At 42.2% G+C, this 71,850-nt stretch overlaps 4 protein-coding genes across 4 annotated transcripts in view; 2 read left to right on the top strand and 2 right to left on the bottom strand.

Moving 5' to 3' along the window:
- The window catches only part of LOC144542149 (uncharacterized), an 8,988-nt gene extending 3,134 nt beyond the window's left edge, over positions 1 to 5,854 (bottom strand). Inside the window, exons 1-2 of the mRNA XM_078287825.1 lie at positions 5,824 to 5,854; positions 5,378 to 5,731 (exon numbers count right to left, since the gene is read on the bottom strand). Coding sequence (XP_078143951.1) covers positions 5,378 to 5,731; positions 5,824 to 5,854 — 385 coding nt within the window. The remainder of the gene's footprint in view (positions 1 to 5,377; positions 5,732 to 5,823) is intronic.
- Positions 5,855 to 16,573: 10,719 nt separating this feature from the next.
- LOC144542165 (uncharacterized) lies at positions 16,574 to 22,477 on the bottom strand. Its single transcript, XM_078287900.1, has 5 exons — positions 22,396 to 22,477; positions 22,025 to 22,137; positions 18,656 to 18,764; positions 17,002 to 17,282; positions 16,574 to 16,829 (listed from the first exon to the last, which is right to left on the bottom strand). The coding sequence occupies exons 1-5, from the start codon at positions 22,475 to 22,477 to the stop codon at positions 16,659 to 16,661; spliced, it is 756 nt and encodes a 251-aa protein (XP_078144026.1). The 3' UTR covers positions 16,574 to 16,658.
- A 10,196-nt stretch (positions 22,478 to 32,673) lies between these two features.
- On the top strand, positions 32,674 to 40,217 carry vcpip1 (valosin containing protein (p97)/p47 complex interacting protein 1). The gene is made up of 3 exons (XM_071917482.2): positions 32,674 to 35,460; positions 37,220 to 37,306; positions 37,551 to 40,217. The coding sequence occupies exons 1-3, from the start codon at positions 32,814 to 32,816 to the stop codon at positions 38,366 to 38,368; spliced, it is 3,552 nt and encodes a 1,183-aa protein (XP_071773583.2). The 5' UTR covers positions 32,674 to 32,813; the 3' UTR covers positions 38,369 to 40,217.
- Positions 40,218 to 46,183: 5,966 nt separating this feature from the next.
- LOC139925953 (pancreatic secretory granule membrane major glycoprotein GP2-like) lies at positions 46,184 to 60,196 on the top strand. Its single transcript, XM_071917487.2, has 10 exons — positions 46,184 to 46,259; positions 51,067 to 51,852; positions 52,160 to 52,246; positions 52,892 to 53,209; positions 53,461 to 53,669; positions 54,863 to 55,017; positions 56,088 to 56,336; positions 58,319 to 58,478; positions 59,417 to 59,492; positions 60,168 to 60,196. Exons 1-10 carry the CDS (start codon positions 46,184 to 46,186, stop codon positions 60,194 to 60,196), a joined length of 2,145 nt encoding a protein of 714 aa, XP_071773588.2.
- The last annotated feature ends 11,654 nt before the right edge of the window (positions 60,197 to 71,850 follow it).

The raw sequence follows: 71,850 nt of genomic DNA, 5'->3' as shown, positions 1-71,850 counted from the left end.
GTGAAGGTGTTGCCTTCCATTAACTAACTAGATCTTCAGCTGCAGATGATGTTGCTCTCTGAACAGAGAAATGTTCTCTCTGGTATCTAGATCCACTGAATTTCCACCTAAATAAACGCTTCAATTGGGCCGGAACGATCCGGCAGCCTCAGTTTAAAGAAAAGTTTTTCCCATATACATAAATATAAGGTGTTTCCTCTCTGGTCTGCCAGTCTTTCCCCTATATCAGGGGTCGGCAACCTTAGGCACGCGTGCCACCATTGGCACGTGGTAGCTTAACCAATGGCACACTAGCAATAAGTGTGCAAGAGAGTTTTTTGGAAATGTTGTGCCCTCTCATCCGCATGCCAAATTATCTCTTTCACAGCCATTGGCAGTTGTGCGGCCTGTTATTTACGGTAGTTTGATTGATTTTGTTCCTCACTCGCATTCCGCGAAGACCCGCCCTACTCTGCCTCTGATTGGCTACTCGTTGCCTTCTTGGCAGAATGCGTTTGTGATAAAAAATGACGCTGCCGGAGCGGGCTCGGTAGACGATGGCAGGTCCGCTAGCTAAGAAAGCTAAAGTTAAGGTTGGGGCATTCCAGCCCTCGTGGACAGAAGAGTGGGGTTTTGTGTTTCAGAAGGACCGGGCTGTGTGTACTTTATGTCTTGAAAATGTTGTTTGTCGAACGTCGAGTGTTAAACGCCATTTTGAGACCAAACACGAGAAAACTTTCAAGGATGAGGCAGACACGGCTGAATCCATCAAACGTGCCGTGTCCAGGGGCCTCATTCATAAACGTTGCGTACGCACAAAAGAAGGCGTACGCCACTTTCTAAGCAAACTTTGGGATTTATAAAAAACAAACTTGACGGGAGAATGTGCGCACCGCCACGGAAACTTTGACCCATGCGTGCGCACATTTTGGAGACAGTGGGAAAAGGCGACTGACATAGCAAAGCAGTAAAATAAAGCAAAAAGTGCCTTTGTACACTCAGTTAACTTCCAGGCCGACTCCACATCAACTTAGAAACCCCTCTAATAATAATATTCCTTGTCGGAAGAATGTCTAGGCTACAACTAAATAGTGTCTTTGTTGCTTTCGTTTGAAAGCCGATCATTTGTCCAAAAAGCATCTACATGTCATTATAGGCTGACATGGTGTGAATTAGTCTCAAGTAAGTGCATTACAGTCTTTTAGCAGAGACCCAGCTTGTCACAATTAAATCTGAAAAATTCAAGGTGTTAGGCAATTGGACTGGATGTCTCAAGGTAATAAATAATTATGCGTTATGACGCACGGGGCGCATTGGAGACGCCGGTGCCAGGCGTAGCGTCCTCTACAGCTGTTCACCCCGGTCGCACACTGTCTGATCCCCGAGTCAGAAAACGAGAATACAGAACTTGTCTATGCGTTTTTTATTAAAATCAAATGAATGTGAAATGCTGAGTGCGTGGTTACGTTCACTCTTTCCAAAAACAAAAGGCACATTTACGGTACCTGGGTATCGTAGCAGCATCTCATCTTCCTCTCTAACGTTAAGTCAGTGTCACGCTGTTTTTCTGGCACAATGCCACTAAATAGGGTTTCCCCCGTCATCGAGGTGTAACGTTCAAGAGGAGAGAGCTCCGGTATCTCCGCCCCCCGCCGGTGGTGCTGACACAACAGTCCAATGCGCTTCTTGGCGTAAACCTTTATATCGGACAATTTCTTTTTTATTTTTTATAAAGGGTTCTCCTCTCTGAGCTGCAGCATTAAATACTGCTGTGACATGTTGCCACTCAACAAACTGTTTCTGGTTGGTGACGCCCGAACTGAGGCCACCGGGGACATTTCTCTTTTCCGTCTGGTTCGGCTTTGCCAATTTCTCACACAGAGAATGGAATGACAAGTATATTTACATACACATCAGTATTCATTCAGGGCGTTTCATTGACCATATATGGTTAATTGTAGGAGTTAAGGGGCGGAGTATGAGGCTCGCGCACGTGCGCAACATTTCGAGTTGATTGTGATTTATAAAGGGAAACCTGCGTAGGACGTGCGTGCGCACTGTGTTATAAATCAGAATATTTTTGTGCGTAAGCACTTTCTGTGTTTCGTCCGTACGCAACCTTTTGACGTGAATCCTACGCACAGTTTTATAAATGAGGCCCCAGGTATGGGAAGCAAGCTAACACCCTCAAAGTCTTTGCCACTGCTAAAAATCATGCTACCGAAGCAAGCTATCGCATTGTTCATTGCATTGCGAAACGTGGAAAGCCATTAACTGATGGCGAATATATTAAGGAGGCTTTCCTCTGTAGCTCAGAGGTTTTGTTTGATGGCTTACCAAACAAAGAGACAATAAAATCAAGAATAAAAGACATTCCCATGTCAGCCAGAAGTGTTGAATGACGCATCGAAGAAATGGCAGAAAACGTTAGAGCGCAGCAGACAGCTGGTTTGAAAGAAGCCATGGTATTTAGCATCGCACTTGATGAGAGCGTGGATGTGAATGACATACCACGTTTGGCAGTCATGGCAAGATACTGTGATCTGACTGTAAGGGAGGAGCTCTGCTGCTTAAAACCAATGCCTGAAACAACAAAAGGTGAGGACATAGCCAAAGTTTTTATGGAGCATTTTGAGGAGCGAGGGATTGACATTAGCAAGATTTTTGCAGTGACAACAGATGGCGCCCCCGCCATGGTAACAGAGGGGAGCGGTCACATTAATTGAGGAACAAGTCGGTCACCCCATCATGAAACTCCACTGCATAATACACCAAGAAAACCTCTGTGCAAAGATGTCAAATTCAGATCTTAATGCGGTCATGGCTACAGTGGTGAAGGTTGTTAACTTCATACCTCTGACACAGCGACAGTTCCAGTCCCTGCTCGAGGAAACGGACTGCTCATACAAAGATATCCCTCTCCACTCAGCGGTTAGGTGGCTAAGCTGCGGAAACGTTTTGGAGCGGTTTGTCGGCTGCTTTGATGCCATAAAGGCCTTCCTGGCTGAAAAAGGCCAAGACTATCCAGAACTCGAGGACGAGAAATGGGTTGTGAAACTTCTGTTTCTCACGGATATTACTCAACGAGCTCAATCTCCAACTGCAAGGTGCAGGGCAAACTGTTTTGGACATGTACGACACATGGGCGGCTTTTGTTGGAAAGCTGGCAATTTTTTCAAGTGACGTTGCTACCTCCACTTTCCGCTACTTCAGACACTTAAGGGAGCTGTCCACGCAGCACAGCATCAGCACCGCTGAAATATGCAAATACATCAGCGGGCTTGAGTCGGAGTTCACAACACGATTTCCGGAATTTCAGAAGTATGGACCCATGTTCTCTTTCTTGATCAAACCCGATAGCTTTGATGGACATGAACTGGATTTATCTCTGATGGACTGGCTGGATACACAGGACATGACAATGCAGCTGATTGAGCTGAAGAGTTCAGCGTTGTGGGTGACAAAGTTTGCAGAGCTACGGAAACAGCTGGAAACCACAGCGGTGCGTGATCACAGAACTTGCATCGTCACCTGCTGGATATCTCTACCGGAGAAGTTTAGCTGTCTCAGGAACATCGCATTGGCTTTGCTGACAGTCTTCGGATCAACATATCAGATATTGAGCAGATATTTTCGCACATGAAGAGCGTGCTCAGCCCCTCCCGCAGTCGTTTGACAACTGACCACTCCGAAGCTTGTGTGCAACTTAAAGTGACTAAGTACGACCCCCAGATAATGGAGCTCAGCAAAGGAAAGCAGGGCCAGGGATCACACTGACTGGTAGGCATCTGTTTATTTGTAGCACACATGGCTTTGCATAATGGAGCTCTTTGTCCCGGTCTCTTTTTTTCATCTCAGATGTGGATGTTTTCATAAGGATGGCAGCATTCTTGTATAGTGCTCATATTTCTGTTTGTTACACTTAATTCTCCCTTTTTGACATTTGCTGCCAGTGGAACACTTTGTAAATGAAGGAATGTCAATGAAAACAGTATGCTGAAATGGGAACTGTGCATATAATTTGTAACCACAGGGGGTAAAAAAACAACAACTATTTGTTAAGTTTATTGCTGATGAACAAGATTGGTGGAAGGTTGGTAGGGTTAATGATTTCAACTCAGATGTGGATGTTTTCATAAGGATGGCAGCCTTCTTGTATAGTGCTCTCATATATAATTACAATGCCCTGATTATGGGAGAAAAATGTTTTTTAAAAATGTTGCTATGCACGTTGCCTATATGGATGGAATAAAATTACAGATCCGTTGGAGATTTAAAATTTGATGTGGAGTCATAATTAAACTTAATGTTAACCTTAATGTTGATATGGCACACTGATTAACAAGAAAATGTAAAAATGGCACTTTATCAAAAAGGTTGCCAACCCCTGCCCCATATCTATATTATCTATATCTATATTATCTATATCTATATTCTATCTATATTGTCATGGTGGTCCGCCACAGTAAAATCATGACCGCCATGTTAAAAATATTGGCAGCGGGTTTGTGCTCCTTCTCTTGTCTAATGTTGTCTGTGTAGAAACAATGCTGACTGTCATACAGCTGACTGAACTTTACACCTTACTGATTCACTTTATATCCTCCATCTTCTTCACTTTCTTCACACACTCTCACATTAAAGCTCTCTCTCTCTCTCTCTCTCTCTCTCTCTCTCTCTCTATCTGTCTCTCTCTCTCTCTGTCTATCTATCTATCTATCTATCTGTCTGTCTGTCTGTCTGTCTGTCTGTCTGTCTTACATCTAATCATCAGATCAAATGTATAAATCAACCCCAGCAGTAAAGACCCTGGCAGGTTGATCATTAAATCTATCTGTGATTTTGTGGTACAGATGTGACGGTGTTACAGAGTATTTCCACTGTGTATTTCTGTCAAATGTATTTTAGTCTGAATCAGATTTCCTGGCAGTAATTTCTGACTTGATAACATTGTTGTTTGAAGTCAAAGCTCTTCTTCAAAGTTTAAAAATGGATATAATATTGGGGGGGTTACACTGTCCAAAGCTCAATGTGTACGCTTCTTTAGATGTGTACACATTGGAGGAAGCTGGAGAACTGAGGACTTGTACCTCAGTTTATTCAACACCCAGGATATTGGTTCTTTATCGGCAGATGGGTTTGAAGAACTCACGGTGGCAACGACACAATGTAAAGAAAAGCTTCAGAGCTCAGAGACATTTCTGTGTCTTCAGCAGTGTCCTCTAAGAACCAGATGACAACTGAGATGGGAGGTGAAATATCTGAACCTGGGCTGTGGTTTCCTGCTCTCAGATCAATGTCTCTTCCTCTGAGAAACAGAGTCGCCATCTGTTCATTTCTTGGTTAACGCTGCAGAGTTTTTGTACAGGGTGGAGGGATCACTTCTCACTGTGGGAACCTGACTTATAACAGGAGCAGTAGTAGGTGGCTGAATGGAGGAGTTTTACTTTATTGATCCGCAACTCACAGCCTTTCCCCTTTCTTACAGCTGAGAAATCATCTTTTTGAGGATGGTTGAAACCTGAATAAACTTCACAATTCGCAGAAACCTTAATATTAATACGAAGAATCACTGTGAATGTTTCTGTCTCTCTCTTCTGGTACCAGTATACATAACTGTTATTATTTGAATTGGTGTAACACTGGTCAGTGTTTTTACAGCTGAAGGAAACCTTCTCATCTTCTTTGCTGGTCAATGATAACTGGTCCTGAAGCAGCTCTGCTGCCATGGCAACCGCTGCTGTAGAGAAACGGACACATAAATGAAGGTTACTGTCACAGAGTTTGTTAAATGTTGAGTTTGTTGGATCCTGATTGGTTGGAAACACTCACCTAAACACAGAGAGCACAGAGCAACACTTGGGAGGAAAAGCATTTTCTCCAGTGACGTTTCCTCTGTTGAACCTGGTAGAAGTGCGGCTCCGGTTCAGCTGAGGCCAGATAAGGACGGCTTGTGAGATCACATGAGGGCCGCGTGGTTTCTAACAGGTCCTCAAACCTCCCATCGCTCCCTGCGGTGGACAGATAAGGCCGCCGGTTGTGATCGACAGCTCAGTTGAACCTATGGTGTAGTTTTCCATTGTGTCAGAGGTTTTAAAGGGGAGAGGAGGCGGACCAGAGGAGCAACAGGCAGCACACAGTTACCATCCAGATGGACGACTGGATCCTGGATCCTAGAACACATCAGAGAGTTAGTCACTATTTTAACACTGAACATAATCATCTGTATTCATAAAGCACTTTCCAAAACACAGTTACCATCCAGATGGACGACTGGATCCAGCATCAGCCTGCTGCTCTTTCACTAAATATGTCGTATTCTGTAGAAACTGCATCATGGTGGAAATGAGTCTCAACCCAACAAATAAATAAACTACAAATATAAACAAAATAAACAACATGATGACAGAGAAATGGCTTTTAGTATAAATTTAGTTTATATTATTATATACTAAATATATTGGATTACATTATGATCAGCCCAGGAAGCAGCAGAACTAATTTATAAATCTATTTCTCCCATTTGCAGTTTAATAAAGCAAAACATTCATTATGTAAATTACTGCTGAATATTTAGAATATTAACAAAGGCAGCATGACACAGTTATCATAGAAAACATCAATTAGACATTTTGTAAATCATATAAAATTCTAATTTCTTGTAAAGTTACACTGAAATCAAATTGAAAACATAATTTATTAATTTACCATGGATGAAATGAACACAATACTGAATACAATTCAACTTTATTGAATATAATACTCCCATTTTAAAATCCCTTGATGTATATTAATCTAATTTTTGTTCTTTACCTTTTTATTAGTTTTTTTTTTTTTTTACATAATCCAACATTATTTTGTTAGAGACCACTTCACATTCAAATTTGGATTTAAAAAATAATAATAAAAACTCTGAATTTATTATGTTGCTGCTCAGATCATAATAAAGAGGATGAATTATTGTATATTTGTGAAATTTCTCATTTAATTAATTTCCAGCAATTAAAAAACAAAACAACAAAAATACAGAATTCTGAATGTAGAATAAAATAAAAGCCACCAGCTGTTATTCAGAAATCTCACTACTATATTTAACAACTGGAAAAAATAAGAGAGAAATATTTCTATCAATCAAATATTGTTTTCACTATATACCATATTCTATATACAGTGATCAATTAGACTCAAAAACATGAATGATGAAGAATTGATTAGTTATTGGAAACCAGCTAATATTACCTAAATCCTCTGAAACACAACAGGCTGCTGCTGGCAGGAACTGTCCTTTAAAACACAAAACCATACACACTCATCCATAATCAATAACAAAGTGTTCCATAATACACTATTAATAGCAGAGAATTAGATAATACAGTCAATAACAAAGAATTAGAAAATATAGTCAATAATAGAAACAGAGACAAACAGATGCTGCTGTCCACTTGTTTTAATATTCTGATTTAAATGAATATTTTCTCCTTCCATTGGCTTTGAAACAGGAAACTGACTCACGGCAGAAAATATTTTTCCCTTGTTGTGTTTTAGTAAAATATAAACTTCAGTTCAGACAAAAACAGAATTGAATAGAGTCCAGATGTCAAACCGTCTCAGTTGTCAGAGTTTTAGTCCCAGTCCAGATGAAACCTGATCACCAAGAAAATCACACCGATATGGAGTTTGATTCTGTGATGATATGACATCAATATTTTAAAGTGAGATATTTTGAAGTGAGATTTCCTCTGACAAAATGCTTCATAGCACAAAGTCAAACCAAACGACGGTATTTTTAATGACGGAGACACTTTACAGACCGGATCCAACAGATTTTACAATGATTGAATAATAAAGTGAATAATGAAGTCTTCATGTGGTCTTTTAAAAGGATTTGAAAAGGTGAAACAGTCAGTATATATCCTGTCACCATGTTGAGAGGGAACTGGATTTATTTGGATTGTGTTGAACTAGATGTTTCCCTACAGAATTACACTTTCTGCATTAAAGGTTCAACCTGCCATCCAGTACAGAGAGAGAATACAGAGGAAAAACTACTTTGAAATTCTTACACTTTAGTCATTTAGTTGATGTTTTTATCCAGAATAACTGACAGTGATCATCAGGAATATTAGTTATCTGTTATCTGCTGCTGTGACCTCTGACCTCTGACCTCTGACCTCCCTGCTGATCTAGGAACTGAAGCTGATCAGAGGTGATGAAGAGGATGTTATGAAGAGTCCAGATGTGATGAAGAAGAGGTGATGAAGAGGAAGTGATGAAGAGTCCAGATGTGATGAAGAGGAGGTGAAGAAGAGTCCAGAGGTGATGAACAGGAGGTGATGAAGAGGTGATGAAGAGGAGGTGATGAAGAGGAGGATGTGACAAAGAGGTGATGAAAAGGATGTGATGAAGAGTCCAGAGTTGATGAAGAGTTCAGAGGTGATGAAGAGGAGGTGATGAAGAGGTGATGAAGAGGAGGTGATGAAGAGGAGACACTGTCTTGACAGAGGAGCAGTGATTTGTCTTGTTGGAAGATGTTGAGTTAAATGGGAAACAGCACATTGGTTCATGTTTTTACTGAAGAAACAATACTGTTAGTGGATGTGACTGTTAAAGTGAAGTTCATACAGTCCAGTCCTTCAGTCAGACCAGAACCAACAGTGAATCCAACCTGATGACATCATGAAGGTTCTTCTGTTATTATTTCTGCAGCTGTGAAAACAACACAGAGCCATCTAGTGGAGAAAATGAAGAGAGAACACTGACTGACCTGAAGACTTACTACTACTACTGTTACTACTACTAATACTACTACTGTTACTACTACTACTAATACTACTACTGTTACTACTACTACTAATACTACTACTGTTACTACTACTACTAATACTACTACTACTGTTACTACTACTACTAATACTACTACTGTTACTACTACTACTACTGTTACTAGTACTAGTACTACTGTTACTACTACTACTAATACTACTGTTACTACTACTACTACTACTGTTACTACTACTACTAATACTACTGTTACTAGTATTACTGCTTCTTGTACTGCTATTACTAGTATTACTACTACTACTACTACTACTATTACTAGTATTACTACTACCACTTACTACTAAGAAAAGATAACCAATTCAGAGATAGCAAGTCCTCCTCAACACAGCACAACACGTCCCCAACACCCCAGATGTTCACAAAAGCATCAATGTTATCAGTCAGTTTGTAATATTCAAACTCCACCCTGAGCCGGGCTGAACAGACCAGTCCGTATCAGACCAGGATCCACTGACCCCCGACCCTGAATCTGATTCTTTCTGCTTTTCCATATCGACAGTTTGGCCTCCTGACAGCATGTTAACCAGCACACACACAGACTTTTTTGACCATAGATAAAAAAAGTCAAAACAAAAACCTTCGCCCAGACCCTGAGAGTCTAACAACCTAAATAAAGCAGTAAGTCTCGGACACAGGATGAAAAGATGTTGTAAAGACTCCTCCCTAGAACAGACAGGACATCCCTCTCCTATTCTGGGATCAAGGTGCACCAGATGTCTGTTTGTAGCTACGGCCCCGTGTACGATCCTTCGCTGGAGGTCACCCGTCCGTTTGTCAACGGGGGGTTTGTACAGGGACCAGCAGCCTCTTGGGGAAGATTCTGGGCCAAAAAACTCAGTCCACCTTCATCCCTGCCAGAGAGCGTCAGTGTGACACTTTAACACAGGTGCAGTAAACTGCCTTCTTACCCACAGTCTCAAAATCCCCTAACTCTGGTTCTGAAAGACAGGGAGCGTTCCTCCTCCTCCTGCCACTCCAACAGCAGGAGAGACAGTCAGAGAAGGAAAAACATCCTCACATCCATCATCCCACTGGTCTGACAGAGTCTGGTTTTCAGCAAACGCTCTGAGGGTCCAGGCAGGGACGCACAGACCTCCTCCACCAACCTGTACAGCAGTCTAGAGGACTCGATGCCAACGGCTCCTCAAAGAGCCACATGCCTGGTGTCATCACAGCTTCTCGGTGGAAAGAGAAGATCTTCCAGGACTGCAGGACCGACCGGTAGAAAGGTGTCAAGCCGGTCAGGTCCACAACCTCAGGCCGGAGCAGGAACAGCTGCTTGTCGTATCCGAGGCCGCCGGCCCTCCTCAGTAACAACCGAGCGGCGTCCTGCCATCCGAGGCCTAACCCTAACCCTAACCCTAACCCTCTCAACTCAATCAGGAATATCAGCTGGCCAATTATCTTCAAATAAAACTTTTTAAAGAAAGAAAGATGCTTTCTAGATTCAGACTGTCCGACCACAACCTGGAGACTGAAAGGGAAGCAGCTGAAAACTCAGAGGCTGTAAACACTGTGATCTAAATAAGACAGAGACAGAGACACACTTTCTGTTTGAATGTCCAACATATAACTCCATGAGAGTGTTGCGGCCGTGGCCGTACCCCCAGAAGACTCCCGAGTGTTTCCTTGTGTTTCCCCTTCCCTGTGTTCCTAGTGCTCCCCTGTCTGTCTCTCTCTCTTGGTCTATGTTTTGTTTGTGTGTGTATTGGCGTGGGCGTGGTCTCCCTTCCTCGTTCTCCTGGCTCCCGGCTCTGCTCATCCTGCACACCTGTCACAATCTGCTCCTCGGTTTCCCTTGTCGACCACTCTTTCATCCCCAGCCCTCCACATTGCTCTCGGTCCCTGTCTCCAGCCCCTGCTCTCTTCTCCCAGGCCGTGTTCTTTCCTTCAACTCCCCAGTCCTGCCATCCTCTAGCCGTCCGCCAGATGTCCTCGGACTTTCCCTCCTTTCCTGATCACCTGTTTCCACTTCTCATCAGCCCTGCGGTCACCTGAGCTTTCCCTCCCGTCTCCCCACCTGCACCTCATTCCCTATCAGCCTTCACTACTTATACCAGTTCACTTGCTTTGTTCCCTGCCAGATTGTTAAGTCAAGTTGCCGTGTGCTTCATGTCTTGCTCTAGTTTCCGTATCCTGTTCTTCTGTTGTCCCTGAGGCCTGTTATGGACCTTGCTTGTTTATTGGACTTTTTGATTCTTGCCTGCTCCTTGTCGGATTTGTTTGCCAGTTTGGACTGCCTTGTCCGGTTTTGACCCTTGCCTGCCTCACCATCCCGTAAGCCTTTGTACCTCATTGTGTAATAAAATCACTGAACTGCATCAGCTCTGCCTCAGGCGTCTGCTTTTGGGTCCTATCCCCTGTGTTCCTGTACCCTGCTAGCACCAGCCGTGGCAGAGAGAGACTTATGTTAATAGACTGATTAGTGGTGCAGGTGGGCAAGTGGCTCACTGAGTGCACTGCCCCCTCTCCTCAGCTGCTGATGGTTAGGAAGCTATATAGTGTCACTACTACCTCTGTCCATTGACTCTGATGAAGATGCAGTAGCATCGAAACGTTAGTCTTTGCACATTCAATAAAAGGCTAAATTGTCCGTGTGCTCCAGTGAATCTTTTCTTTATTAAAACATCCTGAGTGTTTGTTCTGTCCTAAATGTCAAAGATAGGAAAAATCTCATTTTGTCATTTCAGAAGCGAGTCCTAAACTCCTGACTGTCTCCTGTCTCTTCTCAACTAAACTGAGGAAATCCTAACAAGGCCTGTCTATTAAAACTCTAATCGAACAATTATCTGAATCAGCGATCATTTGCTAATGCCTGATTTCAAGTTAGAATGCACGAGAGAAGTTTAATTGTTGTGATTCTTATTATTATTATTAGTAGTAGTATTTCCCTGTATTTTGTCCAATAACTCGTCCATACATTGATAACTCTTTGTCCATTTTGACATATTGATAGTTCAGGTCAACTGCTACTGGGAAACCAATGATGTCACTGATTGGCCCATAGGGGGCGCTGTAATAAGCTCCCAAAGTCTGAGGCTCAGCCCCGCCGTCCTGTTAGTCGTAGAGATGTGAAACTTGGTACAGATATGTATCTGATCATGATGAACAGTTTTGCCTCTTGGACCCATAAGCTCCGCCTATAAAACATTCTGCCATTTTGGATTTTTGGAAAAAGCTTCAAAAAACTTCTTATGAACTGCAGGTCAGAATGACTCCAGATTCGGTCTGCAGGCTTCTTGGACTTGCCTTTACTTTGTTTGAAAGTAGCTAAGGAATCAGGTAAAAGATGGCGGAGTTGTGACCAATGCAGTGGAACCGTTTGGTTCTATTTGACTTTCCAGCTGACAGTAGCGCTCCGCTGTAGCTGCGGCCTGCAGGCAGCAGGGGGCGACACCTCACTACAGATAGTCTGCTTCATCTGCTGTTACTGTTACCACAGAGTTCAGTCAGGATCTCCTGCCTGTCAACCAGCTGTTACATTACAAATATCATTTGTTGTATCTTAACATTTGTTCTTGTTGTTTTATTTGTTCTGTCTGGTGATTTGATGCAGACTGAGCTCAGTCAGCTCACTGCAGGATCAACTGACTGCTGCAGGAATCAAACATAGAATCTGAAGTGATAGAACCGTCATTCCTGTTCAGATCTACACTCATGGTTGACTTGTGCTGTTTGTCTTGTCTCCAGTCTCCTTCCAGTCCCAGTGCAGGGTGAAGCTGCTCTCTCTGGTTTACACAGTGATGATAGTGAAGAGCATGGTGTACTGCTGTGGACTCTCTCTCCTCATGATCCATACAAACAAGGGAGGCTCCACCAACACACATGCTGACTGACTGTTTTCTGACTGGATTACTAACTGGAGCGGCCTCGTCACTTATAAACAAATAAATATGACTAAAATCACATGAATTATTAGATAGATATTGTCAATAAACTGCATCATCACAGTGTCTGAGTTGTGTGAAGATCCTTATTTTTATTGGATGCTCTCTGTCATTTCTCTGCTCTCTTGGCGCTGACTTTGGCAAAACGTCACGTGACGAAGGCTTTTAGTTTCCATCAGCTTGTGTAGAATTCAGCTGTAAAGAAAGCAGTTTTCTCCTGTTAGTTACTGAGTCGTATCTGCTGTCTCTATAGTGCAGACAGCTGCTTCAGTCAGATTTATCCCTCACTGATCACAACCACACTCCACATGTTTTTCTGCAGGAATCTATGAACTTTATGAAGCTATTTAACTAATGAACTGAACAGCAGTTCATTCCTCTGCGCTGTGAGGAATCAACGCTGACATCGAAGTTCTGCTTAGAAAAACAAAACACCGACATGTTTTTTTGTTCCTGAAACAGGAAACTGAGAGTCTTGGCTGCTGCTGCGCAGAAACTTCACACTGAACCGTCTCAGTGTGTTTTTGTGCTTTCAGTGTGATAAATCATAATGTTTATTATATATGATTTCAAATGTTTTAGTGTAGCAGTGACGTCGAAGGAGGATTTCTGGAAATCTTGCTGCAGAGCGACTTGTGATGTGAGGCTGAAAATGCAAATAGAAAACACTGAAAAATGCACATCATGAATACATAAACAATTAGTAGACAACAACTTTTTTGAGTGTTTTTGAGAACAAAGTCACATGTGAAAAGCCTCATTGAATTCAAAGCTTCTTTTCAGATTTGAAGGTGAAATTTCTCATTTCCTCTGTGGAAACGACTGAATGAGTGAAATATATGAGCTTAGAATTATATGGTTCCATCTCCCTTCAGGAGTTTTGACATATTGAGCTTCAAAATGTTCAGCATCCACTGAGTTAAATGGAGTCGGGGCCTTTTGTTTTAGAAATGACAGACTCAAAAATAGGTAGAATAGGTTCCACAGGTTTATGTGACCAACTCAGTTTGGACAAAAAGTCACATAGAACCGTATAATTCCAAGGTCACAAACTGTCTGTTTGCATGTGAAATTAAGTTTTCACATGTGAAACAAATATTGTTTCACATGTAATGGAAGATGAAAAAAACACTTCAGCTATGAACTGAAATGTTCACATCTGAAGTAAAAACTGTCACATGATGTCAGAATACAATGTAAAACAAATCAAGACGTTCACATGTGAAAAGCAACACGTGTCCAAAATGCACATGTGCTTTGAATTCACATGTGACTTCGGTCAGGAAAATCCCACAGATTGAGTTGAGACTCTGTGGAAATAAAGCCGGGCTTCCTGGAAGGATTCTTAACCAAAAGAAATAATTGTAACTGTCATTTTGTTGATATGACAAACCACAGTGAGCGGTGTGGAGCTGCAGTGAAACCACAGCCTGTCTGTTATCGTCAGCGTCACCCAGCAGCAAATCACATGTTGCTTCACTGGCAGCAGGACGGGTTTGATGAGTCCTGACTGCTGAACAACTTTCTTTAAAGCAATATTCCACTTAGTTTCAACATGGACTTATTTATTTGAAAAGCAGAATATAATCTCCTCACCAAGATCAGATGCAGCCGGACCAGTTTGTAGCGTTCAGATTTTGACTTCCCATTCATTTGAATGGAAAGTGACATTGAACACGTTGGTGAACAGATTCAACAACAGATCTGCTGCTGTGATTTCCAGCTGACTGTTGGTCCCACGCTTCAGAACAGAATCTCACCAAACAGCATTTTTATTGATAGAAGAGAACACAGCGGAGGGATACCATTTAGGAGAGATAGTTCCTGTTGGGGAGACCGGATCTACTTTTATTTGACTCATTTTAGTGTAAAGCAAGAATAGAAATGCAAAATGAGGACGGACCAGTTGCTGCTTTATTGTCTTCCAGCAGGATCTGTTGTTGAATCTGTTCACCAACGTGTTCGATGTCAGTTTTCAGGAGATTTTGGTGGCTCATTCAAACTCTACAAACTGGTCCAGCTGCATCTGGTCTTGGTGAGTAGTTTATATTGTGCTTTTCAAATAAATAACCCCCATGTTAAAACTAAGTGGAATATTGCTTTAAGATCCTCTGAATCACCTACAAGGCCTGGACCGGCCTGGAACCCGGTTCTATCTGTGAGCCGCTGACTCTTTATCGGCCCGTGACTTCACTTAGGTCCTCAGGTGGAGGTCTGCCGGTCGTCTCCAATTCTAGATTCCAAACTAAGGGAGAACGTGTCTCGGCAGTTTTGGCCCCAACTCTCTGGAATCGTCTCCCTCTGCCGATCAGATCAGAGTCTGTTGTCTCCTTTAAGCAGCTGCTGAAAACCCACTTCTACAGGCCGGCCTTCCTGACGAGGGGCTGGACGGGTCTCTGCTCTTTATTTGGTTAGGACTTGTGTGTATGGAGGAGTTTATGTGTGTATTGTATAGGTTTAACCTTTTCATCATCATGGGGTTTGAAATGCTTCATGGTTTTTACTGTTTTTACTTTCTATATGTATGGTTGTGTTGTTTTAAGATGCTTTTGTCTTCTCTTCAATCTTTTCTGTCTTTCATGTCTTTTCTGTCTTTCATCCTCTTGTTGGGAAGCGCTTTGTAAACTGTGAGTTTTAAAAAGTGTCTATTTAAGTGAAGCTTTACTGACTGACTTACTCCTGCTCCATCTTTCATATGATCTCCTCTTTCTCTCTATCTCTAGGAGGAAGAATAGCAGCATTAAAAAGCTAATCATGTTGTTGAGGAAGTGGTTTTGTTTCCACACAGTAAGACTGAAACAGAAACCACATCAGCTCGTTTACAGCCTGAACCCGACCCTTCCCGCCTCATCGCTGCTCAGCATTCACCAACATTATGATACACGAATGTTGACTTCATAAACACACAGTCTGAAATGTAACAACAGATTGGCAATTCACAAAGGGATTATTATTATTATTTCAGTCCCATTTATTTCTGTTTGAGTTCATCTTACAGCAACATTTCAGCTGCTGACACTGTACAGCAAGCAGCAAACCTGACAAACATTATATAAAGTCAATGAACTGAAGCAAAACACACTTCATTACACTGAATAATGGAATTACCACTGAATTACTGACAAGGTCTTCATGAAAAAAAACTGATATTTCTCAGAGAAATTACAACCATCATGCTCAGTGTTCTTAAAATGACAAAATGTACAATTTCATGTCTTTATTTATATCGCACTTTTTTAAAAATGCTTACAAAGCGCTTCACAAAAATAAAATAAGAATAAAACGTTCCTGACAGAATGCAGATGTTAAGAAAAAAGAGAAGCAATAGTAGACAATAATAAACAATATATCTACTGCTGAGCAAAGCAATACGATATTATAGAGCAAAGCATTCATTGTTCAAATAAATGTTCAGAATATTATCATCGACAAAAAATTACAAATGCTGTAACTGATACTAACTTAAATATTTTGTAAAGTTTCTCTGAAAACAAATTCAAAAGATAAAAGGCAGCAGAAGAAACTATCTAGATGAAAGAAAGAAACTATATCAATGAAAATTTATATCTGAAAGTACAATGCTGCCTTCATAAAATCCTTTAATGATCTTAACACATCAAACATGTTCATTACATTTGTTTTAATAATAATGTCAAATTCACAATTTGGCTAAATAAGATAAACATAATCTGAATTTGTTATGATTGCTGCTCAGATTGTTCTGGTGAACTCAATTATGAGACAGATTGGATTATTTTTTTAAACTAATTTGTTAAAACTGTTTCTTTTTATTAATTAATACCAAATAAAACAACACAAATACACAATCATGAATCTGGAATAAAAAACTCAATTTTTTCCTCTATTGAAACAATTTGAAACAGGAACAACAAGATGAGAGAAACATTTGTACGGATGAAAAGCTGGACAGAAAGCAGAGGAACATGGCAGTCAGTCAGCATGTGTGTTGGTGGAGCCTCCCTTGTTTGTATGGATCATGAGGAGAGAGAGTCCACAGCAGTACACCATGCTCTTCACTATCATCACTGTGTAAACCAGAGAGAGCAGCTTCACCCTGCACTGGGACTGGAAGGAGACTGGAGACAAGACAAACAGCACAAGTCAACCATTCCTCTCTGTTTGCTCATTCATCCAACTATGGAAATGTTTTGCATTTAGTCTTCAGTAAAGCCGTTTAGATTCTGATCATCACACACTGTAAATCCCCCAAACTGTACAAATGATTTGTTGTGAATTTGCAAAGGCAGCAGGTGATCTTACAGTCAGTTTGTGCTGGTATCCGGGCTTCCACCGCGCCTCCTTGGTGCTTCACGGAGCAGACGTATGGATACGCCGCCGCCTTTTCCCGATCGATAAGCAGGATGGCGGCGGGGCGGCCCGGCTCTCCGAGCTCCACCGTCTCTCCCTCAGTAGTCCCGGTCTCCTCTCTCCTCCAGGAGAACCGGACCAGAGGAGGAAACATGGATGTGGCCAGACACAGCAGGGAGCTCTTCCCCTTCAGGTCCGCTCTGGACGCTGGGTACACGCTCACTTTGGGCTTCACGACTCGCTCAGCTGAGGTTTGACAAGACAGTCACACATTCATCTAGTCAACAGCAGTTTACAGCCAGAGATAAAACACCACATCACATCATGAAGCATACAACACACATTTACCATCAGATACCATACAACACACATTTACCATCAGATACCATACAACACACATTTACCATCAGATACCATACAACACACATTTACCATCAGATACCATACAACACACATTTACCATCAGATACCATACAACACACATTTACCATCAGATACCATACAACACACATTTACCATCAGATACCATACAACACACATTTACCATCAGATAATATATCAAATATATAAAATATATTTCCCATCATATAAAGAGGACCATATTGGAAATAAGTTTTGGAAACTTTATGTGTTTTCCTCGATGATTTTAATTAATGCATGACTGATGGCTGTGCATTTTTTTTATATTATCAAATAAACAAATACATATAAATAATATATAAAATACATATGGTAAATATATTTTATATAGGCCTATTATATGATGGTAAATATATTTTGATATAGGAAATCTATATAATATAGATTTAACATCATCGACCATCAAAATATATTTATCATTATATACCATATAAATATATTAACCATCATTGAATAATTTAAATTATTTATGATATTTTGTATATTCCTTTAGCAGTTTTAAAGCTGAATTAAAAATCTGGCTTAAAGCTAAACAAACATGCAACCACTGATTTGTAGACTGTAACTGACTTCATTTTTAAAGCACATGCACTCTGCACTGGTTTTTACATTTTGTATACTTCAATGTCTATTATGTGTTAATGTTGTGTGTTTGTATTTGCTGCAGATTGTATATATGTATGTTTTGAATTGTAACCTGCCAAGGGACTGCAGATGAAAATGAGCTCTAAGCTAAATCTGGTACAATACATCAAATGGTAACATTGATGTTTAACATTGTACATGGTCCCTTACAAATAAATGAGATAGATCAAATAATAAATAAAATATCTGTAACCTACAGATTAAGAGGATGTTATTATGGGCTGTATGAATATGAAGCAATAGAAATCCTTTTCCTCCATCATGATAATTCAGTCACATACATTGAATATCAGCCTGTGATAATATAGAATGGAATTAGAGAATCAGTGCTGAGTTTCTCAAATCACTTGGCAGATTTTTAAGATGTTCGGCTGCACAAGAAAATGATGAAGCAACACAAACGTCCTTCACATACTAATTTAGTTTTTAATGTATGAATGGCTGCATATTGAATTCTCAACCAGTGATGAAAGACTAACATGTAAAGCCTAAAGCAGCAGAAAACAAACTAAAGACACATTTTCACTGCAGGAAAAAGGAACATTTTGTCTTACCTGTCACATACAGTCTGGTGCCAGAACCAAAGATCTTGTACCAGTAGTAGTTTCCTCCCACAGTGAAATATCCTGTAACATAAACTGTCTGTGTTGTTCCATCTGTCAGCTGAGGTGAACATGTCCAAATTATTGATCAAGTCTCATATTTGGGCTTCATGATGTTTCTCTAATGTTCATATCAACATGACTGTCAAATCTTCATTTCTGGTCCTTTATTTGAGCCACTGAGGCAGAAAGAGGCGGGATCCTAGATTCCTCCTAGATTTAAAATGAGTCCAACAGAGGAGACGTGTTGTCTATCAGTTTAGAAACATTTACTAAATTAGACTTTAACTCACTGGAAGTTGCTCTTCTGCGGCCGATTGAAACTGCTTTTGAAACTTTATTTGTCATTCCTACAGTTTCACAGCTTCACTCTTGAGCAGGGGGTTCAGCGCCTTGCTCAAGGGAACCTCAACAGGATTAAAGGAGGGGAGAGCGTTACTCCTTACTTTCCTTGGACACATTTGAACAAGGAGTCTTGGGATTTGAACCAGCGACCTCTCAGTCACAAACCTGCTTCTTTAACTTCCAGGTTTCTCTCTCCTGGAAGTGTGGAACCTTAAAGGTGCGTTCACATCAGCACCAGCAATCGGCTTGGCTTCCCATTGACGTCAATGGAAAAGCAGGTGAAGGTGTTGCCTGCCATTAACTAACTATACTGAACAAAAATATAAACACAACACTTTTGGTTTTGCTCCCATTTTTCATGAGTTGAAATAAAAGATCTAAGACTTTTTCTATGCACACAAAAGGCTTATTTCTCTCAAATTTTGTTCACAAATTTGTTTAAATCCGTGTTAGTGAGCACTTCTCCTTTGCCAAGATAATCCATCCACCTGACAGGTGTGGCATATCAAGATCTGATTAAACAGCATGATTATTGCACAGGTGTGCCTTGGGCTGCTCACAATAAAAGGCCACTCTAAAATGTGCAGTTTTATCTTTAAGACATTTATTAGGCACTGAACTATGGATCTCACATGACTCGGGCTACAGATTTGCATTTTTTGAAACCCAGTCAGTATCTGGTGTGAGCACCATTTGCCTCATGCAGTGCGACACATCTCCTTCACATAGAGTTGATCAGGTTGTTGATTGTGGCCTGTGGAGTGTCGGTCCGCTCCTCTTCAACGGCTGTGAGAAGCTGCTGGATATCGGCAGGAAGTTGCTGGATATCAGCAGGAAGTGGAACACGCTGTCGTACACGCCGATCCAGAGCGTCCCAAACATGCTCAGTGGGTGACATGTCTGGTGAGTATGCAGGCCGTGCAAGAACTGGGATGTTTTCAGCTTCCAGGAACTGTGTACAGATCCTTGCAACACGGGGCCGTGCAGCATCATGCTGCAACATGAGCTCTGGTGGACATTCCTGCAGTCAGCATGCCGACTGCACGCTCCCTCAAAACTTGAGACATCTGTGGCGTTGTGTTGTGTGATAAAACTGCACATTTTAGAGTGGCCTTTTATTGTGAGCAGCCCAAGGCACACCTGTGCAATAATCATGCTGTTTAATCAGCATCTTGATATGCCACACCTGTCAGGTGGATGGATTATCTTGGCAAAGGAGAAGTGCTCACTAACACGGATTTAAACACATTTGTGAACAAAATTTGAGAGAAATAAGCCTTTTGTGTGCATAGAAAAAGTCTTAGATCTTTTATTTCAACTCATGAAAAATGGGAGCAAAAACTAAAGTGTTGCGTTTATATTTTTGTTCAGTGTAGATCTTCAGCTGCAGATGATGTTGCTCTCTGAACAGAGAAATGTTCTCTCTGGTATCTAGATCCACTGAATTTCCACCTAAATAAACGCTTCAATTGGGCCGGAACGATCCGGCAGCCTCAGTTTAAAGAAAAGTTTTACCCATATACATAAATATAAGGTGTTTCCTCTCTGGTCTGCCAGTCTTTCCCCCATATCTATATTATCTATATCTATATACAGTATCTATATCTATATTCTATCTATATTGTCATGGCGGTCCGCCACAGTAAGATCATGACCACCATGTTAAAAATATTGGCAGCGGGTTTGTGCTCCTTCTCTTGTCTAATGTTGTCTGTGTAGAAACAATGCTGACTGTCATACAGCTGACTGAACTTTACACTTTACTGATTCACTTTATATCCTCCATCTTCTTCACTTTCTTCACACACTCTCACGTTAAAGCTCTCTCTCTCTCTCTCTCTCTCTGTCTCTCTGTCTCTCTCTCTCTCTCTCTGTCTCTCTCTCTCTCTCTCTGTCTCTCTGTCTCTCTCTCTCTCTCTCTGTCTCTCTCTCTCTCTCTCTCTCTCTCTGTCTCTCTCTCTCATCAGAATCAACACAAAAGTCTAAACAATATATAAAAAATTACAAGTAGAAATTTCACTTTTCTCTCTTTTTATCTTTCTTCTCTTTCTCTTTTACATACTACCTGTTTTAGAGTCTGTCTGTCTGTCTATTTATCTGTCTGTCTGTCTGTCTGTCTGTCTGTCTGTCTTACATCTAATCATCAGATCAAATGTATAAATCAACCCCAGCAGTAAAGACCCTGGCAGGTTGATCATTAAATCTATCTGTGATTTTGTGGTACAGATGTGACGGTGTTACAGAGTATTTCCACTGTGTATTTCTGTCAAATGTATTTTAGTCTGAATCAGATTTCCTGGCAGTAATTTCTGACTTGATAACATTGTTGTTTGAAGTCAAAGCTCTTCTTCAAAGTTTAAAAATGGATATAATATTGGGGGGGTTACACTGTCCAAAGCTCAATGTGTACGCTTCTTTAGATGTGTACACATTGGAGGAAGCTGGAGAACTGAGGACTTGTACCTCAGTTTATTCAACACCCAGGATATTGGTTCTTTATCGGCAGATGGGTTTGAAGAACTCACGGTGGCAACGACACAATGTAAAGAAAAGCTTCAGAGCTCAGAGACATTTCTGTGTCTTCAGCAGTGTCCTCTAAGAACCAGATGACAACTGAGATGGGAGGTGAAATATCTGAACCTGGGCTGTGGTTTCCTGCTCTCAGATCAATGTCTCTTCCTCTGAGAAACAGAGTCGCCATCTGTTCATTTCTTGGTTAACGCTGCAGAGTTTTTGTACAGGGTGGAGGGATCACTTCTCACTGTGGGAATCTAACTTATAACAGGAGCAGTAGTAGGTGGCTGAATGGAGGAGTTTTACTTTATTGATCCGCAACTCACAGCCTTTCCCCTTTCTTACAGCTGAGAAATCATCTTTTTGAGGATGGCCGTAACCCGAATAAACTGTACCATCCCTCCTATTAATATTAAGAATCACTGTGAATGTTTCTGTCTCTTTCTTCTGGTACCAGTATACATGATCGCTGTAACACTGGTCAGTGTTTTTACAGCTGAAGGAAACCTTCTCATCTTCTCTGCTGGTCAATGATAACTGGTCCTGAAGCAGCTCTGCTGCCATGGCAACCGCTGCTGTAGAGAAACGGACACATAAATGAAGGTTACTGTCACAGAGTTTGTTAAATGTTGAGTTTGTTGGATCCTGATTGGTTGGAAACACTCACCTAAACACAGAGAGCACAGAGCAACACTTGGGAGGAAAAGCATTTTCTCCAGTGACGTTTCCTCTGTTGAACCTGGTAGAAGTGCGGCTCCGGTTCAGCTGAGGCCAGATAAGGACGGCTTGTGAGATCACATGAGGGCCGCGTGGTTTCTAACAGGTCCTCAAACCTCCCATCGCTCCCTGCGGTGGACAGATAAGGCCGCCGGTTGTGATCGACAGCTCAGTTGAACCTATGGTGTAGTTTTCCATTGTGTCAGAGGTTTTAAAGGGGAGAGGAGGCGGACCAGAGGAGCAACAGGCAGCACACAGTTACCATCCAGATGGACGACTGGATCCTGGATCCTAGAACACATCAGAGAGTTAGTCACTATTTTAACACTGAACATAATCATCTGTATTCATAAAGCACTTTCCAAAACACAGTTACCATCCAGATGGACGACTGGATCCAGCATCAGCCTGCTGCTCTTTCACTAAATATGTCGTATTCTGTAGAAACTGCATCATGGTGGAAATGAGTCTCAACCCAACAAATAAATAAACTACAAATATAAACAAAATAAACAACATGATGACAGAGAAATGGCTTTTAGTATATATTTAGTTTATATTATTATATACTAAATATATTGGATTACATTATGATCAGCCCAGGAAGCAGCAGAACTAATTTATAAATCTATTTCTCCCATTTGCAGTTTAATAAAGCAAAACATTCATTATGTAAATTACTGCTGAATATTTAGAATATTAACAAAGGCAGCGTGACACAGTTATCATAGAAAACATCAATTAGACATTTTGCAAATGATATAAAATTTAAATTTCTTGCAAAGTTACACTCAAATCAAATTGAAAAATAATTCATTAATTTACCATGGATGAAAAAAAAATAAATAAATTGAACACAAACTGATTACAATTAAACTATTTTTAATATAATACTCCCATTTTAAAATCCATTGATGTATAATAAGCTACTTTCTGTTCTTTACATATATATATTTTACATAATCCAACACTCTTTTGTTATAGAGACCACTTCACATTAAAAATTTGGATTAAAAATATTTAAAAATAAAAACTCTGAATTTATTATGTTGCTGCTCAGATCATAATAAAGAGGATGAATTATTGTATATTTGATAAATTTCTCATTTAATTAATTTCCAGCAAATAAAAAACAAAACAACAAAAATACAGAATTCTGAATGTAGAACAACATAAAAGCCACCAGCTGTTATTCAGAAATCTCACTACTATATTTAACAACTGGAAACAGAAATGATAAAAAATAAGAGAGAAATATTTCTATCAATCAAATATTTTTTTCATTATATACCATATTCTCTATACAGTGATCAATTAGACTCAAAAACATGAATGATGAAGAATTGATTAGTTATTGGAAACCAGCTAATATTACCTAAATCCTCTGAAACACAACAGGCTGCTGCTGGCAGGAACTGTCCTTTAAAACACAAAACCATACACACTCATCCATAATCAATAAGAAAGTGTTCCATAATACACAATTAATAGCAGAGAATTAGATAATACAGTCAATAACAAAGAATTAGAAAATATAGTCAATAATAGAAACAGAGACAAACAGATGCTGCTGTCCACTTGTTTTAATATTCTGATTTAAATGAATATTTTCTCCTTCCATTGGCTTTGAAACAGGAAACTGACTCACGGCAGAAAATATTTTTCCCTTGTTGTGTTTTAGTAAAATATAAACTTCAGTTCAGACAAAAACAGAATTGAATAGAGTCCAGATGTCAAACCGTCTCAGTTGTCAGAGTTTTAGTCCCAGTCCAGATGAAACCTGATCACCAAGAAAATCACACCGATATGGAGTTTGATTCTGTGATGATATGACATCAATATTTTAAAGTGAGATATTTTGAAGTGAGATTTCCTCTGACAAAATGCTTCATAGCACAAAGTCAAACCAAACGAGGGTATTTTTAATGACGGAGACACTTTACAGACCGGATCCAACAGATTTTACAATGATTGAATAATAAAGTGAATAATGAAGTCTTCATGTGGTCTTTTAAAAGGATTTGAAAAGGTGAAACAGTCAGTATATATCCTGTCACCATGTTGAGAGGGAACTGGATTTATTTGGATTGTGTTGAACTAGATGTTTCCCTACAGAATTACACTTTCTGCATTAAAGGTTCAACCTGCCATCCAGTACAGAGAGAGAATACAGAGGAAAAACTACTTTGAAATTCTTACACTTTAGTCATTTAGTTGATGTTTTTATCCAGAATAACTGACAGTGATCATCAGGAATATTAGTTATCTGTTATCTGCTGCTGTGACCTCTGACCTCTGACCTCTGACCTCCCTGCTGATCTAGGAACTGAAGCTGATCAGAGGTGATGAGGAGGAGGTGATGAAGAGGAGGTGATGAAGAGGAGGTGATGAATAGGTGATGAAGAGGAGGTGATGAAGAGGAGGTGATGAAGAGGTGATTAAGAAGAGGTGATGAGGAGGTGATGAAGAGGAGGTGATGAAGAGGTGATTAAGAAGAAGTGATGAAGAGGTGATGAAGAGGAGGTGATGAAGAGGTGATGAAGAGGAGGTGATGAAGAGGAGACACTGTCTTGACAGAGGAGGAGTGATTTGTCTTGTTGGAAGATGTTGAGTTAAATGGGAAACAGCACATTGGTTCATGTTTTTACTGAAGAAACAATACTGTTAGTGGATGTGACTGTTAAAGTGAAGTTCATACAGTCCAGTCCTTCAGTCAGACCAGAACCAACAGTGAATCCAACCTGATGACATCATGAAGGTTCTTCTGTTATTATTTCTGCAGCTGTGAAAACAACACAGAGCCATCTAGTGGAGAAAATGAAGAGAGAACACTGACTGACCTGAAGACTGACTACTACTACTGTTACTACTACTACTAATACTACTGTTACTACTACTACTAATACTACTGTTACTACTACTACTAATACTACTACTGTTACTACTACTACTAATACTACTACTGTTACTACTACTACTAATACTACTACTGTTACTACTACTACTACTACTGTTACTACTACTACTAATACTACTACTGTTACTACTACTACTAATACTACTGTTACTACTGTTACTACTACTACTGTTACTACTACTAATACTACTACTGTTACTACTACTACTACTACTACTACTACTGTTACTACTACTACTAATACTACTACTGTTACTACTACTACTAATACTACTACTGTTACTACTACTACTAATACTACTACTGTTACTACTACTACTACTACTACTACTACTACTACTACTGTTACTACTACTACTACTACTACTACTACTGTTACTACTACTACTAATACTACTACTGTTACTACTACTACTAATACTACTACTGTTACTACTACTACTAATACTACTACTGTTACTACTACTACTACTACTACTACTACTACTACTGTTACTACTACTACTACTACTACTACTACTGTTACTACTACTACTAATACTACTACTGTTACTACTACTACTACTACTACTACTACTACTACTACTGTTACTACTACTACTAATACTACTACTGTTACTACTACTACTAATACTACTACTGTTACTACTACTACTACTGTTACTACTACTACTACTACTACTGTTACTACTACTACTAATACTACTACTGTTACTACTACTACTAGTACTACTGTTACTACTACTACTACTACTACTGTTACTACTACTACTAATACTACTACTGTTACTACTACTACTAGTACTACTGTTACTACTACTACTAATACTACTACTGTTACTACTACTACTACTACTACTGTTACTACTACTACTAATACTACTGTTACTACTACTACTAATACTACTACTGTTACTACTACTACTAATACTGTTACTAGTATTACTACTACTACTGTTACTAGTATTACTAGTACTACTGTTACTAGTATTACTAGTGCTACTACTACTACTATGTTTTAACAACATGTGTGTATCAACTCTAAATGCTGTTGCCCCTCTCAAAAACAGTCAGTTTAACTCCCTGGATAAATGATGTCATTCGCAGCCAAAAAAGGGAATGTAGAAGGGCAGAGCGAAGATGGAAGTCCTCCAAACTCCATGTTCACTATTTACTGATGAAAGACCTTCTGTCTTCCTATAATCAAAATATTAAAGCTGCCAGAATTGCATATTTTTTCTGAGTTAATTTCTGCGAATCGGCACAATCCCAGGTTTTTATTCGACAAAATTGACAGCTTTGTGAATCCTGCTCCTGCTGTTGTCTCTGCCTCATCCTCTGAGGACTGTGAGACGTTTCTATCTCATTTTGTCCACAAGATTGAGGACATTAGATCGTCAATTACACCACCCAGTTTAACTGTTGATCTCCATCAAACTTGCCCAGTCTTATTGAATAATTTTATGCCAATTTCTCTGCAAGATCTCATGGACACTGTATCACACATGAAACTTTCATCAAGCCCTGTTGATATTTTACCCACTAGATTCCTCAAGGACATCATTGGAACTGTTGGTCCTTGTTTGCTCAATATTGTAAATAGCTCACTCTCTTTTGGCCATGTTCCTGATTATTTTAAACACGCCAGCATTCAGCCTCTGTTGAAAAAACCCAGTCTTGACCCCACTATACCAAGTAGTTATAGGCCCATCTCTAAACTACCATTTATTTCCAGAATTTTGGAGAAAGTGATCTCAAAGCAGCTCCTTGATGTGGTCGAAAGAAATAATGTCTTTGAGAAGTTTCAGTCAGGTTTTCGTCAGCATCATAGCACCGAAACTGTACTTCTCCATGTCACAAATGACATGCTGATGAGTGCTGATACTGGTCAGCACCAGTAAGTGCTGGTGTTACTTGACCTAAGTGCCGCTTTCGACACCACTGACCTTGCTATTCTAATAAACAGATTGAGGCAATGTGCTGGTGTCTCTGGGACGGCCCTAAACTGGTTTACATCTTACCTTTGCAACAGGAAATTGACAGTTGGTAACTTCACATCATCAGTCTCTGAAATGACATGTGGGGTGCCTCAGGGCTCAATTCTTGGGCCAGTATTGTTTTCCATTGATATGATACTTTTGGGACAAATTATCCGTCAGCATGACATTGCTTTTCACTTTTATGCGGATGACACGCAATTGTATCTTTCAATTAATCCGAATGATTTCAGTAGTCTGACCATTTTACGTGATTCTTCAGCTGATATCAAGGACTGGATGGCTCACAACTTTCTCCAGCTCAATTCAGATAAAACTGAAGTTCTTATTATTGGTCCTGAATGCTTTTCTAAACAAATTCAGCAGTACCTAGGCTCTTTTACAAGCAACGTTAAGCCTGTGTCAAAACATCTAGGGGTCATCTTTGACCCAAACTTAAATTTTGAACATCATGTTAAGAAATTGGTACAGTCATGCTTTTTTCAATTAAGGAACATTGCCAAAATCAGTATTTTTATTTTTTATCACTCTTTTCACAACACTGAACAGGTTATTAATGCCTTTGTGACATCACGTTTAGACTATTGCAATGCATTGTTTACCTGCCTGAATCAGTCTGCCTTGGGACGGCTCCAACTAGTTCAATACACCTGTCTTAGCTTCTTTACACTGGCTTCCAATAGAGTTCAGAATTAAGTTTAAAATTCTTCTAATTACATATAAGGTCTTGCATGACCAGGCACCTGAGTACATCACTGAACTGCTTCATCCATACCAGACCACAGGATCCCTTAGGTCTTCCTACCAAGGTCTCTTGGCTGTTCCAACATGCAGACTGAAGTCAAAAGGTGATAAAGCTTTTGCAGCAACGGCACCTAGACTGTGGAACAGTCTGCCTCCCTTTGTAAGATTGTCTGAATCCGTTACTACTTTTAAATCACATCTCAAGACACATTTTTATGGTTTGGCTTTTAACTGATTGTACTTTTGTCTTTCTGTCTGTTTCTATTTTCTCTGTAAAGCACTTTGTAAACTCTGTTTTTTGAAAAGTGCTATATAAATAAAGTTTATAAGTATTATTATTATTATTATTACTACTACTGTTACTACTATTACTAGTACTACTACTGTTACTAGTATTACTACTGATACTACTACTACTACTACTACTACTACTCTTACTAGTATTACTACTACTATTACTACTACTGTTGCTACTACTACTACACTCTACGAACCAGTAATCCCTTAAAATGCCCTTAAATTTACATTAATTCACCCCTTAATTCATGCAGAATCCCCTTAAAATGAGTTAAGGGAGTTATTAATGGAGGAGATCCCATCAAAACCTCCTTAAACTCCCCTTAATGTTTGACTCCTTACTTTCTAATTTAATGTAAAATTCAGGGAGACAGGAACTTTTCCATTAATAACTCATTAAAAACCTGTAAACCTGCACAAAAGACATTAAAAATTCCTTAATTACTAGAGTCTGTGTGAATCAACCAATGAATAAATCCATTAAAAACCCATGATAGTAACATTATGTTATTTTTAATGGATTATTAATGTTTATGTAATGGAGAAATTAAGGATATTTCAGGGATAAAATTAAGGGGTTTGGTTTCGTAGTGTAGGCTACTACTACTGTTACTAGTATTACTACTATTAATGCTACTTCTACTACTAGTAGTACTACTAATAATAATACTAAAACTACTACTACTTACTACTACTATTTCTGGTCCTATGGTACTATGGAGAAAGGAGGAGGAAAGGAGGAAAATCAGTGTTGTTGTAATTGCTGCTGGTCGCCAGTAGAGGTCAATGTTTTCACAGCATGTTTAAATTTAGTCTTGGTCTTTTGATGAAAATAACTTTAAATTGACTCTTATTGATTACAATTAGTCAATTGTTTGCTGACTAAAAGTATACAGTCGGCCTCTGATTTTAGTCAACTAAAATAATTACATTATAGTAAATTAAAATGTGTACACTTGGTTCAACATTTCAACAGTTCAACATTAGAGAAAATAGCAGCACTTTGCTGGTGCAGATCACATTTGCAACATTTAAACATTTTCCTATTTTCTGTTCTGTCCAGCTCTGTACTCAACATTAGAAATGGAACAGTCATTTTTTGTGAGAACAAAGTCAGGAACATTAAATTGAATCTGTCAAGAGCAGGCAATAAAAACCATCATGTGACTGCAGATCTGAATAACCAGGAGCTTCACCTGGATCAATAAACCTTCCCATGATGGAAAGCAACATCCTAAATAAAATCTCTTCTTCCTCTTGTTTTCTCCTCCTAGACAGAGATGAGTTTGATTTCAAATCGGTGTGAGATTTTGACCATTTTACTTCTGAAACAGCGTTGGATTGTCTCTCTGGTTCATCATGCTGCTCACTTCGCTCTTTCATTTGTTTTTTTCTCTCGTCTGAATCTGCTCTCTCTCTTCTCAGGCTCAGTCAGCAGAAACATCTCAGAAATCCATCAGCTGTCTGTGAGTGAAGCTTCTACAAATGAGACGTCATGCTTTTCTTACAGTGAATGCAGATGGAAACTCTCATGTGCGTCTCTTTGTTTCTCTTGAGGGGTTTTAGGAGAAATAGTAATTGATAATTCAGATATCTATAATCCCAAATTAATGCAATATTGAGATGTGCAATAAAGAAAAGGCGATGTTAAGGAACAGAGCTTTCTGATGGGTTCAAACATTTTCTTGAACGTGTCAAACAGGTTTCTTTGCACTGCATGCTCACAGGTCAGTAGTCAAAAAGTCTTAAATCCAGTTATTAGAGATATTGTTTTCCACCATGTGATGTCAGGTTTCTCTGATGAATCCAGAACAGAGTTAGTAGTTCAATCTGCATCCTGCTGCTTTACTGAACACAGCTGGACTTCATGTCTCTTAACTATTCATTTCCTGCTGTCCTGTGATCAGCTGTTCAGTCAGAAACAGGCTGGTTTTCACAGCTTTTGGTTTTTGAATTGGTCTTCAATTAAATTCCAGATAGCATGAGAAAGTCTTACATGTTTTGTGAAACCTCCAGACCCCTCAGGTCACCAGCCATCCTTTAGACCAGTGGTTCTCAACGTGGGGTCCGGGGACCACCAGGGGTCCTTGACAGGGTTCCAGGGGGTCCCCAAAAAATTGCTGAATTGTTAAACTTCATTATTTCATTTACAAGAAGTTAACACAGTTACAGAATGTAGAAGAATGACTATTTTGTGTCACTGTTATCTCTCTACCTACAATACAGACAGTCATGGAATTCTGGACAAAATCATATCTAACAATAAAAATATTATCAGATTTGGGTTTGAGAGACAAAATCTCATCAAATGGGGGTCCGTGGCTCTAATGTGGCCTAAATTAGGGTCCTTGATATGAAAAAGGTTGAGAATCACTGCTTTAAACTCCTTTTCTACTCTAAACATCTAGTTGGCTGCTGAATTTCAGGAGCTACAAAATGAGAGTTTGGATTAAAGTTTGACACTGCGAGTGTCCACTAACTCGTTTTTTAGTTTTTTTCCTGAAGGCAGTGAGACACAGGGAGGCGCTGTCCTTATACAGCTAACAATAGGACAGACAGGCCTTTTCCACAGCAGAACATGTCCAGTATTTTAATTGGTTAGTAACCTGGAATAGTGGTAACTGGAAGTTAAATGACAATGCTGGAAAAGACTGTTTGTCCCTGTAGGCCGAGGCCGACATCAGCAGAACTCACTCAGTCCCGCCTGCAGGAAACGATTTTATTGCACTTTTTACAATATCAACATGTTGACTAGTTTCACCTTCAGACACTCTAAGTGATTTCAATATTGCCCACATGTAAACTCAAATGGTATGTGATAATGTGATAGACAAGAAGGAGAAGAAGAAGAAGATGATGATGATGATGATGATGATGATGATGATGATGATGATGATGATGATGATGATAGTTTTGATCCCAGTTCTGGTTCTAGTGCGGCCTGGCCTAGGCCAGATCTAAGTAATGATGCTTGTAAATGTAAATTCAGCCAGAATCACCATTACCGAACAGACAAGTCAGTCTACACTTAACATGAACTACACTTGGCAGATTCCTGCGGTCACGTTTGGTATGGAGAGAAGCCCACACCAGACTCTGTTCAAAACCCTGTCAGTTTCATGCTGCCTTGCTTACCGGCCACACCTGGTGGAACAAAACTCCAGGCTGTTTCTGAATCACCAGGAGACACTGACTTTGTTTCTATAAAACATTTTAAACTGTTTTCGCCTGCTAGTCCCACAACCGTCTTCCATCAAAGCACACTGGCAGCGGCAGCAATTGTAAAAGTTGAGATTTTATTCAAATAAAGTGCAGCTTGCTGGATCAGATGTATGCCGCATTTACTAGACGGCCCTCCTCGTTAATATAAAGTGATAAGTCTTGTTCTAGGGGTTCTGTGTACTTGCCAATAAGCAAGGCAGCATTAAATTCCCAGATTTTTGAATGGCGTTTGGCGTTCAATTCTCTACAAGCTCAGGCAGAAAAGAATCGCTGCCTCTTTAATTTTCCGTCGTCAGGCAACCACACACACACACACACACACACACACACACACACACACACACACACACACACACACACACACACACACACCTCTGTTAGCCACCGTTAGCTAACTCACACTGTGACACTTGATATTGACAGTTTATATTTTGTCGTTTCCTTCGGAGTGGGCTGCAGAACTGTGCAACTAGTTAGCATTTGGGAAAAACTAACGTAAGCTAAAGCTGTTTGGGCCAGGTGGAAAGCGGAATAATACCACAGCTAAGAAAGCTAACGAACATTAGCTCCTGCTGTCCAGTGATGATGAAAACAAACCATACCATTTGAGCAATAAATCAACCAGATGTACATAAATTAGCTGCCAACTGTTGCTGTGGTATTCTCAGAAATCTGACGGTATATAATAGCTATAGCTAGGCCTAATGTTTGGATGCGCTCCATCTGAGTGACTATTAGCTAGATAGCAGGTCTAAACTCCGCCCGTCTGTAATGTTAAACAACAAGTGTTATTCAAGCCCAATATACAAACCACAATACACCACAAGGTGATGGCTGGACTGTGCCGTCAATGACGCTTTTATTAAAACTGTGAGGGACAAATCTACAAGATACAGGAGTGGGAAACGATCCATCTATTCTGCCTTATCGACTTCCTGATAAAACAAAACATTGCTTTGACGCGTTGCATTCTGGTAAATGTAGTCTAGTTAGCGTTAACGTCGCTCATTTTAGCCATTAAACAATAGATAAGTGTTAAACAAGATAGTTTCTCTTGGATAATTGAAAAATATTGACGGAACTCAAAAAGAAAAGAGTCGTTTTTACTCTTATTTATGAAAACAGTAAAACGGAAATATACAGCACAACTACAAGTCCCATAATGTGACGTCATTACGCCGGTTACGTTTTGCAACAGCCAGTCGGTAAAGAAAAAACCAACCGCTTCCGTGTTGTTCTTCTGTTATTCTAGCAAATAGCTAACGTTACGAGAGTCAAAGCGCATTTGACAGCCCGCCCGGAGTCTAACTATCATGATTTTGTGAACCTGACAGACAGTACAGCTTTATCATCCGAAATGTCGCTGCTGCAAAGCTCGAAGAAAAAGGACAAGCGTATTTTGTCTGGTACCTGCCCAGACCCGAAATGCCAGGCGAGGCTATTCTTCCCTGCTTATGGCTCCATTAGCATTGAATGCACAGAATGTGGCCAGCGCCACGAACAGAAGAACCTTTTAAACGTCGAAGAAGTAACTGATCCAGATGTGGTGCTTCACAATCTTCTAAGAAACGCCCTGCTCGGTGTCACTGGAGCCCCGAAGAAAGGAACCGAGCTGGTGAAGGTAATGGGGCTTTCTAATTACCACTGCAAGCTTCTGTCTCCAGTTCTCACCAGATACGGCATGGATAAACAAACTGGCAAAGCCAAGCTGCTGAGAGAAATGAATCAAGGTGAGATGTTTGACTGCTCACTCCTAGGGGACAGGGCTTTTCTAATTGAACCGGACCATGTGTCCACCGTTGGTTATGGCAAGGACAGGTCAGGCAGCCTCATATACCTCCACGACACTCTGGAGGAGGTCAAGAAAGCCAACAGCAACAGAGAATGTCTCATCCCTGTTCACGTAGACGGCGACGGACACTGCCTGGTCCATGCCGTGTCGAGGGCGTTGGTGGGCAGAGAACTGTTCTGGCACGCCCTGAGAGAAAACCTGAAACAAAACTTCAAACAGAACCTGGACCGCTACAAGGCCCTCTTTCAGGATTTTATTGACGCTGCTGAATGGGAGGACATCATCAATGAATGTGACCCTCTGTTTATCCCGCCCGAAGGCGTACCACTTGGACTACGAAACATCCACATATTTGGCCTGGCCAACGTGCTCCACCGACCCATAATCCTGTTGGATTCCCTGAGCGGAATGAGGAGCTCTGGGGATTATTCAGCCACCTTCCTGCCTGGGCTGGTGCCCGAGGAGCAGTGCAAAGGGAAAGACGGGAAGCTCAACAAGCCCATCTGCATCGCCTGGAGCAGCTCCGGCCGCAACCACTACATCCCTCTGGTGGGAATTAAGAACACCGTGCTCCCCAAGCTGCCGGCCCGGCTCCTCCCGAAGGCCTGGGGCGTTCCTCAGGAGCTCATCAGGAAGTACATCAAGCTGGAAACGGATGGGAGCTGTGTGATTGGTGGCGACCGTAGCCTGCAGGACAAGTACCTGATGAGGTTAGTCAACGCCATGGAGGAGGTCTTCATGGAGAAGCACGGCATCCACCCCTCCCTGGTGGCCGACGTGCACCAGTACGTCTACAGAAGGACCGGGGTGATCGGCGTCCAGCCCGAGGAGGTGACAGAGGCGGCCAAGAAGTCAGTGATGGAGAACCGGCTGCACCGCTGTCTGATCTGCGGCGCCCTCTCCGAACTCCACGTACTGGGGGAATGGCTGGCCCCCGGTGGCAAGCTGTACAACCTGGCCAAGTCAACTCACGGTCAGCTACGACCGGACAAGAACTACAGCTTCCCGCTAAACAACCTGGTCTGCTCTTACGACCCTCAGAGAGACGTCCTCGTCCCGGACTACAAGCTCAGCTCCCTCAACACCTGTAACTGGTGTCACGGCACCTCGGTCCGCCACATCCACGGCAACGGGTCGGTGGTGTACCTGGACGGAGACAGAACCAACACCCGCTCCCAGGGCGGAAAATGCGGATGTGGCTTCAAGCATTTCTGGGAAGGAAAAGAGTACGACAACCTCCCCGAGGCTTTCCCCATCACTCTGGAGTGGGGAGGGCGGGTGGTGCGGGAGACGGTGTACTGGTTCCAGTACGAGACCGACGCAGCTTTGAACAGCAACGTCTACGATGTGGCAATGAAGCTGGTCACCAAGCACTTCCCGGGGGAGTTTGGCAGTGAGATCCTGGTGCAGAAGGTGGTCAACACCATCTTGCATCACACCGCTAAGAAGAACCCGGACGAATATAACCCAGTGTCCATCGACGGGGCCCACGCCCAAAGGCTCACTGACGCCACGGAGACTCTGCAGGCCGCGGACCCGCAGCCGCCCACCAAGATCATCCTGACCGGTCAGAAAGCAAAGACTCTTCACAAAGAAGAGCTGACCATGAGCAAAGCGGAGCGCAGCCTCCAGCAGAGCATCAGTGAGCAGGCCTTCGTCACCCAGAAGCGAAGGACCGACAGGCTGAAACAAGAGCAGAAGGGGCACGGTCGGACATCTTCCCCTGGTGGATCTCCAGAAACGTCCTCCTCCTCTGCTCCGGCAACACCCACCAAATCCACCTCCTCGCCCTCATCCAATAAGGAGAAGAAGATCCGCGTCACCACCAGCGACGGTAGGCAGGCCATGCTGACCCTGCAGGCCCAGACTACCTTCTTAGAGCTCCAGAGGAGCATCGCCAACCAGTTCTCCGTGCCGCCGGCGCAGCAGTGCATCCGCTATGGCTTCCCGCCCAAAGAGCTCGTCCCTCCAAAGGACGGGGAGGAGAACGAGCCGGTGGCGCTGCAGCACGGCGACAGGGTGACGGTGGAGATACTGCGGGGCCCCGAGGACAAGACCCCGGCCTCCATACCCCGGGCCTCCAGCTCCCATTCGTCCCTGCACTCCGTGAAGAGCGAGGACGCCGTGACGTCAGGCAGGATGAGCAGCCGCGAACTCCAGGACAGCATCGACCTTGAGATGTCCTCCCTCTGTCTCCTAGCAACCTTGATGGGTAAGAATACAGAAGAGTTTGACATGTAGGCCGCCTCCGCCGAGGTTTACTCTGCTCCTTTGTGTTTTAATGAAACGCTTTCTACTGCCGGCAAAACTGAGAGTTGAGCCCGCCGGCTGAGCTGCAGAACTGTTACAAAGAGGTTTTTAGGCAGGTAGGCTGAGTCAAATTATACAGTTAGGGAACACAGCTATTGATTTTAGCCTTGTGTTTGTAATTAGAGTTTCTTGATGAACATTTAGCCTGCTCTGCTGCTACAGACTCAGGCCGGTTCTCCCAACTTCTTATCCGTCAGAATCAATTTGACGCTGCTTTTAGACACTTGTACCCAGAAAGCACGAGGCCGGTAACAACCGCTATCCCAGAGTGTGATTGGTCAGAGAAGCCTCCAGCTGATCTAATCCCAGATCTATCCAGGTGCACAGCATACATGCATGCTGGTTTTGGATTGGTTACAGGAGGCAGGGTGAATAACAAACTGCAGGTATTGAGTTACCGGCCGGTTGAGCTCGCCAGCCGGATCCCAGTCCAGCCTGTCGGATAATTACTGTTCTCCTTTATGAAATGAGCTACTGAAGCGTTTTGATCATTTGCCCCGCACAAACCACCAGAAAGTCAGTGTGTGTGTGTTGGACCGTGGGGTCGGCCTCTGAATGTGCTGATGTAGGCATCTCGCCCTCTCTCACCTGCCAACAGGGTCAAAGGTCAGGGCTGCGTTCAGCAGGCTATAACGCTGTAGAACGTTCAGATAAACAGATACGCCAGCCAATAGTCTGTATGACAAAGGATGAGTAAGAGTGTCGGTCGATGTGCAGAACGTTTTATCTGCACTTTGAACTCCTGAACGCTCCCCAGGCCTCAGCACTATATAGCACTAGCATACTGCTAGCTCATGTGCTGTGCTGTTGTGTTACAGCCTGACAGCTCATTCCTGTTATGAAGACATCTCTCCATTTTGGGGGAAAAAATAAAACAATAAAACATTAGTTTGTTATTCAATATCTCTACAGTCTAGAGGATCTAGTTAGTAAAAGTGAGTGACCTGCTATCCTTTAAAAACTACATTCATCATCGTTTTAACTTTGTGCTTTCAGTCATTTTGTCAGAGTAGGTGTCACTTTTTTCAGATGGTGGAGATCTCATTTTGTTACGTTATATATATATATTATATTATATTATATATACGTCTGTATAGAAGGATTTGAGGATATTTGAATTTCCAGTGGTGACATGGCAGATTTGACCCCAGGCCGCCTAGCTCTCTCTACTCTCAGTTCATTTTTACTGTACTTTTATTGTCTCCACAGTGACATTAATCCTTATAAAACCAAGGTACCCATAGAAGTCAATGTGTTTTCCAAACCTGCAAGTTCTGGGAAATTACATTTATGCACAAGGTTTTAGGAAATATCCTGAGAATTGGTTTCAACCAGTGAAGAGTTTTCAGTCAAACATGGATGCTGGTAGTTAACTTTACAGGAATAATGAGACAAATGACACATTTCCTGATTACAGACGGCCACAGTGATGCAGCCAGTCGAGAAAGAAAAGTCAAAGAATTTAATTGGCAAAAAACTGTTGGGACCCTGTAAAAGTGGTTAGATTGAATTACCAACATGAGGAAAAATACTTAAGTCTCCTAACAGGACGTGGAAGATTAACACGTTTCAACCTTGCGGTGGGTTTAGTGTCGCCTCCGCTCAACCTTTTAATTTCTGTGCTGTTTCCCCCTTAAACTTTTCCTTTCTCTCCTTTCCAGGTGAGGATGTTTGGTCCTATGCAAAGAAACTGCCACACTTATTCCAGCAAGGCGGCGTCTTCTACAACATTGTGAAGAAAGATATGGGTAAACTCTTTTCCAGTGAATTTCCTTGTGAGGTGGCAGTTCTACTTGAGATTATGTGTTCAATCATGATAAATTACTACTTCCTTCATGGTATTTATCCTGACCTCCCTTACAATATTTGGTAACGTTAACTTACATAATATTTGATTACCATAACCTCTTTCATGAATCTCATAATTGTTAGTAATCCTAATATCGTGCTGAATAGTATTTAAAAGTACTTAATAATCCTAACTTCCTTCAGGACTGATGGACGGGAAGCACTGCACCCTGCCTCACCTGACGGGGAAGACGTTTGTGTACAACGCGGCGGAGGAGCGTCTGGAGCTTTGCGTGGACGCCGCCGGTCATTTCCCCGTGGGCCCCGACGTGGAGGAGCTGGTGAAGGAGGCGCTGGCCCAGCTCCGCTCTGAGGCGGCCACCAGGGGGAGCCGTGAGGGGAGCCCGTCCCACGGCGTGCTGCGGCTGGGCAGCGGCGGCGTGGTCCGCAAGAAGGAGCAGCTCCAGAGCGTCACCGCCTTCCAGGGCAAAGGTCACTCCCTGGGCAGCGCCGGAGGCTCCTCCCCTCCCGAACACCGGCCCATCACCCGCCAGCACAGCAGCGGCGTGGACCTGAGCGCCAGCGTGTCTCGAGGCCCCCCCGACCTGTCGGACATCCCCGAGGACGCCACCCGGGAGCTGGTGCGCATGGCGCCGGGCTTCGTCACCATGAAGGACGGCCGCAGCCTGGACCCCGGCCTGATGGAGCAGCAGAGGAGGAAGCTGCAGGAGATGGTTTCCTCCATCCAGGCCTCCATGGAGCGCCACCTGAGGGAGCAGCAGAGCATGGCGTCCGGAGGGGGCGGGGCCACGAGGGAGCGGACAGGCGGGGCTAAGACAGGCGTGGCCCAGTCCTCCCCTACCGTAGGCCACCAGGAGCCTTCATCTATGGACGTAGCGGCCTCCGGCTCGACGGCGGCCGGCAAACCGGAGGGGAAGGCGACGGGGTCGGAGGACCCGGAGGAGATGGAGAGTCAGGAAGCCGGGCAGAGCAGCTCCGCCGAGCCCATGGATCACTCCTGATCCCCCCCCTCCCCCTGCCTGGTCGGCATCTCTGCGTAATGCCTCAGGTCGGATCCAAAAGCTTTGGTCTTCATTGTGTTTTGTTGTCTTTACTGCATGACTAAAGAGAAGGTCGACCGTCTCATCTTATCGCTCTAGGAAACACGCTGCGAGGGCCGAGCAGGAAGCCGGGGCTTGATTCATGTGTGAAACGCATTCCTGTAGATAGAAGAATCCTCTGAGTCTTAAGGCATAGAGAGAGATGAGCCCATCCCCCCCCCCCCACTCCCCCCACGCCGGCAATGTAATGTTCAGCAAACATGCTTCCATCAAGTGCACACTATGAAGTGCACCAGCCTCCGTAAGCATCAACGCCTTCACCACATCATCTGCTTCTCCACCATATTGTCTGACGACCGCAGGGAGAAAGCTGGCTCCATTTCTTTTACTTTGTGACCTTTGCCCCTGCAATGTTTTTTTCCATGGAGGAAGAAGAAGCTCCCTCACACCCAGCATCACCTCTCAGAGTAGCCATTTAATATTCCCATTTTGCTATTCCTTTGGTTTGAAAAATTACATAAAATATTACTAAAAATGTAATTTACGGGAATGCCATTAAAAACCTATAGCCAATGGAAATTATTTAATTGAAAAAAAAAGAGAATTATATTGTTTATGTGTGATTTCTCTTGAAAATACCTGTTCAAGCCTCATGAGGTTTCTTGTGTTCTTACTGTCATGTATCGGCTCATTGGTTCAATAGTTGCTTTATGCTTGAAATCGCCCATAAAAACTAGAATATGGCCAAAGATAAAACAAGTTAAAGTTACTGTTCCAATTGATAAGCAGCATGTAGGTCTGACGGCTGGTAAAGAAAACGCCCGGGGCCTTGAAGCCTTCTGCTCCTCCACAGGCCTGCAGACTTCTGTCCTATGCAAAATCTCCACTGAACTTCCAAAAACCTGCAACAAGAAACACCTGAGCAGCAGCCAGGAGGGCGAACCGTCCCGCCATGTCGGTGTACAGCTTCACCACCTGGGGGCGCTGCTGCAGAGGACAGTTAACCTGGGCTTCGTCTGTATTATCTATCAGATGAATCTAGCGAAGTCTGTAGCTTTACAGTGGAGAGATTTCTGGATTTGATTTCCCAAAAGGCCAAACAGAAAACTCGTCTCCTTCTCCCGGTCCTGTTGAGTCTTTTCAGCCTGGTTACTAGTCAGTAACAAGTCATCAACTGTGACACTCAGAAATGGAGAGAAACAGACAGTAGCTCTTGATTTTTTTTGTTAATTCAGAGTTTCATCTGAAGCACAGTGGGGTTGGCTGTTTGGAGGCAGAGGCCCTGGATAGAACTAGGTTCAAGTGACTGTTGAGAAGTAGAAGCTCCGGTCAGTTTACACTTCTGTTGCCAACACAAGAAAAATCTCCACGTTGCTCTTGAAATGACATGGTATTGTTGGACGCCGCCATCGTCAGCGTTACAGCCTTAAAATCCCTTCGTTTCACCTTCAAATCCCTCAGTTTTACCTTCAAATCCCCCAGTTTTACCTTCAACTTCATCAGTTTCACCTTCAAATCCCTCAGTTTTACCTTCAACTTCATCAGTTTTACCTTCAACTTCATCAGTTTTACCTTCAAATCCCTCAGTTTTACCTTCAAATCCCCCAGTTTTACCTTCAAATCCTTCAGTTGTACCTTCAAATCCCCCAGTTTTACCTTCAAATTCTTCAGTTTTACCTTCAAATCCCCCAGTTTTACCTTCAAATCCGTCAGTTTTACCTTCAAATCCCTCAGTTTTACCTTCAAATCCCCCAGTTTTACCTTCAAATCCTTCAGTTTTACCTTCAAATCCCCCAGTTTTACCTTCAAATCCTTCAGTTTTACCTTCAACTCCATCAGTTTCACCTTCAAATCCCTCAGTTTTACCTTCGAATCCCTCAGTTTTACCTTCAAATCCCCCAGTTTTACCTTCAAATCCTTCAATTTTACCTTCAAATCCCCCAGTTTTACCTTCAACTCCATCAGTTTCACCTTCAAATCCCCCAGTTTTACCTTCAAATCCCCCAGTTTTACCTTCAAATCCCTCAGTTTTGCCTTCAAATCCCCCAGTTTTACCTTCAAATCCTTCAGTTTTACCTTCAAATCCCCCAGTTTTACCTTCAAATCCTTCAGTTTTACCTTCAAATCCCTCAGTTTTACCTTCAACTCCATCAGTTTCACCTTCAAATCCCTGTTTCACCTTCAAATCCCTCACTTTCACCTTCAAATCCCTCAGTTTTACCTTCAACTCCATCAGTTTCACCTTCAAATCCCTGTTTCACCTTCAAATCCCTCACTTTCACCTTCAAATCCCTCAGTTTTACCTTCAAATCCCTCCATTTTACCGAGTCTCTGCCTGACTTCTGGACAGGTTTTCTGATTTTGGCAAAAAAAAACAAAAAACAAATCCCAGTTCTGTTTGCACCTGTCTCAAAATGTGAATCACAGGTATTTTTTCTTCTTCAACTCTTCTAAGGTTTATTTCTTCATTCAAGTGAACAAAATCTAAGACTTAGCACTTTGAGAAAAAGAGGGAATGTTAGCGTAGCAGATCCATACTAGCTGTACCTGAATCTAGTCTCCGGTCTCATCAGTCAGTCAGTCAGTCAGTCAGTAAACCAGTCAGTCAGTAAACCAGTCAGTCAGTAAACCGGTCGGTCGGTCGGAGGACAAATCAAAAGGAAATGTCAGTTTCCTCACAGACGACACTGCTACAACAGACTTGAAGTTTGTTTTCTTTGACTGCTGTACTAATGACATGTATTGTAATCCAGTTGTATAATAGTATATATTGTAGTATACTTTGACCTGTACAGAAACACAGATTGTTCAGTTCCTTCATTTTTTTTTTTTTTTTGTTAACTTTTCTCTTGTTTGCTAATAAAATATTGATGATACCACGGCTTCAACATTGCTGTTTGCATGTGTGATGAATTTTCAACCCAACAATAAAATGACTTCCTTCACTTGTTTTGTACGTTGTGGTCACTAACGTCTTCATCCTGTACGTTACTGTACGTCGGTTTAATTCCCATCCGGCCTGTGACCAGGAGATCACCGGTTCGAATCCCCGCACCAGGGGAAGTAAATCACTAACTTCAGCTGTTATTAATGTGCCTTTGAGCAAGGCGTTAAACCCCCACCTGGTCCAGCAGAGGACTGTGGTTGCGCTGAGCAGCTCCCAGTGTGAATTATAATGGTTAAAAAAAAACAGATCTGGTCTGAAGGAATAGGAATAATGCATTTTATTTCTAACACTCTTCATTATGAAAACAATTCTCAAAGTGCTGCAGAGAAAAGAGAATAAACCAGGTGAATCACAGCAGAGAAATTGATTCCCAGAAAGAGACGGATTCTCCTGTTTTCCCTCAGGGAGGAAGCCTGTTGTGTTCCTCTAGTCTGCCACTAGATGGCGCTGTAAGGTTGAAGATAAAACTGTTTTAGGACTGAGCTTTCACTGAAAACTACAGCAGAAAACAGCAGCTTTTCTCACTGTGGGGCTGCAGATACTGGGTTGGTCAGGTCAGCACTGCCATAATAAGGTTCAATAATAATAATAATTTTTCTTTATATAGCACCTTTTAAACCAGAGTTACAAAGTGCTTCATAATCAAGAGAATAGATTGAACGAATGGCATCAATAAAAACAACAGAGCAGTGATAAAAAAAAATGGAGGATCCAACAAATGGAATAAATAACAGACAAGGCAACAAGAATCAAATAAATTAAAGAGTCAAAATAAACTGGTTTGTTACTGGTAATCACCAGTTCAAATCTCTGCAGCGCTGAGACAATCTGAGTGAGTCTTCCCTCCCTCGACAAATACTGCCAAGCTGCTTTTGAGCAAAGCACCAACCAGCTGCTGCAGTGTGAATGTGTTGAACTGTGTGAGTGTGAAGCAGGAAAAGAGTTTGCAGCTCAGCAAAACCTTAAAAAAGTGAAAAGGTCAAACAGTCCTGCTGCCTCCTGCAGATGTTCTGGATGATCTGTGGCTGCTAATTTTCATCATCATGAGGCAAATCAGTCAGTCAGTCAGTCAGTCAGTCAGGCAGTCAGTCAGGAAGTCAGTCAGTCAGTCAGGAAGTCAGTCAGTCAGGCAGTCAGGAAGTCAGTCAGTCAGGAAGTCAGTCAGTCAGTCAGTCAGTCAGTCAGGAAGTCAGTCAGTCAGTCAGGAAGTCAGTCAGTCAGTCAGTCAGGAAGTCAGTCAGTCAGTCAGTCAGTCAGTCAGGAAGTCAGTCAGTCAGTCAGTCAGTCAGGAAGTCAGTCAGTCAGTCAGGAAGTCAGTCAGTCAGTCAGTCAGGAAGTCAGTCAGTCAGTCAGTCAGTCAGTCAGGAAGTCAGTCAGTCAGTCAGGAAGTCAGTCAGTCAGTCAGTCAGGAAGTCAGTCAGTCAGTCAGGAAGTCAGTCAGTCAGTCAGTCAGGAAGTCAGTCAGTCAGTCAGTCAGTCAGTCAGGAAGTCAGTCAGTCAGTCAGTCAGGAAGTCAGTCAGTCAGTCAGTCAGTCAGTCAGTCAGTCAGTCAGTCAGGAAGTCAGTCAGTCAGTCAGTCAGTCAGTCAGTCAGTCAGTCAGTCAGTCAGGTAATGCTCTAACCCTCTGCCTCCAAACAGCCAACCCCACTGTGCTTCAGATGAAACTCTGAATTAACAAAAAAAATCAAGAGCTACTGTCTGTTTCTGTCCATTTCTGAGTGTCACAGTTGATGACTTGTTACTGACTAGTAACCAGGCTGAAAAGACTCAACAGGACCGGGAGAAGGAGACGAGTTTTCTGTTTGGCCTTTTGGGAAATCAAATCCAGAAATCTCTCCACTGTAAAGCTGCAGACTTCGCTAGATTCATCTGATAGATAGTGAGATGATGCACTTCTTCAGTTGGCCTCTTGAGGGCGTTTTTGACTGTGAGCTGCAGTGTTTCCATACAGAGGCACAAAATCAAAAGTTGCTCAGTGTGTATAAATGGATCTAAATGGATCTCTAATGGCCTGATGTTGCATCACATCCTGTCTGTCATGTGGATGTACAGACAGCAGACCAGCAGACTGAACTCAGTCCAGATCCCGGTGTGAAAACAGTGAAACTTAACATTCCACAGTCAGGAACAGATCTGCAGACAATAACTCGTCTTCTGCCCTACAGACTTTAACAGTAGGTGACTTTAACGTTACACCTTATTTCATGCACATACCCTAAATCATCCAGGACAATACAATGTTTACTGGATCAAATGCCCCAATAAGATTTGCCTTTCTCTGTTTCATGCACAAGCCAAATGTTCAAAATTATAGAAAAAAGTTGTTTTCTGGCTTTGCAGCTGCTAAAAAGACTATCATCAGTAACTGGTTTACCTGATATTTGCATGAAAATAGTATGGATACACTCTTCAAAACATTGTAAATCTTGAGTGTATAACTGCCAGATAAAACGAGGCAAACCCTTCAACTGTGGATGCATGGAAATGTATTATCTAATATTTCTGACTTTATTGTATCTTATTGTAACTTTATTGTATTGTATCTTAGTACTCTGAATTACATAGAGGAACAAAATCTATGAACTGATCCTTTAAACATCTTTGATCATATTTGAATAGAAATAGAGGTAAAGTTGTATACTTCTAGTCATCTAGATTACTAATTAACATGGATTTTCAAAGACTTCTTCCACTGGTTGAGAAATGTAACATCTGAAAATGTAGTAATATGGGACCTTTAGTATAATCATTTAATTTGGGGTCGTTGTCTTTGAAGACATTTAGAGTGTTGTCTCCTGACGAGTACACACACACACACACACACACACACACACACTCCCACACACGCACATGTATTCCATGGGAAGTCTCTCCAAAATATTGCCTGCACGTGGATGCGGTGTCAGTTTGCTCTGCAGGTAGAAGAGTGAAAGTGGCTGAAATGAGTGAACAGACTTCTGAGTTGGACCGGCTGCTGACAGTTGCATGCAATGTTTTCTTATCCAAAGTTACAGATTAACAGAGCGGCTTAACGCTGGATGTCTGGAACTGGAACTGCAGCCAAAAGCATCTGATATGAAGACCGACAAGGAAGTCCAAAGAAGAATAAAATGAAGCCACAGACCCTGATGATGTCACTGGCTGTGAACTTTTCACCACAGGAAAAGTTTGTTTTTCAAGTTGGACAAATCTGCCATGAAAGCTCAGATGAGAATATAATTAAATGCTAATTGTACATGAAAATATTCTTAGGTGAAGAGGACAGCGTAGTTCACTGTAACTGTTCTTCGTAGTGACTGTCACTGTTAATCTGTTGGGTGAGAACAGAACCTGACTCAGCAACAGGAGGCTTTGCAGTCTCTTTTAAACGTTCATCAGAAGAAATGGAGACTCTTGTCTTCCTGTGGTCGCAGGGAGGAGGCAGCAGCTCAGCAGAGTCAGGTTCCATTCAGGAAAACTGTGATGAGGCTGTTAGGATGTCGACATCTGGAGGGAGAGCTGCAGGCCAGCTGTTTCTGATCATCGAAATGTAATCTACAAGTAATATGAACTACAAACACATCATCTAAATGTCATTAAAACATAATTGAACTTCAAAAATGTCATCTAAATGTAACTAAAAAAGTAATTGCACTATAAAAATGTTATCTAAATGTAATCAAAATGTAATTGAAGTACAAATATGTAATCTAATACTACTAGCCTACTACTTCACCCTGACATGATTACATATGAACTTACTCCTTCATGCTGCCTATGCACAAATTTCCTTCAAATTTAGAATTTTTTTTCTTTTTTGTTGAATACAGGGCAACTTCCAGTAGAAGACAGAAGACTATTATCATTATTATTATTATTATTATTATTATGTTGGTGCTTTCTCTAACAATAGGAGTCAGTGGGACAAAACAGGAGAAAACCTTGGTCAGCAGTAAGCAGGCCGGTCTGCTGGTTAGACAATCAGAGATAAGACTCAGATCTGCATCTCGTCTGAAGACAACACCTTTCATTTATTGGTTTACAACAATTAATGAACCTGTTGACTGACAGGTGCAGCAGTCATTTCCCAGAATCCTGGGCAGGTGAACACTATATATAACGCTGTGAAAAATAAAGAGGAAAACTGCATTGTACAACAAGGGTAAGTCTGTTAACTCTGCTTTCTTCATGCTGTCCATGAAAGTGTAATCTGAGTTTATTGTGTTGAATTGATCTTGTAAGGTCTAGCACATATTTAATTATGAATACATTTCAACTTAATTACAGACAGTTCTGAAATATTATTTGGATCATTAAATAGATAGATAGATAGATAGATAGATAGATAGATAGATAGATATTTTTTTGCTCTGTTGTGCTGGGACTATTTGGAGGAACACAGATTCTGTAGGTCACGTGACAGGTGTCAGGTTGTATTACTGCTACTGATGAGGCCGCTGTATTAAAAGAAGAAAAGATAACCACTGTGTACCGATTGTTACAAAAGATTCATCCATGTCGCTGTAAAGCAGAGCCAACATAATGAGACCAAATGACGGCTTTTGAAATGGATGCTCAAGATTAAATTAAACTTTTTTATTTATTAAGCAGAGTGAAAAGTATGAACAGAAATGAATTACAGCATGTATGCAGGATGTGAAAAACAACAGTAGAACATACTGAGACAAAGAGTAATGAGTGAAAAACATGTAAGATATGAAAATATACCAAAATATGAAATATACGCAGGATGGAAATAAGACATATAACAAGTGATTTTATCCTTTATTCCTCTGTTTTTCCCCACCAGCTGTCACTCATCACATTTCTCTGTTAGTTTGGTGATAAAATGGTCCGCTGGTGGATCTGCCCAGCCGCTCTGCTTCTCCTCCTCCTGCCTGCCGCTCAGAGCGCAGAGAGCTCAGGTGAGTCCACAGGTGAGTCCACAGGTGAGTCCACAGGTGAGTCCACAGGTGGGCGGGCAGGTGAACAGGAGCTGCTCTTTTTAAAGGGATATTTCTAGGTTCAGTAGATTTTTGTGTGCCTGAAAAGAAATAAGAAAAGAAAGTGTCTGAACCCTGAAGCACCTACATTTGAAGATTGTTTTGACATACCGTAAATCCTCTAATATCGGCCCGGGCCTTTATTTACCTCAACTGCAGAGGGTACCAGGCCTTTATTGGAAGCAGCTTATATTAGAGACAGGCCTTTATTTCTAATTCCCTCTGTTTGATAAGTATATTTGCTCATATTTTAGTACGAAGCCTCCTTGTTTTCTGATCTGCTTCTGTCGGGGTTCGTTAGGTAGACGTTTTTTTGTTACTGCAATGCATTACGATAATTACGGTAATCGACGACGGCACGCTCCAGAGACTTCCGCCGGCCGAGCCGTCTTGTGGCACTTGTACGTTACTACAAACTACAGTTACAAACAGGCACCAGGAGTTTACCGGTATCCACCGTTGTTTGCATGTAAGCTGAAGCTAACTGAAGCTAAGAATAGAATCTATACAGTTATTTCATATCGCCGTTGGAGGTTTCGGCGCGCTGAGGACAAGTCTTGTTTCCTTTGTTTTTTCCCCGGCCTGTATTTGAGGCTGGCCTTTATTTGTTTGTGTCGACCACGCCCCCGGCCATTATCGCTTTTAATTGACTACAGGCCACTATTAGAGGATTTACGGTAATACAATTATAATACCAAACTAACATTAGGCTACTTGTTTAGCCTACAGACCTAAAATTAGCAACTCAACTGTTTTAGACTAACGTTACACACCAGGAAGACCAACAAGTTTTTTGCCCGAATGTGATTGGTTCTCATGTCGTGACCGTTGATCTATGTCGACCTCACTCTGACCGTCACCACGGTCTTCACCTTGAATGATGTCATCCATCTACCAATCCTCGAGACCATAATATCAACAGAGTCATGTGACTGACCTTAGGAGGCTATAAAGCATCCGGTGACCATGCCGCTTCCTCTTTGCCTACCTCATCCAAGAGGTTGTATGTATTGGAAGCCAACAATCCTCCACTTTTTTGTGCAGGTGCCTTGTGTCCCTGAGGATTTTGTGTGGTTTTCCTGTGTTTTTTTTCTTGGCTTGTTGCTATTAGCGGGCATAGTCTCACCGCCGCCGTAGTTGTGTTTACTTGCATGTATCTTTCTGGGCTGCATTTCCCAAAAGCATCATAAGCCTGAAATGTTCGTAAAGTACATCGTAAGACGCATCTTAAGGTTACGGTGGGTTTCCCAAAAGCTTCCTAACTAACGATGCTGTTAAAAACTCGTCGTAGGTAACGAGTGCTTCTGACTACTCGTAAGAACGCTAAGAACGTCGTAAGGAAGAAAAGATCATGAGGCAGTTTTATTTGGACGGCCAATGATGATTGTAGTCTACATTAGGATATGCACGCAACGTTTATAACCACGATAAAACACTTGTACTACAAACATTTAAAAACTACATGAAATGCAGGCTACCTATTTTCAGGGCATAATCAGGACTTTCATTGTTGATTTAATGAACTTCAGCAATTGGTGTAAGTGGGGAAAAAGTGAAATAAAATACAAAATGGCTATTTTGTGGCTGTGTGTGTGTGTGTGTTGGGGGCTGTTTAAAAGAAACTTTGACTAACTTGGCGACATGCTTAATAATAACAATACAGTGAAAACTCAATATTGTGCTCAATATTGTGTTTTACCTGGTACAATGTTGTCACATCACCACCTCCTCTGTTTCTGCGCCATTGCCTTTTTTAATTGTAGTATTTAATAATAGTATCCTAAGCTGCGCAAAATGTTATTTTGTGTATTTTCAAGGTTTTGACAAAAGGCCTATTTGAGTGGAAATTCATGTGTAACAATAATGGTGCGTTCAGACTAAGGTACGAAGCGGCAGGAAGTCAAACTGAAGTTCAGCTGGCTTCAACTTTTTTCCACGCTCTGATGACGCAGTGAAGCACGAACAAATCAACGTAGTGTAGGGTAGTTATATTTATGTTAATATTGTTTACTTGATGAGTGTTGCCAAATAAAATAAAAACCAGACGAATGCAACACTATGACAGTCTGACATTATCAGTTGGTCATGGACCGTCAGCGAGCACCTGGGCAACACTTTTCCGCTCCGTTGGTAATAGTGTAGCTTGGTACTTTTACATATAGCTGACAGAAGTGGTTTCCACAGCCCAATGTGCGCTCTCTCCATCATTCAAATCCTCCCAAAGACCTTCCTCCTCTGTGCTGTGATTGGTTATCAGCTGCGCAATGCAGGGTGAAGCGTAACGTAATGTACCACGACCAAAGACGCACTTTAGGGAAGACGCTCTAAGCTTAAGTGTTGTTTTGGGCAATGCATGTAAAAATCTACGAACCTTCGATCGCTATTGGGAAACGCAGCCCTGTTTGTTGGCAGGTAGGATAATTGGTACACCTGTTGTTGATTGTTCCCATAGCCTGTTGGTGTTTGGGTAAGTAACCAAACTTGATACAATTTTTTCTTTTGAAAAAAAAGAAAAGAGGTAGTTGGTTAAATAATTAATTGTCCCCTTAACTGCTGTTTAGCAGTCAGGGTTTTTCTTTTATTTCCCCTCGTACATTTGTGTACAAGAGTGGTGATTTTAAGTGATTACCGTAGTCTCCTCCATAATTGGATTCCTTTTTTGTTTGGGATAGATTAATGTATCTCCCTCAACCTCTGTGCGCAGTAGGTGGGGTTGTTTGTTTATTCCCCCTCGTACTTCCACGTACAAGGAGTGGGTGAATTTAGTTTGCCTGAGCAGCATTTTGTTTGTATTCTGTGAGCCAGTAGGTTCATATACATTCCCATTAGCTGTTGTGTGCAGTAGGTGGGATTACTGAGTGTTGTCTACTAGTGCAGTTTTGAGTAGTTTATTTACTGCCCTTTTTTAAGCTGTCTGTAGCTGGGGCATACAGTTCCCTGGACTGCTGGCTGCCTGATAATAGCATGGCTCCTCAGACATGTCATTAATGCCGGGCAGCCATGGACCCGTGCGTCACCGTGAGTGCCCTACTTGTTTAGGTAGGGCTTCAGTGGAGGATTTAGAGAATACATGTGCAGCAGCAATTGACTTGGCTTTGGAGGAAGGCCAGGGTAGAGGAGCATTCTCCCCGTGCTATGGCAGTTCTGTCTTCTCCCACATGTGGTAGGGAAAGCGAGCGCAATCCTGAAAGACGTTCTCGCAAACACCAACAGGGGCGTTTTCACGGGCACAGCAAGAACCGAGCCCCGGAGTGTGCCTCTCCGCCATCATGTAGACCACTACTGTCTTCCATGATACAGTGGAGAGTCTTTCTGTGGGGAGACACCCCATAGTGTCTCAGTTTCTAAAGGGTGTTAACCGGCTATGCCCAGGTAGGAGTCTGAAGGCTCCATCTTAGAACCTCCCTTTAGTGTTGATGTCCTTGGCTATAACCCCATCTGAACCGCTGGAGCACTTGGATCTGAAGCTCCTGTTGCATAAGACTGCATTCCTCTTAGCCATATGTTCTGCCAAGCGGGTGAGTGAGCTACAAGCACTATCTGTGAGTGATGAGCGCTTGGAAAGCTGAGACTGTGGGGGTATCCCTGTGGCTAAACCCCTTCATCCTCCCTAAGGTAGTAAACTCTCAGACGGTAAATCAGGCAATTGAAATAGAGGCGTTCCACCCTGATCCAGCTTACCAAGGGGGAGTGGGAGTTCATGCATTGAGTCCAGTGAGACTTATGTTGAATCTGCACGGCCGCTGAGGCGGGCACACACTCAGTTGTTTGTATGTTATGGTGGTAAAGGGTTGGGCCTCCCATTGTCTAAGCAACGTTTGTCTCACTGGCTGGTGGAGACAATCTCTCAGGCCTACTCCAGCCAGGATCTCCCAGTCCTTGAGGAAGGGGGTTGCTATTTCAGAGTACTCCATGCACTTTTACTAGATTTTATAGGGTCAATGTGACATCCTCAGCAGTAACGGGCTCCACGGTTCTTATGTCAAACAGCCGAGCAAGTTGGAGAGGTGCTGGAATCTTCCGTTCCTCACGACAATGTTGAAACGACTCATCCAAGGTGAAGACCGTGGTGTCAGAGTGAGGTCGAAATAGATCGTAAGTTATGTCCATATCTATGGATCTATGAGACCGAACGATGACTGCCACCATCTTTTGTCGCTTAGAATGAACTGAAGCGCTCCAGGCAAGAGCAAGTGGCATGCCTGACCTTAGGAGCCCAGCCTCCTAAGGTCAGTCACATGACTCTGTTGATATTATAGTCTCGAGGATGGCATCATTCAAGGTCAAGATCGTGGTGACGGTCATCGTGCAGTCTCATAGATCCATAGTTATGGACATAACTTACGTTCATTTGCATAATATAAAACTTTTTCAAATGTTCTCATTGTTCTGGCCTGGTTCATGCTGTGTGCTCACAGCTGTTCACTTCAAATAGACTAGGAATTGGTGCAAAACTGTCCTGTGAAATCACATTTGGTGTTTAACTTGCCTCTGAGTGAACTATGACAAAAAGTAAGATTTCGTAGCAGTGAAAATCTGGTGGTGTTGACCACCATGCAAGTTTTCCGATGGGTTTTAAAAGGGTTTCATAAGCTCAAGGGTCATATAGTTTTGTCAACTCAGAGAAGAACCATGTAATTCAACTGATGTTAAAGCATGAAAATCACCAAAATTGGAGTTATGTGGTTTTCATAAGAAAACATGATTTATTTCAGCTTTTCATCCTCAGGTTCAGCTGCCACCAGCTGTGAGGCATGTGACAGAGACGCACACTGCCTCTCCTCCCTGCATGACAATGACGTAGAAAGTGTTGACGTGTCCTGCCACTGCCGGGCCGGCCTGGTGGGCAACGGCTTCACCTGCTACAACCAGACGGCCTGCGACGACGCCTGCTGCGGCCGAGGCTACCGCTGGTCGCCGCTGCAGGGCTGTGTGGACGTGGACGAGTGCTCGCTGCCCCGCCCCCCCTGCGGCCCCAACCAGCTCTGTGAAAACACCCCGGGCTCCTTCAGCTGCCTGGTGACCTCTGACCTCCAGCAGGACGCCTCCACTGAGCCCCGCTCCGTCAGGGTCGCCTGCGGGAGCACGCGATGCCCTCTTGGTCAAGACTGCCTCCCGGTGAACGGCACGTCTCGCTGCGTCGACCCGTGTCATCACTACACGCCGTTAAGAGATGCCTGGCGGGCCACCGACTTCAGGGCGGAACCCGGCTCCCCGGCCTGCGACAGCCGGGCGGACTGGCGGGGCTGGTACCGCCTGTTCATCGGCAACGCCGGCGTTCAGATGCCGGAGCGCTGCATCGACAGGCACATGTGCGGGACCGACGCCCCGCTATGGCTGCGGGGCGCCCACCCGGCAGCGGCCCAGGGCATCGTGAGGCGGGAGGTGTGCGGCAGCTGGGAAAGAGGCTGCTGCCAGTTTGAGTCCAACCCCATCCACGTGAAGGCCTGTCCGGGAAACTACCATGTCTACAAGTTTGTTAGTCCGGCTTTATGTCGGCTGGCTTATTGTGCAGGTAAGGCAGAAGTAAACCTCTCCGTGGTAACGCTTCAGTCCTGCTCCAAGCGCTCACTGCTGTGGTGTTTCTGTACATTTCTGTACATGCAAACACGCAAATACGTAGGAGCAAACATATGCATGCTGTTGTATGGCAGTAAAACAGCACAACAATACAGCAGTCAATAAAGGCCACAGCAAAAAGATGAGTTTTAAGATGTTGTTTAAAACTTCCAACTGAGGTAGCAGTTCTTCTTACAGCACTGCACTTCCCAGAAATCACCCTGTGTGCTGAAAACAAGCCGTCCTCTTGTGTTCCTCTGTAGATGTGAACACCATGGTGTGTAACACCTGTGCTGAAGGTGAGACCTGCGTGAGCGACGACAAGATCAACTGGAGGTGTGAGAATCAAGGTGAGCGACCGTGAAATGCCTGACTCCCATTCATCCTATATGTGATCTATTATCTACTATCACTGTTTTCTCCCCACATAGACTATAGATAATTCTAAAACTTCAAAACTGAATCAACAACAACAATAATTTTGCCATATGGGGCTAAATCTTAAGCTGTTTGTCTGTTAGTCCACTAAACCTATAGCACAGGCCTTGCATTGAACAGAATTTGCCAATAAAACCTATGATCCCACTTATATTGACAACATTTCTGTGGAAGAAATAGAGCAATGATGACTAACAACTGATGACTAACAAGTTTATGATTATTATTTTGTCAGTGTGATAAATGATTAGACAGGTCACCAGACACAGACAGTATATCTCAGTCCGAAGTCCTTCTGGCTGATTTTGCATGATGCACTACGATCACAGCGTCCTCCAGTCCTGAAACAGCTGTTTCATCTGAATCATTCACTCATTCCTTTCACGCCCCAAAACAAGAAAAACCAACCTGATCTCACACAAATAACTGAAATGAACGCCCACTCCCCCATGCCGATGGGGGAGTGGGCGGGGCCAAACAAAACCCTAAACCCAGATATTATTATACTTCCATGGTGACGACATGTTTACTGTCACCTTGTTTTACTGTTTGATCAGCTGCCAGCTCCATGGTGCGGCTGGTGAATGGGAACAGCCCGTGCTCCGGCAGGGTGGAGCTCTTCCATAACAGCCAGTGGGGAACGGTGTGCGACGACCTCTGGGATCTGAACGACGCCCGGGTCGTCTGCAGGCAGCTGCAGTGTGGCTCCGCCCAGTCTGCTACTGGTAGCACCAACTTCGGACAGGGCAGCGGCCCGATCTGGATGGATGATGTTGCCTGTACGGGCAGCGAGGCGTCATTAACGGACTGTGGCCATCGAGGGTTTGGCACTCATGATTGCAGCCATGTTGAAGATGCTGGTGTGATCTGCTCAGGTCAGTGAGCTTTATTCTGACTTTCACATTTACCTCATTGCTGTTCCTGTGACTCGGGGTGTTTGCAGGTCCTTACAAAGTCTTAAAATGAACAAAAAACTTAACCAAATCACTTAAATTCAGTGTCTTAAAGGACTTTTGTGTGCTGTTTGTCTCTTTTCTCTGCTGTATCCTGATACTATTTGTTGCTATGACGACCCAGTTTCCCCACAGGATCAATAAAGATTCATCTTCTCTTGTCTATGTGTCAGGGGAGTCGGTCGTGTTTCCGGAGCCGGAGCTGGTGTGCGGGCGGGACGTCCTGCGGCTGGGAGTCCAGAGGGGGCAGCTGGAGGAGCGAGGGCTGAACGCCTCGTCCGGTCACCTGGCCGACAGGCGCTGCAGCCAGCAGGAGGCGCAGCAGGAGGCGCAGTGGTACCTGGTGCCGCGACAGAGGGGCGTCTGTGGGAATGTGGTGGAGGTGAGCTGGGTTAAGGCTAATTTATGCTTCTGCGTCGAGCCTACAGAGGCTGCTGCAGTAGCTTGCTGCTCCAACCCAAAAATGTAACTGCGCGTAGAGTGATGCAAGACCGCAAGAGCTGTGATTGGCCGCTCGGTGTCTCCTCCTCCTGTATGGGTCGCTATGGGCCGATAGTGAAGACAACATGGAGCAGATGAAGAGAGACGAGCTGAGGAGGTTCAGATGTTCATCATCTCCCAGTTATAAAGACACCAGATGAACTGAAATATCCACAACATGAGTGTCACTACTTCTTCTGTTGCTACTTCTGTGTTAACAAAGCTCCACGCTGCCATCTAGTGTTTCAGTGGTTTTACGCTCAGAATCACCAGCGCAGATCTAGAAATGCTCGCACCGCCGGAGAGAGCGCCATAGCGGTATAATTTTCTCTTTAGAGAGCAAACCAGTATATGGAGCTGATGTCCTTTTATTAAAAATCGGATATCAGCTCGTCATGTCGTCCACCTGATATGATGCAGTTTGATTGATTACATATTTATTGTAGAATTGATCAGTGCTACACTGGTTGTCCATGGGAAGACCTGAAGCTGAACTGATTCATATGAAACTTTTTGATGTTTGTTTTATTATTATTCTGTTTTCAATGGAGAGTTTTAGTGTCCCATCATCTAAATTCTGTTTCCGAGGCTTTTCCACACTGACAAGAATAAAATTCTCGGGGGAAACGGTGACTACTAGGAATTCTTGGGAATTGAAGGTCGAATTTTTTTTAATATATATTTTACAGTCAAATCTGGACTAGAGGAGCTTTAAAGTCACACGAACAATGACTTTTTCACTTTTTGGCTCATGCTATCACACCATACACCTATTTGACAATTTATGCCAACAGAATGACAAAAATTGTATTTTATTGTATTTTTATATCAAAATCCCATTACTTTTCCTTCCTGGAAAACAGAGTATCTTTAATGGTGACATCATGCTGCACCAGGAGGCGTAAACAAAAACTCCAACCAATAAAAACATCACAGATTTTTGAACAGTCCCGCCCCTCCCATCCAATCAAACTGCCTTTCTCTCTCTAACTGAAGAGAAAGCCCAGAAACTGTTTATCAGTTGTTCTGCATTGCTTTTTTCATTGATTTCATCATGTTGTTTTCTCTTCTTTCCCTCTGTCTTCCTCTTCGCAGACAAACGGCAGCCACATTATTTACTCCAACAGTTTATTTGTGTATCCTCTGGACAGCAGCGGCTCGTTCTCTCGCCCGATGAGCTTCCCTTTCTCCTGCGTCTTCCCTCTGGACGACACCACCAGCCTCGACGTCGCCGTCCGACCCCAGCTGCCGTGAGTATCGGTTTTACTAGAGTCTTATTAGAGCAATATTCCACTTAGTTTTAACATGGAGTTATTTATTTGAAAACCAGAATATAATCTACTCACCTAGATCAGATGCAACTGGACGAGTTTGTAGCGTTCAGATTTTTACTTCCCATTCATTTGAATGGAAACTGACATTGAACACGTTGGTGAACAGATTCAACAACAGATCCTGCTGGAAGACAATAAAGCAGCAACTGGTCCGTCCTCATTTTGCATTTCTATTCTTGCTTTACACTAAAATGAGTCAAATAAAAGTAGATCCGATCTCCCCAACAGGAACTATCTCTCCTAAATGGTATCCCTCCGCTGTGTTCTCTTCTATCAATAAAAATGCTGTTTGGTGAAATTCTGTTCTGAAGCGTGGGACCAACAGTCAGCTGGAAATCACAGCAGCAGATCTGTTGTTGAATCTGTTCACCAACGTGTTCAATGTCACTTTCCATTCAAATGAATGGGAAGTCAAAATCTGAACGCTACAAACTGATCCAGCTGCATCTGATCTTGGTGATTGGTTGCAGCTTTCAACCGACAGCTGATATTCTCTGTTGGTCCAAGTACTACACTCTGTGAACCAGTAATCCCTTAAAATGCCCTTACATTTACATTAATTCACTCCTTAATTCATGCAAAATCCCCTTAAAATTAATTAAGGGAGTTATTCATGGAGGAGACCGCATCAAAACCTCCTTAAATTCCCTTTAATCTTGACTCCTTACTTTCTAATTTAATGTAAAATTCAGGGAGACAGGAACTTTCCATTAATAACTCATTAATAACCTGTAAACCTGCACAAAAGACATGACAAAATCCCTTAATAAATAGAGTCTCTGTGAATCAACCCATGAATAAATCCCTTATAAACCCATGATACTAACCTTATTTTATTATATGTTTATGTAATGGAGAAATTAAGGACATTTCAGGGATACAGTTAAGGGGTTTGGGTTCGTCGTGGTGTGGAAGAGAAGGGTTCCAGTCGCTCTGACACTTCCTTACACACCATTCACACTCTGATGTTTTCCTGGACTCTGCAGCAGTCGGCGGCTCGGTGTGGTCGGCTCCGGCGAGCACAGCAGAGCCTCCATGGTTCTGTATGAGAAGCCGGACTACAGCGACCCGTTCCCCGCCGGGCCGGTCAGCCTGCCGCTCGGCTCCGCGCTGCACGTCGGCGTCTCCGTCGAGGGATACGACTCCGACCGCTTCGTGGTCGTCCTGGAAAACTGCTACGCCACGCACTCACCTGACGCAGAAGACCCGATGAGATACTCTCTGATCCAGAACAGGTGAGTCACATTTCGGTCAAATCATTATAATAAACTTAACTTGTATAGCACCATTCATACAGAACTGTAGCCCAGAGTGCTTCACATAATAATAAATAAAAAAAGGAAAAGAAATAAACCAGAGTTAAACATAAATAGCCTACTTAAAGGTCCCATATTTTACACTTACCCTCCATGGTTCAGCGTTGTCATGGCAACAACACTCAGCATCATCAGCATGGTGGGCAGGTTGGACTGTTTCACATCAACAACAATCAACCTTCTGTCATGTTTTACCCAGTTAGAGCATGTTTTTATTGGATGGATCTTGTGATCAGGATCCTGATCAGCAGACTCTGCTGGAGCAGATGGAAGGTCAGGAGTCTCTCCGCCGCCCGGCTCATAAATGTTCCGGTCCGTTAAAATTCGAGCCGTCTGGAGGATTATATACATGCCAAATTCACCAGAGCACGCTACAGATTAGTAATAAAGTCTCAAGTTATATTTTCCGATGTGTGTTTTGCCGATAAGCGAGGCGAACACAAATTGTCACACACTTCACACATTTCATTCACAGGAAAACTCAATGTGCTTTACATGAACAATATATAAACAAAGTAGCAAAAAACATTTTAAAATAGTAATAAACAATAGAAATAACAACAAGAAATATATATAAAATGTGATAGACGAGTGATATTATGCTTCAGGAAAGCAGAAATATTACACATTTAACATTTAACAAGCAGTAAAATAGTTTTGGTAGATTGGGTGTGTCTGATGGGAGGAGCTTGAAGTCACTGTGTGTGACTAAAACTACTTCTGTCCTTCTGATTGACAGTTGCAGACCAGGAAATAAATAAAAAGATAAAAAAGATAAAAAGACTTAATAAAAACACTATAAACAGTTTGCTCACTCCACAGCAGATGAACTGCCTCTTCAGTTTGATCAGTCTGTCTGTTTTGTCACAGCTGGGAGGAAAACACACTGAAGCCTGTGATCCTCTCCTCTTTTCTTTACACTTTTTCCTTTCCTTCTCTTTTTTTTCTTTTCTTTTCTTTTTGCTTTTCTTTTCTTCTCTTCTTTTCATTTCCTTGTTTCGTTTCTTTTGTTTTTTCTTTTTGTTTTTTTTCTTCTCTTTTTTCTTTTCCTTTCTTTTCATTTTTTTCATTCCTTTTTGTTTTGTTCCTTTTCTTTTGTTCCCTTTTCATTTCTTTTCTTTTTTCTTCTCTTTTCTTTTCTTTTTTCTTTTCTTTTCTTTTCATTTCTTTTCTTTTTTCTTTTTCATTTCTTCTTCTCTTCTGTTTTCTTTTTATTTCTTCTCTTTTCTTTTAATTTCTTGTCTTTTCTTTTTTCTTGTCTTAATTTCTTCTCTTTTCCTTTCTTCTGTTTTCTTCTCTTCTGTTTTCTTCCCTTCTCTGTTCTTCTCTTTTCTTTTAATTTCTTGTCTTTTCTTTTTTCTTGTCTTAATTTCTTCTCTTTTCCTTTCTTCTGTTTTCTTCTCTTCTGTTTTCTTCCCTTCTCTGTTCTTCTCTTTTCTTTTAATTTCTTGTCTTTTCTTTTTTCTTGTCTTAATTTCTTCTCTTTTCCTTTCTTCTGTTTTCTTCTCTTCTGTTTTCTTCCCTTCTCTGTTCTTCTCTTTTCTTTTAATTTCTTGTCTTTTCTTTTTTCTTGTCTTAATTTCTTCTCTTTTCCTTTCTTCTGTTTTCTTCTCTTCTGTTTTCTTCCCTTCTCTGTTCTTCTCTTTTCTTTTAATTTCTTGTCTTTTCTTTTTTCTTGTCTTAATTTCTTCTCTTTTCCTTTCTTCTGTTTTCTTCTCTTCTGTTTTCTTCCCTTCTCTGTTCTTCTCTTTTCTTTTAATTTCTTGTCTTTTCTTTTTTCTTGTCTTAATTTCTTCTCTTTTCCTTTCTTCTGTTTTCTTCTCTTCTGTTTTCTTCCCTTCTCTGCTCTTCTCTTTTCTTTTCTGTTCTTCTCTTTTCTTCTCTGTTCTTCTCTCCCTCAGGTGTGCGGTGGACCGTCGCTTGGTGTCGGTGGATGAAAGCGGTCGGTCGCAGCGCGCTCGCTTCTCTGCGCTGCTCTTCCTGCTGCAGGGCGAATACCGAGACGTCTTCCTGCACTGCAGAGTCAGCCTGTGTGACCGCAGCAGCGCCGCCTGCAGCCCGGTGAGAGAACTGCAGCTGCTGCTCCACACACACACACACACACACACACACACACACACACACACACACACACACACTGAAACACAAAAACTACATACTTCAAAATGTCAGTGGTCAGACCCAACACACACTAATGCAAAACTAAGACCAATGTAAAATTACAAATTATTATCTCAGCTGTAATTTTGTAAATTCAGCTGTAATATTTAGATTTTAAAATTACAGGTTTTATGTTTCATTTTCTCGATTAAAGGAACAATCAGTAATCTGGACTCTTTAGTACCATCTGAAGGAGCTACAACATCGGCTGTAGTGTTTCTATATTGTTTTCTATAGTATTTCTGTATTGTTTTCTATAGTGTTTCTATAGTGTTTCTGTATTGTTTTCTATAGTGTTTCTATTGTTTTCTATAGTGTTTCTATGGTGTTTCTGTATTGTTTTCTATAGTTTTTCTGTATTGTTTTCTATAGTGTTTCTATGGTGTGTCTGTATTGTTTTCTATAGTTTTTCTGTATTGTTTTCTATAGTGTTTCTATAGTGTTTCTATAGTTTGTTTTTAATCAAATGTGGTTATGGTTATATTATGGTTATTTTGTGCAATGAGTTGTATGTTGGACCAACACTGCTGGGTCGTGATTGGCCCACATGACTTCTGATTGGTGGTATCATACAAAGCTATTTAATGGGTTTGTTTGGTCCACATATTTTATTTTTAAATCTGATCTTGGTGCTGCTGCTCATGAGGCAAACAAACACTTTAGATACACACTGTGAGTGTGTGATAAGTATAATAATCAATATTAAATTGATTGTAATTATGATGATATTTCTCTTTCGTCTCCTTCCTGTTTGACCGTCTCTCTCTCTCTCTCTCTCTCTCTCTCTCTCTCTCTCACTCTCTCTCTCTCTCTCTCTCTCTCTCTCTCTCTCTCCTCAGAGTTGCTCCAGACGAATGGCTCGGTCCGCCGACACCTCGTCCAATCAGCATCCAGTCACTGCTGGACCAATCAGCTGTGAGTATTTCATCTACATGGCTGAAAACATTCATCAGATCTCTGTCTGTCTGTCTCTCTGTCAAACAAAAGCAGAATGTGCAGAATATTCACAATATGAAAATATATATGAGATATACAGTATGCTGTATATCAAAATAGAAGTAAATGTAACATTATGAAAAGTAGAAACAGCAACATGTGTTTTCTGTCTGCAGGGCTTTGATCTGCTGTTTCTTCACTTCTGTTCAGTCTGAAGGTTTCTGACACCGAACAGGTTTCGTTCTGTTTTATTCAGGATGAGAAGAGAGTTTTGGTTGCAGTGAATTTTCTAATAAAGGTTAAACAATGTCACTGCATCAGTCACACTTATTTCACACATTAGAAAAACATAAGCAGAATCATCTAAATATTGGATTCTTTGTGATGCTGAATCATAAATAAAAAGAAAACATGAACAACATCACTGTCAGCTGCTGTTTTTTTTTCTCCATTTCCTCATGAATCCATCCAGTATGATCGGGTGATAGATATGATGTGATAGATCAGATATTGATCAGGTGCAGGAACTTACAAGTACAGGAAAGGTAATAAAATATCGTCTGCCGCCTCACAGCAGGCAGGTTGTGGGTTTGAATCCCGCTCCTCCCTGTGAGCAGTTTGCATGTTCTCCCCGGTTTGTGTTTCCTCCCACAGTCCGAACACATGCAGCTCAGCTGGATTGAAGACACTAAATTTCCCATAGGCGTGAGTGTGTTTGTGTGTAGTATGGAATATGATATACAGTATGTATATGAAGTATATGACCTACTGTAGGATGCACAGTACTTTTGTTTTGTCTTAGATGTTTATTTGTTTTCTGCATTAGTGTGTCAGTCTGCTCTTTATAGTACATTTTTTGATATTTAGAAACTTAATTTCATTATTTTTGAAAGCATCTTCACTTTGTTTTTGTTTTTTTTACATGTGCTTAAGACGTTTGCACAGTACTGTATGATGTGTATGTATATGTAGTATTTATATGTATGATGTAGTATGGCATATGATGTGTATGATGGTATGTAAAGCCCTTTGACTGTGGGTGTGCATCAGAAAAACTGGGTGTGCCACATCTAATTTTCTCTACAACACAGAGTAGGCTAGACTGATGTGCACCTCCACAAAAATATAACCATCCATTACTCTCCATATAGGCTCGCCTACAACATAGCCATAACACAGTATAAAAAGTGCTTTAGTCATTGTACAGTCCATTCTTTGATTGTTATTTTAAACGTCACAGTGCAATCATTCTTTACATAGGCTTATCAAATAAAACAAAAAAATAAAAATAGGCCTACAATAGAATAGATAACAACTAGGCAAGACTAGAATCTACACAGCATTCCCCCAAATGACATTTACATGAAACTTTATTGGGACACAGCCTACCTGTGCAAGTTGACAGCTTAAAGGGGAAGGGCGTCAGTCTGTGCATGCAATTCTGCTTTGAGTTTTCAGAGGAGAAGCGATGCTGCAGCTTCAAGGAGGTCGTTTTGAATGTCAGGGCTCATCATTTATGCATTTCTTGGAAGCTCATCAAGGCACTTTTTTATCTCGGGGTCATATGCACAAATCAGTTCAAACAATTCAAGAAAGTTTCCTCTGTTCATGCTTTCTGTGTCTTCCTTGTGAGCGCGTAGTGCAATGCCTTGTTTCGCACAGAAAAGCAAAATGTCAATGACAACTTTCACATTTTCACATTTCTTTCAATAAAGTCAGCGAATTGCTCCTGTTTGTCTTTTGTGACCTGATGCATGATGTCACCTTTTCCAGCCCTTTTAATGTCCATGAAACCTTTGTGTCTGGCCACAGCAGCAGCATGGCCTTTACTAGCTTCGTGTTTTATACAAAACTGACCAAGATGCCCCCAGTCTCTCAGTCCTGCTTTGCTAAATCTGTCCTCCTTGACATCAATGTTAAAGTGGCGGCAAGGTTGGCAAAATACAGCGACCAGTTTAATGCTATACTCTAGCCAACTGTACCGGTCGTACCGTTTAGCCGAAAAACTCCGGCTCTTTCCACTGACTGTTTGGGTGACTGGGCCGGCATGCAGGTTCGTCTGCTGCTGAGAGATCTGTAGAGTTAGCCATCTCTGCGTCCTCTGATTCTGTCTCCGCCGGCGCCGGTGATGTATCCGGTGCCGAAGGAGTCACACTTACTGAGGGGGAGGGAGATGGAGAAACATCCTCCTCAGCTGTTGTAGGCCTTGTGTCCGGCTGGTCATCAATGCGAGGTTTTTTAAAGAAGTTCAACAGCGAGCTCATTTTGATAAACTAGCGGCTAAATTCTAGCATTAGCTGCAGGCGTTGCATTGTTTAGCCTACTTTACACTGCTAGTCTCCCCTGATGCTCGCTGGGGTCACAGGTCAACGGCTACTAAATTTGATTGGTAGGCAGGCTGTGCATGACGGTGGATGTTGTTCTTTGACGAAAATAATTTAGAATTTATTTTAAAATTAACAATTATTATAATTAGACCATAATAGCCTAAGTTTCGAACAAAACGTTTTAGTAAGGCTATAACTAAAAATTCATTCTGCATCTGACTTTTGGGTGCGCCAGCTGCCTCTTTGGGTGGCACAGGCACACCCTGGCACACCCGTGGCTACGCCACTGGACTGTGATAAAGGGCGATATAAATAAACTGGACTAATTTAATATTAAATTGATTATTTAAATTAATTAAATATTGTTTTAAAACAGCACTGCAATAATGTATCGATAATATTAACAACAAATAATGATGATGATGTTAATAATAAAGTCGTGACGTCATCCTGAAGCCTGGCCAATCACAGGAGGGTCCGCGTGTGCAGCTGATCTGGGAGCGCGAGCCCAGGACTGATAGCATCTCTCCTCCTGCTCCAACCGCCGCCTGTAAGTACACACAGCACGAGACCACAGCAGATATCCTGCCGATAGTGTACAGAAACAAGAGTAAAGCTGCTCTTCAGTACAAATCAAATCAAATCAAATCAAATCAAATCAAACGTTTTCTTAATCCTAAACTTCACCCATACTCTTCTAATCGTCTCAGTTCAGCCGGTTAGCTTCAGCAGCTAACGCTAGCTAGGTTAGCTCCGCACTTAGCTAGCTCGTCGTTTTTCGTCAGTTTTAAATCGCAGCTTGAAGTCTCCGGATATAAAGACAAAACTGAGAGGAATATTCTGAATTATTGTGTGATGTTTTCCTCCTCCAGGCTCCTGTCACATTATGGGAAATAAGCTTCAGTGTTTTTCTGGAGCTGTTGATGGAAGTTGAGGAGAGTTAAAGGACTGAGAGGAAAAGGTAAATGTAGAGGAATATTGTGAAGGCTGTTAGCTGATGGCCGGGGCACACGGACTGAGCTCTTTGTTGTAGGTTACAGTTTTATTGACAGCAACTATGTGGTAAAAAGTCAGTAATTTGGCAAGACAACTTTCCCAAAAGTTGCTAGATTAGATTCGATTTTTATTAGGAATTTAAAAGCACAACTATGTGGTAAAAAGTCAGTAATTTGGCAAGACAACTTTCCCAAAAGTTGCTAGATTAGATTCGATTTTTATTAGGAATTTAAAAGCACAACTATGTGGTAAAAAGTCAGTAATTTGGCAAGACAACTTTCCCAAAAGTTGCTAAATTAGATTAGATTTTTATTAGGAATTTAAAAGCACAACAAGTCATGGAGTATCATGACACAAAATCCCAGAGGATAGCACTTAAAAGCATTACTAAAAACACTTATTTCCAAAGTGGTCCTCGATGGAAACAAACAAACACAATACATGCAAACAAACAATTCGATGGAAACAAATAAAATTACAGGATAAACCTACTAGTCCCCCTTGCAACCCCCTCGCCCATGGTTCAAACTCCTGTCTTTGTTACTGACACTTGAAGTGAAAACAGCAGCATAGACTTACATTTTGATTTTCTATCTGTTGTTTCTCTTCACCATGCAGTGTGTCAGTACGGAGTTAGGTGTTTGTCTGAAGTCTGTGATGGAGGTTGAGGTGTGTTAACAGAGTGTGTGAATAACTTGAGGTATTCTGGTGTTTTTTCCCAGCAGCCAGTCCAGTAAAGTGTGTAAACTTTCATTTCATATCAGCAGTGATAATGAGGAGCAGCGGTACCAGAAGCCGCAGGACCTGGTGAGTCTGAAACACAGCAGACCAGGCGCAGGTCACTGTACTGTACTGTTTACTTATAGGAAAGGCAGTCTAGGTCAGTTGCTGTTGTAGGAAGGGCCACAACTAATGATTATTTTCATTATCGATTCTTTTTTGGATTCATTGATTAATCATTTAGTCTGTAAAATGTCATCACAGTTCCCAGAGTCCAAAGTGATTCTTCAAATTTCTTCCTCAGTCTGACTAGCAGCCAGAAAACACAAAGTATTCATTTTATAATGATATGAAATGGAGAAAATCAGCTAATTTTAGCGTTTGTGAAGCAAATGTTTGGTGTTTTGACTTGATAAATGACTAAACCAATTAATCGATTTGATTAATTTTCTGTCGATCAACTAATTGATTAATGGTCGTTTGTAGGACTGACAACTGTGGGCCTGTTTACAATCATGGGCAGTGATTGGATGATGTACTTGTCATATGTTAGCCTAAGAGAGTCCACATTTGATCTTACAACATATATAAGATCAACATATTAGATTATATTTTGATCTTTACAGTGAAGAACAAAGATCAAGTAAAAAATTGCCTGAAATCTAATAGGAAGCCAGTTGTTCCCTCTAAGCTGATAGTTTGGTGACCTACAGCTAATAATTATAACACAGATAATAATAACTAGTCAATCATCAATCAGAAATCTAGTTTTTAGTCAGTATTTAGTTCGCTCAGTGGATATTAGTGGGTTTCTTTGATGGTAAATAATATCAGATGCAGAGACTTTTCCACAGCTGAGGCTTTATTGGACTGATGCCTCTGTCTTACTGTTTATAACGCTAACTAACCTGACCTCTGACCCTGCTGTCTTCCTCAGTACAAAGAGCCAGTCCAGCTGCCTGGGGTATAAATGTCTCGAAGGCCGATGCTCCAGAGCCACAGCACAGAAGTCTAAATGGACTAAAGAGGAGGTGAAGTTACAGCTGGGCCCATGTGAAGTTTTGTTGATCACATATTTGCCACTCTGGATGCTTTTCTAGCTTTTGACAACATTCTTCTTCATTCTTGTTGTATTTTAATTTTGAAAGGAAAAGTTGATTTAGCTGCATTTCTGTATTCGTTTAGGCAAGGCAAGTTCATTTATATCGCACATTCTGTCCACATAGGCAATTCAAAGTGCTTTACACAAGGTATATAAGACATTAGATAAGAAATACAGGATACGATCAATAAAACAAAACAAATTAAAAGAGATAAAGTGTTTAAGAAGAGAGAATAAATAAAGAAGAGTTTAGGTTCAAACTGGACAATTACAAGACAACCAGGGCTTGGAAACAAAAGTCACGTGTAGCTGGTTCAGTACATGTAGCCTACAGGCGTTTCATCTCTCTGAACCCATTTGATTCCCATTTGAAGATGCAGAGAACCACAGCTAGCCAAACCCAGCTGATACTCCTGATGAGCCTTTTGGTCTTCATGTACCTGAAGCTGTTGGTTGTGTTTCCTCCTCTTCCTCTGCAGGATGAGAAGCTGCAGCAGCTGGTGAAGGAGCTCGGACCAAACAGCTGGTCTTTTGTAGCCCTTCATTTCAAAGTGAGTGTTTACTGTATTTGCTGCTTGGTCTAAAGCTGGGCTTTACATAACCATACAGATCCTGGGCGATATGAGAGCTAAAACAGAGACGCAGCGTTAATGTGGCACCTGGTGCTCAGCAGGCAGGTTCATACACAAGTCTGGAAAATGAATTTGATCATTTCCAGGTGTACTATCTAATATATGTTGTGATATTAGTTGTAGTGTAAAATAATGTTCAGCTGTAGAGCGATGAGGTCTAGCTGACATTCAAGCTCTTCAGTTCCAGTCAAGAAGTGAAGGCCTGGAAAAAGTGTAGAATGTAGAATGTGCCTCCTGACTGTCTTCCTGCTTCCTGTCAGGATCAGATTTCAGAGGTGGAGTTTCAGAGGTCAGAGGTCGAATGTCAGCGGCGGTGGCAGAAGATACTGAATCCGGATCTGGTCAAAGGTCCCTGGACCAAGGAGGAGGACGAGAGGGTAAACCAGACCTAACTGAAGGCTTGGGCTGATACTGCTTAGATCGCAATTGTGCAAACTTTTAAATTTATAAATCTATAATCTACTAGTATATAATAGGTAATAGGTACAATAATCTACTATTTATATTCTACTTTTTTTGCTGTGTCCTATTACTGCTTGTTGCTGCAACAACCCAGTTTGCCCACAGGGTATCCTCATCTAATCTGATGTGATCTAATCTAATCTGATCTAATGTGATGTGATCTGATGTGATCTAATCTAATGTGATGTGATCTGATGTGATCTGATGTGATCTAATCTAATGTGATGTGATTTGATGTGATCTGATGTGATCTAATCTAATGTGATGTGATTTGATCTAATGTGATCTGATGTGATCTGATGTGATCCAGGTCATCCAGCTGGTGTGTAAGTTCGGTGTGAGGCGCTGGTCGCTCATCGCCAAGCACCTGCAGAGCCGCATCGGGAAGCAGTGCCGCGAGCGCTGGCACAACCACCTGAACCCGAGCGTGAAGAAGAGCTGCTGGACGCTGGAGGAGGACCAGGTCATCTACCAGGCCCACAGCATGCTGGGAAACCGCTGGGCCGAAATCTCCAAGCTACTGCCTGGCAGGTAGAGTAGAGTAGAGTAGAGTAGAGTAGGTGACTTCACCGATTGGTTCCTGCTCTCTGGTTGAAGGTGAACCAGTCAGTGTAATCTTTGTTTGGAGAGAAGACCTGCAGCCTCTCGGCCCTCTGTGGTTTGAGTCCGCTGTTTCACATGTTGACGTTTTATTTATTTATTTTATAACTGTCTACATAAAGTTTTACAAATTGATTCAACTGTAACGTTTGCACCAGTTGACATTTTCCCTCACTCTCGACAATGACAAGACGAATCCAGAAGAAAATTCTCCTGACCTCTGACCTGCAGACTCGCACCGCCTCTCTGCGGCGCTCACTGCACCTCATGTGAAGGGAAAAAACATCTGGCGCTCCACGCATGGTAACCATAGAAACGGCCACAACGCACAGCTGTGTAGTCTACAAGATTCTGCAATAACGATAGCTAGCTAGCTAATGTTTGCATATGTTTTCATAGCCACATATAACTACTGAATTGTAATGTTCGTACACTTTGGGGCTCATTAATGTCTCGTCATGAAGTTTGGGGAAATCACAGATCAGAAGAATCAACTTTTCTCAGTGACAACAGAACAAACTCTCACTGTCAGGCGACATGTTGTCCACTGATAATCAGCTGTGTGGTGAAACTCTGCGTCTGTCTGAACAGGCGGGGGCTCCGCTCCTCCACGTCTCCTCTCATTGAAAATGAATGGGGACCAGGCGGCTGTCGCGTTGTGTGTAAAAAGCCCTTTACGTTGCACATTGAGAGAGGTTGAGGGTTGGCGAATGCGACCTGACAAGACCGATGTATTTACACTTGGCTAACTGAGGATACGATGCGTCTCAGAAGCTGGTTTGAGCAGTCGGACAGCAGACCGTCTCCAGGGCGTTTTGGTTGCAGTTACACTTGGCTCTTTTGCGATCGGACAGCTATCCGATCAGCTGAAGACGCACAAAGTGTCTCAGTGTGAATGGAGTATAAGATTCTAAGATCTCATATGAATGGATGAGGTTTTGTTCCCAGGACAGACAACTCCATCAAAAACCACTGGAACTCCACTCTGAAGAGGAAGGTGGAGAGGGACGGGTATCTTCAGGACCCGCCCGCCTCCTGCAGAACCTCCTGCAGCTCCTCATGCAGAACCTCCTGCAGAACCTCCTGCAACACCTCCTGCAACACCTCCTGCAACACCTCCTGCAGCACCTCTTGCAGAACCTCCTGCAACACCTCCTGCAACACCTCCTCCAGCTCCTCCAGCTCCTCCTCCACCAAACCGGCCTTCAGGAGGAGGTCCAGGACCTGCTGCATGGCTAACATCTCCACTAAGGTAATCTCAGACAGAATCTATGGGAACTACCTCAACACCCATGTATCTGTCTGTCTGTCTATGTATAATGTTTATTTTAATTTTGCTATAGACATAGAATTGTTGACGGCCAAGGCTTAAGCCTTTCTAGATCCTGGTTTCATTTTCATCAGGATGTAATGAACATGAAAGATGTTCTATAAGTGAAATGGGACGGCCCAGCCTGTTACAGAACATTTTAGTCACCAATCCTAATCCTCGATGCTTTGTTAATTTGACTGGTGGGAGTCCAGTATGGTTTCTGAAATGACTGAGTGGGCCCTAACGAGCACTGGGCCCTAACGAGCTCTGGGCCCTAACGAGCACTGGGCCCTAACGAGCACTGGGCCCTAACGAGCTCTGGGCCCTAACGAGCTCTGGGCCCTAACGAGGTGAGGCTGCAGTACTGGCTCCAACCTCCAACCTCAATACAGATGCCAATACAATACTTTTTGTTGATACCTTCCGGTAGATAATTATTTATTATATTTATTATAATATTTGTATGTGGTTTTCTAAATAAAATCAAAACATTCAACTGATTAACTGAGAACAAATACCCAAAAACAAGAGTACTACTACTACTACTATTGCTGCTACTACTACTACTACTACTACTACTACTGTTAAGTCCAAATACTACTACTACTACTACTGCTACTACTATTAACTGAGAACAAATGCCCAAAAATAAGAGTACTACTACTGCTACTACTGCTACTACTACTACTACTACTACTACTACTAGTACTACTGCTATTACAGCTACTGAACAGGTAGTTTCAACTACCTGTTCAGTAGCTGTAATAGCAGTACTACTAGCCTCCACCCGCCCCCCCGCCTCCTCCACCCGCCCCCCCGCCTCCTCCGCCCGCCCCCCCGCTGACTGCCTCTTCTCTCCGGCCGGCGGCGAGCTGGCAGGCCGTCTGGAGCGGATGGAGGTGGTTTACAAGCAACAGCACTCCACTACTGGCTCCACTACTATAATGTAGTGGTGAATAAAAAGATGGCTGAACTCTGACGTCCAGTTGGGGATTATCGTAAAGCACGCAACCACCAATAATTACAGTAATCATATGCATTCATTATAAAAGCATTAATTTATGCTTTTTTTCTCTTTTAAAGGTCCTATCCTCAAACTTCTTACATCAGTTTGGTATTACTTACTAAGAAAAGTATATTATGAATTTATCTCACAGAGATTTATGTCAGCCTAAAAAGGTGATGAACTCTATTCTGCCACTAAACAGGTGGGTGAACTGCGCTCCACTACCTCACTGAGTGAAGGACTAAAGAATTACTGTGTTGACTGTGACCTAGTATCTAGAGAACAGCGTTTAGCACTGTAACCTGCAGTAGAACCCGTACTGGGAACCTAACAACCAGAACTTATTATCCCCAAACATCACTGCAACATAAAACCACAGAGTTTGACTAGGATAGACGTTCTGCTGTGATGTTAGTTCTCCACATGTATATACTCTATGAAGAGCCCTACTCCAAGCAATTTTATATCCATTTTGGGGGGAAAAAAATCATCAACTGAAGTTCATTATTCACTGTCTCTAAACTCTAGAGCATCCAGTCTGTAAAAGTAAACATTTCATAAACCAAGGACCTAAGCTGTCTACTGTTCTTTAAAAAGTTCCATCATTTGGTTTAATATTGTGCTATCAGGTATTTAGTAAACCAAGGACTTCAGCACTGCAGGAAATGTAATTTTGCAATGAAACATTTCCTGTGTCCCATGGTGGTTGTAATGCTCCTCAGTCTGACATGGAGCCTCTTTGAGGTTTTAGAGACCCACTGGTAAAGCATTTTTCAGCCTGTCTGGTTGTGTTTGTCCAGCTGTAACCTCTGACCTTCCTGCATCACAGGATCCAGCGGCCTGGATCTACAGCCTGAAGGAAGTGACCTCACCGTTGAAACAGGAACTGACGGCGTTCTCTGCCCGCCCGTACAGAGAAGAGGCCGACTCCACCACCGATCTGAGCAGCAGCTATGTAAAACACCACCAGACTCACTCTTTACATTTTACACAGAGAGTCCGCAGTGTGCAGCAGGTTGGGGTCGATTCATGAATGAACTCATCAATTTCAATTCAGCTGTGGAATTGGAATTAGAAAAAACCTACAGGAAACAGAATTGGAATTTAAATTGAATATAATTCAGTGAAATTCTGAGAAATTCTATGTTTTTTGTTTTTATTACCACATATCTGAAATTACACATAGTGTTATACAGTATATTATCAATACTGAATATTATAAAATGTTACATGTAATGGTAATTCATACATTATGACTGAATGTGTTTGATTTGTTGAACTCTTTTCTTTAGTCTTTTATTTGATTCATAATGTTGGATTTATAATGTTTAGAGTTGAGACAAACTCTCTTAGAAGTGGAATTTCATGGAATTCAGTTCTGTTTCCTAACAGCTGGGAGACTTTCACATTCACACTGCAGGAGCTGGACTGGATTCACCATGCAGTCTCACTTCAGTTCATGAATGGACCCGATCCTGCTGTGTAGACAGTAGTGTGAGTTAAAACCCGTCTGTGTTGCTCGCTGCAGGCCGAGCAGCTGCAGCCGCAGCAGCCGCCGCCGCCGCCGCCGGCGCCGCCACAGCCGCAGCCGCAGCAGCAGCCGGCCGACAGCGCCTCCTGCCTGGACAGCAGCGCCTCCTGGAGCGAGAGTCAGCTGGTGGGAGCGCTGCCTTTCTCTCCCTCAGAGGTAAACACCTCTGACAACACAGTGTGCACTAGACACCTGCTGGTAGAAAAACAATAGAGCAGCCAAATCATTATGTATCATGTGCCATGCCCAAGTATTTAATAGGTTTGGGTGGTTATCCAGTGGATAAAGGCCCATGTAAAATTCAAATTCAAGTGAAAAAAGAAAAAAAGGAAGATACCAAAATTTAAAGAAAATGCAGCAGTGGTCCTGCACGGCCACACACGTTTCACACCTCATATCTACAACCTGAAACTCAAACCGATCAGGTGGTTCGTCATCGATCACCTGCTTCTCTGAAAACGATACAAGCCTCGGGGCCTTCAGCGGTATCCAATGTAAAATCACTGTCAACAGCATGGGGAAAAGATAGAACGGACATGCTGTGTTTGTCTTTGAGCCAACAGGGGCTGTTATGCTTTCTGTGTCCACAAGGTGGCAGCAGCAGGAAACAGAAGCATGCAGCTGCTCAGGAGGGTTATGAAACCAGTAGGGTGTAGTTTTTAAAAACCCTCTGTTTCAGCTCCACTCTGCTTCACATTCATTCATTCTCACTGCAACAGGCGGGGGTTCACTGCCTTGCTCAAGAGCGCCTCAGCGGGAGTCGTTGAGAACAGTTTTTCATTCAGTTTTCCTGCCCAGATTTTCCCAGCTGGTCCGGGTTTTGAACAAAACGTTTACACATGGAACCGCTCCCATAATGCACCACTAATGACTCGCTTAGTACTATATTTATTAAATTAATCAATTCAATGTAATTAGTCATCCTAACCCCAACCCTAACCCATTCATTTGAATGAGTAAGCGTAGAGATTTCGCAGAGGAGTGTGGGAACGTAGCGGTGAGGAGTCGATGCGTTTAACCAATCAGGTGAACAGTGCGTCTGCTTGATTAAGTTCCTTCATGAAACATCGTTCCGCCGGTCATTTGTTCCTCTGATATGGAGGAGTTTATTATTTTATATGATGCATCTTTAAAAAGAGCAGCAGGTCTGTCACTGTGTGTTTCAGTCTCAGTCGATCAGTGCACCGAGGAAGGTTGAGACCGAAACAACATTTTTATTAAAGCATGATCTCACAGTAGTGTGCGAGCTTTTCACCATGACACTCACTGACATATTTTTTGGCCAACACACCTGCAGTCATTTGTAGTGATGGGACAATATATCGAAATTCAATATATCACAATGCAAAAATGTGACTGAATCATGACATCAGCTCCATGTTATTCTGCTGTAGTAATCACTAATGAGACTCTTGACCATCACAGTTTCACAAGCTCTCCATCCAAATTATATTATTGTCACTTTGTAATGACATTTTTAAATTGTTGTTTACATTCTAGCAGCCAATGGCATCGCTAGAAAGATTTGAGTCTCAGAAATAAACAGAATTCTGCACAGTCAGACTTTGTTGTCACTGAAGTTGTATTGATCACATCGTATCCTGGTTGTATTGATCCTGAACTCAGATCACGTATCTCCTTCACACATT

This window comes from Centroberyx gerrardi, chromosome 13 (genome assembly GCF_048128805.1).
Source record: "Centroberyx gerrardi isolate f3 chromosome 13, fCenGer3.hap1.cur.20231027, whole genome shotgun sequence".
NCBI classification, from domain to species: Eukaryota; Metazoa; Chordata; class Actinopteri; order Beryciformes; family Berycidae; genus Centroberyx; species Centroberyx gerrardi.
The sequence above is the reverse complement of the archived record's forward strand: the minus strand, read 5'-3'. Positions and strand labels throughout refer to the sequence as shown.

Excerpts from the sequence above, each read along its gene's own strand:
- LOC144542165 (XM_078287900.1), bottom strand. The coding sequence starts at position 22,477 with ATGGAAAACTACACCATAGGTTCAACTGAGCTGTCGATCACAACCGGC. Across the intron at positions 22,138-22,395 it reads ACCGCAGGGAGCGATGGGAG|CAGCGGTTGCCATGGCAGCA; the intron begins GTTTGAGGACCT and ends GTTTCTCTACAG. Across the intron at positions 16,830-17,001 it reads CGGTGGAAGCCCGGATACCA|CTTGTGCTGTTTGTCTTGTC; the intron begins GCACAAACTGAC and ends AGGAATGGTTGA.
- vcpip1 (XM_071917482.2), top strand. The coding sequence starts at position 32,814 with ATGTCGCTGCTGCAAAGCTCGAAGAAAAAGGACAAGCGTATTTTGTCT. Across the intron at positions 35,461-37,219 it reads TCTCCTAGCAACCTTGATGG|GTGAGGATGTTTGGTCCTAT; the intron begins GTAAGAATACAG and ends TCTCCTTTCCAG. Across the intron at positions 37,307-37,550 it reads CATTGTGAAGAAAGATATGG|GACTGATGGACGGGAAGCAC; the intron begins GTAAACTCTTTT and ends AACTTCCTTCAG.
- LOC139925953 (XM_071917487.2), top strand. The coding sequence starts at position 46,184 with ATGGTCCGCTGGTGGATCTGCCCAGCCGCTCTGCTTCTCCTCCTCCTG. Across the intron at positions 51,853-52,159 it reads TCGGCTGGCTTATTGTGCAG|ATGTGAACACCATGGTGTGT; the intron begins GTAAGGCAGAAG and ends GTTCCTCTGTAG. Across the intron at positions 52,247-52,891 it reads CTGGAGGTGTGAGAATCAAG|CTGCCAGCTCCATGGTGCGG; the intron begins GTGAGCGACCGT and ends CTGTTTGATCAG.